The sequence below is a fragment of the Eublepharis macularius genome, chromosome 11 (assembly GCF_028583425.1).
Source record: "Eublepharis macularius isolate TG4126 chromosome 11, MPM_Emac_v1.0, whole genome shotgun sequence".
NCBI lineage: Eukaryota > Metazoa > Chordata > Lepidosauria > Squamata > Eublepharidae > Eublepharis > Eublepharis macularius.
In genome coordinates, this window is record NC_072800.1 from 49,099,313 (window position 1) to 49,171,051 (window position 71,739).

General features: G+C 41.1%; 2 protein-coding genes, 1 non-coding gene and 1 pseudogene across 10 annotated transcripts; 3 read left to right on the forward strand and 1 right to left on the reverse strand.

Moving 5' to 3' along the window:
- Positions 1–14,703: 14,703 nt before the first annotated feature.
- Positions 14,704–25,359, reverse strand: CBX3 (chromobox 3). 4 transcript variants are annotated; one of them, XM_054991341.1, is made up of 7 exons: positions 25,270–25,328; positions 23,868–23,955; positions 23,657–23,707; positions 20,320–20,462; positions 18,930–19,095; positions 17,411–17,505; positions 14,704–15,418 (listed from the first exon to the last, which is right to left on the reverse strand). In XM_054991341.1, exons 3-7 carry the CDS (start codon positions 23,678–23,680, stop codon positions 15,292–15,294), a joined length of 555 nt encoding a protein of 184 aa, XP_054847316.1. In that variant the 5' UTR covers positions 23,681–23,707; positions 23,868–23,955; positions 25,270–25,328; the 3' UTR covers positions 14,704–15,291. The 4 variants fall into 4 exon arrangements, with proteins under 4 accessions (XP_054847316.1, XP_054847314.1, XP_054847315.1 ...); XM_054991339.1 differs by lacking the exon at positions 23,868–23,955 and having other exon boundaries at positions 25,270–25,359; XM_054991340.1 differs by lacking the exons at positions 23,868–23,955; positions 25,270–25,328 and adding an exon at positions 24,888–25,251.
- Positions 25,360–25,425: 66 nt separating this feature from the next.
- On the forward strand, positions 25,426–38,827 carry HNRNPA2B1 (heterogeneous nuclear ribonucleoprotein A2/B1). Of its 5 annotated transcripts, XM_054991334.1 has the most exons (13): positions 25,443–25,647; positions 29,343–29,453; positions 30,931–31,077; positions 31,818–32,028; positions 32,318–32,419; positions 32,727–32,807; positions 33,399–33,461; positions 34,064–34,183; positions 34,665–34,787; positions 36,438–36,520; positions 36,672–37,587; positions 37,844–37,947; positions 38,534–38,827. In XM_054991334.1, exons 1-10 carry the CDS (start codon positions 25,609–25,611, stop codon positions 36,497–36,499), a joined length of 1,059 nt encoding a protein of 352 aa, XP_054847309.1. In that variant the 5' UTR covers positions 25,443–25,608; the 3' UTR covers positions 36,500–36,520; positions 36,672–37,587; positions 37,844–37,947; positions 38,534–38,827. The 5 variants fall into 5 exon arrangements, with proteins under 5 accessions (XP_054847313.1, XP_054847310.1, XP_054847309.1 ...); XM_054991335.1 differs by lacking the exon at positions 36,672–37,587 and having other exon boundaries at positions 25,442–25,647; XM_054991333.1 differs by having other exon boundaries at positions 36,672–37,947.
- A 7,101-nt stretch (positions 38,828–45,928) lies between these two features.
- LOC129337875 (transgelin-2-like) lies at positions 45,929–46,541 on the forward strand (annotated as a pseudogene).
- Positions 46,542–65,226: 18,685 nt separating this feature from the next.
- On the forward strand, positions 65,227–65,408 carry LOC129338092 (U2 spliceosomal RNA). Its single transcript, XR_008597881.1, has one exon. It is a non-coding gene; the product is annotated as a U2 spliceosomal RNA (small nuclear RNA).
- The last annotated feature ends 6,331 nt before the right edge of the window (positions 65,409–71,739 follow it).

Genomic DNA, 71,739 nt, shown 5'->3' on the forward strand with positions numbered 1-71,739 from the left:
TTGTATGTTTTGGGGCCAAGGACAAGGGTAACAGGGCTTCCTCACAGACCCTGTCTAGGTGGATTGTGTCGGCCATTAGCGAGGCCTATTCCCTAGCAGGGGTGGCTTGCCCGCTTCATGTCAGAGCCCACTCCACGCGGTCCCAAGCATCCTCTTCGGCACTCCTCAGGGGGGTGCCCCTGGTTAACATTTGTAAAGCAGCCACATGGTCCTCTGCAGACACCTTTGTCAGGCATTACGCCGTTGATGTCAATGCGGAGCAGGATGTATCTGTGGCCAAGGCTGTCTTACACTCCCTCTTTTCCTGAGGGAGTTTTTGGTTTGACTTCCTTGACGTACCTGTTGGGTACCCTTGAGTGGAAGTGTGTATATATGTACCTTGGGGGTGTGTATATATGTAAATATTGAGTATTTATGTGTCCTTACACAGTATTTTTACATAGATGTATATATGCATGTCTATTTATTGTTGATCTTGTTTGCTTAATAAAATTGTGTTGGACTTCACCCCCGCCTTCCTTATTGTGTGAAGCTTGGTACACTCCCATGTGTGGAGGCACAGAAGAACGAAGATGAAAACAGGGTTAACATACCTGTAACTTATGTTCATCGAGTTCTTCTGTGCTGACACACAACCCTCCCTCCTACCCCGCTGTGAACTCCAATGCACAATACTGTGATGGCTGTAACGGATATTGGTGTTTTTAAGGTGTTACGGCTGAAGTGTGTTGGTCAAGCGGCGGCAAGGGAGAACTGAGGGAAGGGGCCGTTGGTCGCTGGAGGATCACGTGACCGTTTGGGCGGGAAAACGGTCGCTGAGGCGCGCGACAAACGGCCCCTTCGGAGCCATGGAAGCTCTAGAAAATTCTCCGGCGGCTGGCCTGCGCCTGCGCAGTCCCCATGTGTGTCAGCACAGAAGAACTCGATGAACATAAGTTACAGGTATGTTAACCCTGTTTTGACAAGCTTAACGAAACTGATCAAAGGGTGGGCTTAATTGAAAGCGAGGTGAAAACCATTAAGGCAGCAGCGGGGGGGGGCAGAAAAGTCTGCTCTGGAAAGTGCGTCACTTGTGAAGGCTACAAAAAAGGACCTGAAGTTGGTGGAGAACCAGCTGATCGGGCTACAGGTGGAACGAACGCAGACAATTTTGCGTCTCCAAAACGTGAAAGAGGAGGAAAATGAGGATCTGTGGGATTTGGTCTCGGAACTACTGGCGACACCCGCGAGGACGACTAAAGAAGAGGTTAAAAGCGCCATTTTGGAGGTCCGTCGGGCTTCTTCAAAATATGCAACAAAGCGACAGTTGCCTCGTGAGATCATTATTGACTTTTCATCTAAAAAGATTCGGGACACCATCCTATATAACTCATACAATGCGGATTTGGACTTTATGGGTTTGAAAGTCAAGATTTTGAAGGACGTTCCATTTCTAGTCCGGAAACGGCGTTTTAAATATAAAAAGTTTGTAGCACTTCTGAGGGACCATGGAATAAAGTACAAATGGTTATTCCCGGAAGGAATATGGTTCAGATATAAAGATCAGGCCTATAAGATATTATCAGAAGATCAACTAAAGGATTTTGAGAATAAAAACCCAGAACTCTGCTGCACCAAGAACGAAGAAAAGGAGGAGCCGGAGGGGGGGGGAGGAGGAGAGCATCGCAACAGTAGTTGCACAGAGAGAATTGCGTCCGGGACCTAGAAGGGGGAGGAAAGTTTAACCAGAATTTGAAATGTTTATTCTCTGTATGATTAACCACTCCATCATTATTTTATGGAGCTATTTTTGTATTATGACAGTATGAAGGGAAACATTGAAGTGTAGTGTTTAGTGTTTGTAGTTCATTCCTCCCCTTTTCTTTTTCCACCCCCCCCTTTGTCCCTTCCCTCTCCCCTTTCCTTGTGATAGTTTTGTGTAGTGTTTTGTAGCTATGGAATCATTGGCCATTTTCACACACACCCATAGCCCTCCGGAAAATTGCACAAAACTCACGGCATGAAGCATCTTCCTAGTGCAATTTCCCATTTAATGGCATGATGATGTCAGAAATCATGCCATTAAACGGGATCATGATGGGCGCTAGGAAATGGCGCTAGGAAGACGCTTCGTGCCATGAGTTTTGCACAATTTTCTGGAGGCTACAGGCGTGTGAAAATGGCCTTTGTTCTTTTCAGCCTTAGTTATTCTTAATACTGCTGTTTCTGGCTTCCACTTTAGTGGAAAATAGTCTTCTGTGTTTGTAATTAGGATTTACTCTTATGATTAATTCATACTGTTTGCGGAGTAATAAACCATTTTCAAAAAGAAGGTATGAGTTTGTCAGTTTATTAATATTCTTTATATAGGTGAAGCATAGTACAACAAGTATGACCCAACCAAAGAAAAACATTGTTAGGACCTACGGTGATTTCAATGCAAGAGATGTAAATTTACCAGATGCATTACAGTACAGTCCTAAGTAAACTTTCCCCATTTAACTGACCTGAGTAGACCTGCTTAGGATTGCTCTCTAGCTGTCCCATCAAAATTAATGGAACACAGGGGGATTGCAGAATTAGTGGAGTGCAAGTGAATGGCAAGTGAACAGGGAAGAATACACGTGAGTCTGTTTACTTGCCAGGCAAGTGTCATTCGTCACTTGTAGCTTGGCCCTTAGACAATGCAGATGAGGGTGGTATAATGTATACAACAAACAACAAAATTGGATTACAAAATGAAAGAACAACAGTATAATTTGCTTTGCCTGGATTGCGCCCTTAATTATCTAACCTAGTTGCTGCTGAAATTCTGATTGGTGATAAATGAAAGCAACATGCAATATCTTCTGTTCCAGAAGAACTGGGTAAACTTTGCAACAACTGCTGACTTGCGGTGATGAGTACCCATTAGGAAAGGCAGGCTACACACCAACACTTCTGATGAGAAGCAGTTTTCTTGTTATTAAATTTTGGTAAAATAAACATTGGGTAGCAATATATCAAAACATTTTTCTTGCGTCTGATGTTAACAGCAATGAGGTAGCTTATTGTTAAACCTATCAGGCAGTTGGGGAACTGATGCTCATAGATGGTGACTTCGTCTCAAATCTCTTGGATGAGCAAAGATTCTAACATCTTTGACATTCATATCCAGAACTGTGTATTGGGCCCCCAAACTTGTTCCCATTACTTTTACCAAATGTTTTACAATTCCCTCTAGGAACTCATGTTAGATTTTTGTTGTGGATATGACACATCAACCAATCCCTAATGGCCTAACTGTCAAAGTTTATTATTGTCTATTAAAGAGCTCAAGCTGGAGGAGAAATACGAAAAAGAAATAGTAATAGCAATATCTGAAACAAGACTTCTCAAATGTTATGCTTCACTAGCTCTTCTCTGTTAAAATTCACAAAGGTCACTGGCAATTATCATGTACCAAATTCTGGGGGAGATTCATGCATTGCAAAAACTGTCAGCCATATCACCACTAATCTGCCCACAAAACCTCTTCAACCAGCATGAGGAAGCCACCCTAAACTGCAAATAGACCACCCTGGCAAGTTTCTTACAGACTATTAGTAAAACCAGCATTCAGTTATCCAAGGCTAAGGCATCCGATTTATCTGATTACCCAGAAATAAAACAGGAGCCTTGTAGTACATTAAAGACTTAACAGGTTTTTATTCTGGCATAAGTGAAACCCCTTAGCTGGATGCATAACCCACATTCATTTGTTGCATCATGTTAGTATTACCCAATGGAAAAAGAATCTGTTTTATCTGTTCTTTTTTTTGTTCATGCTCATCAAGATAAAGTAAATGGTAAGTGGAGTGTTACTGGCCAATTTTCCACAACGTATGTGCTTAGGCACAACTGCATTTGCTTCTCTGGCTGGAAGTCAGGGTAATTGAATTTTCTTAATTGGCATCTAGCATTGATCAGAAAAAGAAGCAGTATCTGAAGTGTCAATTCTATTACATTTTATTCTCACTCTCGAAGGGGCTTAGGGCAGTACACATGGTTCTCTGCTCTCCCAGTTTATTCTCACAACAATCCTGTGAGGTAGGTTAGACTGGCCCAAGGTCACCCAATGAGCTTTGTGCTACTGGGTTCTGAAGCTGGGTCTCCTGAACCTAATCCAGTGTTCCTTAGCAATTATTTCACACTGGCTCTTGAGTACTTTCTCTTTAAATGCTTTATTCCTTAACCTTTGGAGCTTAAAGTGAATGTCTGAGGGCTTTTTCTTTCCCCTTCAAAAATGTATTATAGTTTGCATAATACATTATTATTTGTTATTAATTTGTTGCACAGGTACTAAACACCTTTCTTAAAGATGGCATGTCTGTTCTAGGACAGCTGTAGAATTTATCTAGGGTCCAAACTGCAATGTGTGGCTACTGAGAAAATGCTGGTTTTAGCTTGTCCATTACCGTTCTTAAGGCAGTACAAGTGTGAGAGTGTCATAAGTACCTTCGCACAGCAACTATGTTGTCATTGGTGGCAAGCAAAATAATCTGTGACAGCAGCATTGTTTAAAATTACCTTTGTATATCACCAGAAAGTTCAGAGTAGCAATTAACCCTTCCTTGAAACCCTACTGGTATGGCCAGTCTATCACACAATAAGTCTATGGCATGAAATACCTTAGTATAACTGGATGGACAGCATGAACTGGCACAACAACATTTTTTTCTTTCTTACCCCCTTGAACTTTCTGCCCGAAGTTTCATTTGGTTTAAAGTGTTGCCTAACTTACCCTTGTATGTGTGTATTTTCTTCCGCTGATGTACTACCACACTTATTTTGTACGATGCACTGCTGAAGAACAAAGACAGCTTCTTTAAAGTGTTTCAAAAACGTGGTTCAAGTTTTTGAGCCACATAGGATTCTTCAGTTTGGTTAAAAATATACGTATCCAAAAAGTCACATGTGCTTTATGATACAGGATTAATTTACTTTTATGCAGTTTCCCAGTCTTGTTCGTCAGACTTAATTATAACACTGTAGTAAGATTTTCCACACATTCATATCTATTTCCCAGCACATGGAGACTGAAGCATGAAAAATAGTTATTAATAGAGATGGGCACAAACCAAAATATGAACCAAAATTCATGAACCAGCTGGTTTGTGATTTTGTAAACTGGTGGTTCATCAGAGCCCAGTCCTGACTAACCATCATGAACTTCAGACTGGTTCATTTGGTTCATTTTTCGGTTTGTCACTGCAGACAGTCTGGCACCAATCAATCAGTTTCCTAGGCAACGGGGGACGGGCTTTCTGCAGACCTCCTGCTGACCCAGAAGTGACATTTTCACAAACCAAACAAACCGGTTCACGAACCAGGGCAGGTTCATGAAAGTTCGTGGTTGGTTTGGTTTGTGAGACGCAACGAACCACGAACCTCATGGTTGGTTTTTTTTCTGGTTCATGCCCATCTCTAGTTATTAGATCTGCTGACAGTTGCAATCATACAACGTAAAGTCAGATATACCATTTTTAAAAATCCTTCGAACATTCTTTCCTACTTAAAAAAAAAACGTGGGTGTGAATAATTCCCTCTTCATTTGCAGAAGTTACAGTACAGTAGTTTAGGATGTGGAAAAATGTGTAAGAATGCAACACTTACATGGATGGAAAGGACATAACTGCACAATGGAACTGACAGCAGTTCTAATTCTAATTTTCTTTATCTCCAAGAGATAAAGAATAAGAGACAGAGGAAATTAATTGCCAGGAGGAAAGAGGGCTGGAGAAAGAGGTGGGTGAAGAAAAGAGGCAAAACAGCTGAGAATCTATTCTGTTTTCATCCAGGTTTCTGGTGATGCACAGTAATTATAAATAGCAAGTGATTAGGATTGGGTCTCTAACTATAGATCCCAGAGCACACTGCATGTTCCATGAAATAAAGTTAAAAAATATTAATGCATTTAAGGTAGGCTGTGGCACTTCAGTGGGTTGTATCCCCAAAGCGTGAGTGGATAAGAAAAAGTACTTAGCACTGTTCCCCTTGCTCAAGCAATAGGACAAAAGCAACATATAATGCTTCAATATAATTTTTTATGACAATATGTATATGGAGCAACAAAATGTACAACAGGCAACGATGAGTAGCCGTGTTTGTTTGTAGCAGAAGGAAAGAGCAAGAGTCCAGTAGTAACTATAAGACTAACAAAATCTGTGGTAGAGTATATTGTCATTCACTGACTTTTGTTATTTATCTGCTATCATCATTCAGCATCTGAAATCACTCCACTCACCAAGACATAAGGACAGATGGACTCACATTCTAGCTGTATCTGAAGAAGTGCGCTATGACTCACAAAAGCTCTTACCCTACCACAAATTTTGTTAGTCTTATAGGGCTACTGGACTCTTGCTCTTTTCTACTGGTACAACAGATGGTGTGCATACTTTTATTTAATTTGCTTCTGAAATTGTATCAGAAGAAATAACATGCTATGTCTTGCGCAAATGTAAAAGACGCTGAAACACAATCACTTGACAGGAGTAATTTTAGCACTTCTACTTGTGGAGGACTGTTGTGCACATGGAAATCTTCCATGGGATCCAACTCAGTATCTCTAAGACAATACAGCTTTTGGGTACAATCCTGTCATCAGTTTTGCTTGTATTAATTGAGTTTATATGACAGGTTCAGAATGAATAACAGGATTTGGGCAAGCTTCATATACTTTCAGAACAATAGGCAGGGTTGCATCTTAAAGATTAGCTAATGTATTACAGCATACACTTCCATGAACTGGGGCCCACTTTGCCAGTTACTACAAAGTGCCCATAAGCAAGGATGCAAGCAGAAGGGGTGGGAAGTTATTATAAAGACAAGGGTATGCCCAGCACTCCAAGACAGAATTATGACGACACTGAAAACAAGATCCACTAAGATCAGAGCAGGTATGGGCCAGTCTCATAGTGCATAAACCTAAAAGAAAGAACAGTTGCCTTCTACAATGAGCTACCATTTCCTGTCCCCGTTCAGTCTAAGTCTGATAGTGTGGAATCTGCATATTAATTTCAGCTCAGCAGCTTCTTGCTGTAGTCTCTTTTGGAATCACAGATCTTTGTTAATGAATGATAGAGAGCTTGAAATGCTCTCCGGACATTGCAGTGTATGCCCATAAGTCATCCCAGGGAATAGACTAATTATGGACCAGCAGAAGAGAGAAATAACTTTAAAACACTTTTCTACATGTAACACCCAGGGGGTGGTTTATATTTTAACATGCCCGTGTAAGAAATGGTACATAGGGAGCACCTCAAGAGCAGTTCGCATACACATTCAAGAACATCAATCTAAAATAAGATGACGTAATATGGAGACGCTGCTGACAGCCCATTTTATACAAGTGCAACACACAGTATCAGATATCAAGTTTTCAGTTCTGGAGGTGGTTGGAAACAGAGAAAGTATTTTCATGGGAACCCGATTACTACAAAGGGAAATGTATCAGATTTTCAATTTGGAAACCAAGACACCGAAGGGTTTGAATAGTGACTTAGATTTAACATGTTTCCTTTAAGAACTGAATGGATAAAGCAAGAGGTGGTAGTTTGTTACGGGATAAGGATAAAAAGAACTACGGGGAATTACAGACATTGTAGCCATCGCGCTCCTTATGAGTACGTCCAAAATCCAGACGGGACATTAAAACTGTGAGTAAGAGTGATGGGTTGAATTGAACCAGAGAGGGTTGAAGTATGTGTATATGTAAGGTGGAAATATATGTATGTTATATTGTTTACTTATACAGCAATACGGCCCCTGAGAAGCTTAAGTCTGTGAAACAAAATCTGCTAGCGTTTTGTCGGGCTGACTGGAGAAACCAAGAAAAGTTAAATCTGTGTAACACCTATTACGGAGGAGAGTTCTACAGACCAGCCATTTTATTAGCCCCACATCTGGGACAGGACTTCTCTGGAGACCAATCGGGGAATGTGACTCCCTGAGCCTGTGGAGGAAAGACTTAAACAGTTGATCTTGGGCGTTACTCTACACCAAGGGAATTTACTTTTCAGGAAATACAAATAGTTACTTGTAAGACATTGTATAGTTTGGTCTTTTTGACATCTGTTGGACAGTACTACTATAGGATGTAAATGTAATAATATTTTGATGTTTGCGTTTTGTCTATATTTGGAGTATGTGCACAACATTCATTTTTGTAGGAGAGTGGACTTTGTTATAAGAAGATTATTAACTGTTGGATATTAATAGTTGCATATTGCATTTTGTATTGAATGAAACTAGTAGTAACTACATTAATTTTGTTCATTGCTTACTTCTTTGATTATTGTGTAAGAAGGACCTTTCTATAGCTTTATAGTGTAAGCAGCCTTAAGCAATTTTGGAGGAAAGGCAGCTTACAAATAAACAAACAAATAAATCTGGCTCAAGATCAGGTAAGCAAGCTTACTTGTCAGTGAGGATACAAACTTGTATCTCCTAGATTCTAGTCTGAGGGTCCATTACATGGTGTATGTGGGCATCATGGTGCCTGCCAACACCTTTGCTAGAGCCCACCAGATGTTTTTAGAAAGTGAGTGATGCCACATGGGACTTTTGTCCAGCAGGGCTTCTGATTGGCGTTTGGAGATTTTATTATGCAGATTTTTAAAAACATAGCCTTAGCATAAGCTGTCACCACCGCACAAGGATCATCACTGCATGACTGAAGGTAAGTTCTGTGTATGCAAGAAAGATAAGTTGTGTATATGCAAGAAAATATTTTAACCAATATTTAATATATTTTAAAACAATATGCTCATTTTAAAAGGCAACCTGTAAAACAGCTTCTGCCTGAAATGTCAAAAGAGAGGCCTGAACTCAAGTTTAGTTTGATGATCTGAATCCTGAATTAAAAATCAGGCCAAACTTCTAGTTTTTCTGTTTGAACTATGTTTCCAATGTAGCCCTGAGGCTCATAGAAATGGCAGGTAAATGCGTAGAGAGATGCTCAGAAGATGACCACTTGAAAGAAAAAAATAAGTAGATATTCACTACTCAAATCCAACTGCGGAAAAAAATTAACAGAAGCCAGATGTGTGTGGCAGTAAGCTAGGGAATAATTTCTTTTCCTTGCAAAGTTTCAAATGGGAAGACCAGCCTCAGATCATGAGAATATAAGAGCCCTGCAAGATTAGACCAGTGGTCCATCTAATCCAGAATTCTGTTTCAACAGTGGCCAACCAATTGCCATGAAGGGCCATCATACAGGCTCCAAAGCCTTCCCCATGCTGCCTCCTAGCACTGGTATTCAGATGTTTGCTGCCTTTGGCTATGGAGGTTCCCTTTAATCACTATGGCTAGTGTTGTAACCATTGATGAGCCTGTCATTTGTTAAGTCTGTCTAATTCACTTTCAAAGCAGAGAGCTGTTTTGACTTGTCACCAGCAAGGTGATTTAGTTGTCACTTGTTCAGCTTGGAGGTGGTTAGTGCTTGTTCCCATTGATCCTGCCATTAAGCCATACAAGCAACAAACAGAACAAGAGAATACTTTACTTACCATTTTGTACTTCTGTTATTTACAGTGGGTAGGACTGCATAGGTTTGCACACCTGCATTATTTACGAAAGGCCTCTCTGTTAAAACTTCATTTCCAAATTGTGCACTACAATTGTGCATTACATGTATCTGAATAAGAAAGGTCTGACTCTAAGAAGTTTACTCTGAAATACATTAATCTTTAAGGAGTCACTGGACTTCCGTTTAACTCTGCAGCAACAAACTAACACCTATCCCTAGAAATAGGATTGCACTGTAAATTTCAGTTTGAGAAGAACATATATACTTCACAACAGCATTCTTTTCACCCTGTTCTGCTGCATGAACCGCATTTAATGTGCAGTACAAGCCATTTATGTCCGAGACAAAGGTGCATCTATATTAAACTTCCACCTATTGCTGCATGTCAAATATAGCTCTGGCCCTTTAAAAATAACCTATCAACTCACTTTTTGTGCGTAAACTATTTAACAAAAAATATCGCGGATTAGGTTAATCCAGATGGGTAGCTGTGTTAATCTGAGTCATCAATATAAAGTCGTAGTTCAGAAGCACTAGAAATTTAAATGAACTCTGGCGAATTTATGCGAGAATAATTTTCGTTAATCTCTTAAAAGCATCCAGTTTTATTACAGGTTTGGATCATGACCGTAAACCTCAGTGTGGCACATTTTCCTCCACCGCCCCCTTCAGACAGCGACAAAGCGATTTCGAGAAGGAGCACGTAGAGACAGGAAATCCCTGAAGGGGGACATAATTAAGAACGGACCTATTTCCTGTTCTTTCAGATTTTCCGTAGAGGGAACATGTGTGTGTGGTACTTCATTTTTGTTTAGCACTCAACTCGATCGAACTTCTGGGGAAATTGAAAAGACGTGTCCAGATTTCTAAACGAAGAGGAACAGTGCAATCCTAAAGTGTTACTCCAGTCTAAGATCACTTATTTCAATGATCTTAGACCGGAGTAATTCTGTTTAAGATTGCACTAGAAAAGCAGCTCTGGTTTACGCTTCCCAACAGAACTCTGGAATCATCATTCAAACCAGATTTGGAGGGAATATGTCGGTTTGGATCGCTTTATAGGCTTTAATAGTTATGAGGGATGTTCTTTTACAGAGGACCCTTAGGGACTGAAGCATGCCGTCAAAAGTGGTATTGGGTATAAACTATCTGCCTCATTCCTTAAAACAACCTGTAAAATGGGTAATAGCCTCTCAGCTCAGATCAAGAGTCAAGACTGAAACCTGCCATCTTAACAGAAGACAAACAGGAATGTAGTGAAGTGTACTCACAAACTCTTCCAAAGGCAGTATTCCACATCAGGGTGTGGTGTTTGATATCACTTGCAAATATCAGTATTGTCTACTCTGGCAGCAGCTCTCCAGGCTTGTGTCTCACATCAGCTAGCGATTCAGCAGGGTTACCAGTTTGAGATTGGGAGATTCCTGAAGACTTTGGAGATGGAGTCTAGCAGTTTGGTGCAGGGCAAGACCTGAGCTGGGTCTAATGCCAGAGTCCACCTTCCAAGGCAGCCATTTTCTCCAAGGGAACAGACTGCAGTATGGAGATCAGTTGAATCTCCAGCCACTTCTTGGGAGGTTAACCTTATGCTTGAGCTGCAGATATTAGGGTTTGGACAAGAACCTTCTGTATGCATAGCAGATGCTCTGCAATTGAGCCAGACACCCCCGCCCGTTGCGGCAGGGTGGTGATAGCATTTGCAACAATCCTTCATTTAATACTGTGAGACTGTTTCCTGCCAGATCTAGCACTACTAGCACTCTCCTGAGACAGGTAATTCATATCTATTTTCCTGTCTATTTCCTAGTGCTAGCCTTTATTAACCAAGACCAATGATTAAAAGCCATCATTTAGAAAGATGAGTGACAAAAGCAACTCAATCCACAAGAAAAATCAGCTAAATGACAATGTCCTTCACCTTCCTCCCATACACACATCTATTGTAAAACTAACAGATTTTAATTAGAAACTGCTTTGGAAGATAATCAAGCTAAAATATACTGGATTTATCCACCCTCACTTCATATATTTTCCTGTATTAGAAACCTATAGAATACTGTATAATATGAATACTTCCAATTCCACAAAGCCTGCTCTCTCCATCATTCACTTCTGACTAAACCCACACAACTTAATCCTTGCTAACAGGCACAGAACATTGGCATAGGCCTAGAAAGAAACAGCTATATCACACTTAAATGAATTTAGCAATTACTGCTTAAGGGTCAGGAAACAGAAGGATCCAATTATTATATACACCAAACGACTTCTGTGAGGGTGCCACTTCTTTGGGGAGTGGGATGGAGCTCCAAGGAAATTAGAGAGCTTGCGACCGCTAAATCTTCCTTCAGGATACTTCTGAGCCCAGTCTGACACTGTAGGCAATAGTATAACCGTTAACTAAGTATTTGAAAGAGGAAAGATAATTGCCAGGGGGAGTTGTGGCCATCACACTGTTTTTGCAGAAATTATTTCTGCATGCAACAGGCTACTCACACATGCCCGGCAGAACACAGAGAACTTAGAAGGTAGAGCAGCCTTTCCCTACCAGGAATCCACAAGACATCCCAAGAGGAATCATGGAATAAATTTCAAGTATCATAAACATTCCAAATCTCTCTTAATATATTGTGGTTATTGTTATTGTATTTAGTTGAATTGTGTCTGTGTTGGCAATACAAATGACAATATAGCAGTAATTGAATTGCACTCCCTGCCATCAACAGACCTGTAAATATTTTCAGTTGTAGGAATTCAAAAATTAATTTAGGAGCTCCTCCATATAAAAAAAGGTTTAACTCAGCATCTTAAATGTTGTTATATAAATCACTCATTTAGTGTTAAAAGTTTACATTTTGTTAATGTTGAGAAAAAATTGTAAAATAAAAATAAAAAGGTTGGGAAACACAAGTACAGAAACACTAGAAGCACCTTGATTTAAAGAAACACTATTCGAATACATAGGAAGCTCCTATGCCCTTCTAGACCTTCAGACGGCACTTAGTTGCCACTATGGGAAACAAGATGCTAGACTAGATGGATCTTTCACCTGATGTAACTGAGGCTCTCATGAACACTGAAAAATGAAAAAATGTCTAGTACCACAATGCAAGAGGAGATACTCAGCAGGCATTAAGTTTATTGAGACAACCCTAACACATACACAGTGTGAAACCCTTAAAAGCAAATGTTTATCTAAAAAGTAGTATAGTACATTAAAGACTAATCAATTATTGAAACAAACTTGAGCCCATGTTGTCAGATACATGTTCTCATTTTGTGCCTGTAACGAAGCAGGGTCCAGCCTGTGAAAGTTAATACTTTAGTACATGTTTAAGGCTCTTTGGTTTTAGCTTATTGATGCTGTGGGTACTTTTTGAATTCTGAGGATGGGAGCAGGTGCTACCACAAAGTGGTTGCCCATTGGGAGCTGGACCAATCACAAAATCACAGCATTGGGGTAGAGACCAATCACTAAATGCTGGCTTGCAACATCTCAAGTCTCTGCCTACAATGGAAACAGCTGGTTCTGATGTTCCCTGCAGATACAAGGTGGTGATGCCTCCCATAGTTCTTCTGAAGTACCTTCTGCACCAATGAGGTGAAGGAAATCCAGGATTTGCTATTGGCTTTAAGGAAGCAATACTCTGGCAAAGCAAAAGGTGCCATTAAGCCCATTAGCTGGTAACCATGATGTCATTGGCTGCCACACTCAGGATCGTAACATCTTTGACCTTTCTTATATTTTCCTAGGAAAACTTCCCATGCCTTTATTAGGATGTCACATAACATGAAGGCAAAAATAGTATCGTGCTTCAATAATAAAAGATCATAAGGAAAGTTATCTGGTTCTCAAATGGTCTAGTAACTCATTATTAAAGATAACAGCATACAGTTGGAGGTCACTTGTACATCCATTCAGTTCTTTCAGGAACACCGTATTCAAAGCATCACTCCTGGCATTAAAGTGGCTGACTTTCATGCCACTCTCAAGAACAGCAAAACTAAGCCAGATATGTAGGGAATCTCTACTTGATCCAGGGTTCAGGGGGAAAGGGATCTGTGTCTTCGGGTATGCAAAATACAATGATGTAAATTAAAACCAAAGAATGTACTGATGAGGACAGAACAGGTTCAGGAAGACCAGTCTACTGAGTCATTGGGGCGGGGGGAGATGGAGAATAAAGAAAGCTTACCTGTTGAAGCCTCTGTGAACTTTCCGAATCTTCAAGTCCCACTCCCAATTCCTCTCAAGGCCAAAGCCTGTTTATATTATTTCTCATTCACCTGAGGGGTAACCACCCAGTCAACTTTCAGAACTGAGGCAGTTACCTCACTACTTTGTACATTAATAAGCAGCTATGTACTGCTAGTATTTGCATGCCCACATATCATTAGCAAGAGAATAACTGTACAGGGCCCAATTTTCATGCAGCCAGTGCAATACAACTATCGGGAAATGCTTCTGCCATCACATAAAAAATCTTGTTCTACCTGAAGAGTAGCAGCTAAAATGGTAGAGAAGGATTTAAGAAAAAAAACATACTTCTTTGGGGAAAAACCATACTTCTCAACACTGTGCTGCTTCTTAGACATGAGTCAACTATTCTAATAGTTGCATGAAATGGCCCATACTCCTGTAAAGTTGTACAGAAGTAGAACCTTTATGCCAAACGTTTAATAATTCAAGCTATACTGTGCCAAAAAGTATGTCTACGGCAGAAAGCTGGAAATACCTCAAAAAATTATGATTTAGTAGATAGTGTGTCAGATCAAAACTAATCCATTTTTCATGAATTTGAAAGAGATTCCAGTGTTTTGCTTCATGACGTGTCATCCCAATGTCCAACCTAGACATAGTCAATGGATTTTGTGTATCGTTAGTATTTGCATAAAGTCTCTCCCCCACCCCCAATGCAGACCTCGGTTTGCTTTCACTGTCAACATAGTAGACAAGCTGTTTCAAATTTGAACTAAGACAAAGTACGCTTTTAGGAGATCTGTGTGATTATCAAATTACATTAGCTAATTTAGGCACAGTACAAAAAACCTATTAAGGAAACTGGAGCATATAATGGAGTACTAGCAGCAATGTTGTATGCTTGTGCCTATAGTAATATCATCACTACCAAAAACCTTTAGAAGATTTTGTTTCCCATTGTTTGGCGAAGAGGGACCAAGAATATAAAATTATTTTATTGATCACCATTCACCAGTATTTACAATAAAATAAACAATATACAAACTGCACCTTCAACTTACTACAAAGTTTTCACCTGGTCCCCTCAGAACCAAGTAGCCACAAATACTAAAAGAACGGCCTTACATATTTACAGTGCAATCCTGAACAGAATTACATCTTTCCAAGACCACTGACTTCAATGGACTTGGAAAGGTGTAACTCTGCTTAGGATTGCACTGTTAAATAACCAAGTTGGAATAAGATGCATGCATGTCAATTGAATAGAGCTACAAAAAAAACCCCACTTGTGAGTTTGTTCAAACTGCCATTGTGTCACTATTAAACTATGAACTTTATAAAACACTTTACCTAATATGCAGGAAGCAGTATCAAATGCTCTCCTGTAATAAACAAAGCAAATAGCACAACCCCTTTTTTCCATCTGTTTATGCAAAACACGACTTCAAAAATAATCAAACTCATCCTATTAGAATGTAGACATTTTCCACATTTCTGATAAGTCAAAGTCAAACAGCTGTTAATATCCTTTATACATATATAAAAAAGAAAAGCCAAACAATTATTGTGCCTCATCTTCTGGGCATGAATGCCAAGTTAGCCGTTCTTCATAAAAAGCAATTACGATTTGCGGACATTTCACATTAGCTTCTTTGGCCAGCACTAAGTCCGCTTCATCTGAGTCCTTCCTGTTGTAAGAATTTTAATAAAAAATAAACTTAAACACTATTTAAGATAATATACGAAAATGCACAATGGGGAACTGAAGCACTATTACTAGCTCTTTTCAGATGTAGTAACTCATGTAGCCCAATCTTTGCATGTTTATTTGGACATTGTACTTTTGAAATCCGTGAGATTTAGATTAGTATGAATAGTATTATAGTTCTAAATTCATCATTTGAAAAGAGACGTAAAAGTTCTTCTTGTCTCAAAACAGAAAGGCATTTATAATATGCAAATGCTTATTAGAGTAGCTGGGGATAGGGGGACAGGAGTGGATATCAATCTTGCTTATAGGTACTACTAGATGGTAGTAAAATGGTAAAGGTGCAAGCACCGAGTCATTACTGACCCATGGGGATACGTCACATCACAACATTTTCTTGGGAGACTTTTTGTTACAGGGTGGTTTGCCATTGCCTTCCCCCGTCATCTACATTTTACCCCCAGGAAACTGGGTACTAATTTTACCGACCTCAGAAGGATGGAAGGCTGAATCAACCTTCAGCTGGCTACTTGAACCTGGCTTCTGCCAGGATGGAACTCAGGTCATGAGCAGAGCTTGGGCTACCATACTGTAGCTTATTGCTCTTGCCACTAGATGCTAATTCACCAATTAATGTAGGTTATGCCATCAGTAAAGAAGCTGACAGCAACTAAGAGGGAGATTTCCTAATGTAACTATCAAGTGTGTAATTTCAATCACAGTAGGATTTGCTAAACTCAGTTAAGAATTGTATTGTCGAAGGCTTTCACGGCCGGAGAACGATGGTTGTTGTGGGTTTTCCGGGCTGTATTGCCGTGGTCTTGGCATTGTAGTTCCTGACGTTTCGCCAGCAGCTGTGGCTGGCATCTTCAGAGGTGTAGCACCAAAAGACAGAGATCTCTCAGTGTCACAACTGAGAGATCTCTGTCTTTTGGTGCTACACCTCTGAAGATGCCAGCCACAGCTGCTGGCGAAACGTCAGGAACTACAATGCCAAGACCACGGCAATACAGCCCGGAAAACCCACAACAACCATCAGTTAAGAATTGATTACAAATACATGTATGTTATTTATAGTCTGCCTTTCTCATTGAGATTACATAGCATGAGTCAATATGACCGAAGGCTGGAACATTCAAGAAACACAACAGGACATTGCATAGCAGAAAATTGGAAAACAAGCAGAAATCTAAAACAGAATTAAAACAATGCTGAAACAAAGTATAAGCAATTAAACATGTTAAATGATGCAGAAATTACTCAGTAAAAGCATACTTACAGCAACAGACAGTACACAGTAATATAATCTACAGTCCTATCCATTTACCAACGCATCTTTCTGAACCATTTTGTTACAGTACAGCCCTCCTACCTGCCTAACACCCCCCCCCGAGTAACTCAGTTTTGATAGTTAGTAGAAAACTTCCTAACCTCATCAGACAGGCCATTCCATAAAGTGGGGGCCACAATAGTGAATGCACATGTAAGGGCAGATGTTGACTTTGCCCATTTGCAGAGTGGCACTTGCAGAAGGCTCTGTGCAGATGAGTGAAACTGCCCTGTTGGAGTATAGGAAGAGAGGTGGTCCTGCAGATATGAGAGACTAAGGCCATGAAGGGCTTTGTGCGTGACAGCCAATACCCTGAAATGGAAGATCAGGCTGATGTTCTATTAGCAGCTTTTTTTAAAAAAAATAGAAAAGTCTTAACTGACTTCTACCATGATGGACTGAAGAGGATTACTGCTCTGGAATTATTTCTTAAACTGCCCTGAAGTTTACCAAACTTTATAAGCAGTAAAGCAATAATATTTTATCAACGAGCAGAAGGGTCACATCCCTCCCGCTACAGCACTCATGCTTTTTCATTAATCTGCTTATATAAGCAGAAAAAAATTCTATTCCTTTTTCAAAGCGAACCATAATTTTAAATGTGTCCTGAACTACTGCTGCAGTTTCTGTTCTATCACATACCACTTCATAAGAAACATCAGTTCTCCACTACTGTCTGTGGCGCCAATGATTCGCTCAGGATCAAGACCTCTTGCAAATCCTCTGGGTTTATCGATCTGTTAAATATTTAAACAAAATCTCATTTAGTTTACGTATTCTCCAGCCATTGGAAAAAGCCAGTACACGCTGTAACCCTCCATAACAGTTTCAAAAATAAGAATTTTAAATTAAAAAAAAAAAGAAGATAAGCTTTAATTCCACTACATGCAAGCCTGAAAATTGACAGGCAGATTTTCAGAGTTCAAAGGCTAAGGAAGCACTATAAAGGCATGATGTTCTTGCACGTGTAGATCACTGGAACCTTTGTGGAAGCAAATGGGCAGCTACAATAAAGAGGGAGAAAGTGGTTTAAGTTGCCCCTCTGCCTCTTATACCAATGGAAGTACTACTGGCAAAAGAGGTGACTGCCCAATTCCTCCTCCTTATTGCAGCTTCCCATGACTTTTTGTCCATACAGGCCTCTTGATCCCCAAAACTAGGGCTGCCTGGGGGAAAGAAAGCCTGCACTCATGCTTCACAGGATCTAATCCTACTTTCACCCATCAATGATTCGATACTACAATGCCATCTTTTAGTTAATATTAAAATAACTAAATCAGTTGCTTTCAAAGAAAATCTGCATGTTTTATAGATGGTGTTTGACACCAGATAGGCTAGCTAAAATGTATAAAAATATGTCAAACAAGTGTTGGAAATGTGTGAAACACACAAACATTTTATCATATGTGTTGGATATGTAAAGAAGTCCACAAATTCTGGATAATGGTGCATAACCTGTAACAACAAATTTTACAATGTACAATCCCTTTTAAACCTGAGATATTTTTGTTAAATTGTGTACCAGAAGAAATTGGAAAAGATCAGAAATATTTTATAATCCATGGAGTAACAACAGCAAGAACTCTACTGGCATCCTTCTGGAAAAGAGCAATAATACCCTGAGAAGAAGAACTGATAGCGAAGATAATGGAAAATGCAGAAATGGACAAACTAACTTAATGAAAGGACAAATAGAAGATTTTGCAGCCCCATGGACACCATTTTATGAATGGATAAAAAATAAGCATACTGACTTGAATGTAGTAACTATATGAAGACACTACTGTAATGTATTATCAATAATCACAGTTAAATGTTTGATGAAATGTTATGTTGAAAGGACATAGATAAGTAGAATTCTAACTCGAGCAGACTCTATGATATATATTTGATATTCCCTCCCTTTTCCCCTTGTCCTCCCCTATTCCTATATGAGAAAACTAATAAAAAGCTATTAAAAATACAATGCCATCTTTTTCAGGAAGATAGTTAGAAATACTTTTCACAGGTTAATCAGAAGCCATTCCGGGCAACTTTTCAGACCATCAGGAGGCTGGTAGCTGCACCCTAAAAATATACTATACAAAAACTGTGCTCCATGACCTCTTGACCTGGTATGCTAAAAATCATTTTAAAAAGCCAAACATTTTAAGTAACTTACAGAATCCCTCTTTTTCTTTGATTTACTGTCATCAGATTCACTGTCTGAAAGAGATTTTCTCTTCGTACCATCTGTCTTCTCTTTACCAGCTTTCTGAGAGTTCAGGAAAGCTTCTATTAGTTCTGGACAATCCAAATTCTCTTCAGGCTCCCAGGTATTATCAGCACTGAAAAACACAAAATTCTTGAAATAATAGAAGTAATGAAAAATATAAGATAAAGATTAGGCTTGAAGTTCAAAAAGGCATTAGGGCATGGTCAATGAAAACTGCCAAGGACAGCCAAGTTGTATTAATCACAACTAGTAAGTGCTGTTAAATGCAATAAATTATCTCAGCAATGTTATAACCATAAATAATTTAACAGCCACACCAACAGCAAGGTGCTCGATTTTTAGGGTTGCACATGGCAACAAAAAATGTTTCAAAAATTTATGTGTGCGCTGCTCTAACTATTATTGCCTGATTATCTGAGTTCTTGTTTTTAAATAAGCTTCCTGTCTGAATTAGATCATAAGGGTGTTTTGACAGCAAAGCAGCATCCTATGAAAACAGCTATTCCTTAATTATATGCAGTAAAGCACCTAATGTCTTCTGGGGGAAGAAGTGGAATTTCAGTTTATAGGACCTAGCAAATGGGAGAAGATGTGCACATGTGCACAGAGAGCCAATGATATTTTTACAACTTAATTTTAATAAACAGCATATACACTTTACATCCATTAACTTATGTAATAATTAATGTACATCCATTAATTATTATATAACAAATGAAGTATTTCTTCTACATATATTACTGCATGTTTGCATACATACACATGCCCAAATCATTACAGAACACAACAAAAGGACCCCAGTTACTCCAGAAAATTATTTAATTTGGTATTTTTATCTTTATTACCTCCAAACCTCACTATTTAATACCATTATCTCAGATTTTTTGCTCATTTAAAAATAGAGCAACACAAATTTCTGTTGCAAACCAGATGGAGACATTGCTTTTAGTTTTTAATTTAAATATTGCTCAAAATTAGTACTCCTGAAGCATACAATAAAATGTAACCAGTAATATTAAGTATCCATGTTACTCTATTCTAAAACACTTAAGTAGTATACATCCTCACCACCACAGATGTATGCATGTTCCCTTATGCTCCACAGATGGAACAATTGTGGCAGTAGTGGGAGAGGGGGATGCCAACCATACAGATAATTGGACACACCAAACTTTTCAAGGAAAGCGTATTGTCCATTGTCCTGGATGACTGGCTGCAATAAACCTTTCACAATATTTCCAGTTGCCTTCCTACAGCTGCACAACTGGGGAAAACCGCAGCCCATTTCTCCAAGTATTGCAAGAAATGTCATATTAGAAAGAATAAAGTCCCTTACTCAGTAAATCCCTTCCATTTCAAGAAGTATTCAACCTTTCCGTTAACTACACGCCGGTCCAAGACTTTCTCCACAACAAATTCTTCAGGTTCTGCTTCTTCAATTTTTTTGCCTTTTCCATTCTGTTTCTTCCCCATTTTGTGCTACAAAACAAAATCGTTTGAAAAAATTCCTCTTAAGTTACATCATTGTCCAATTCCCAGTTAGCAGGACTTGGGTCCATAAGATATCCAATTATCTCAAAAACGTGACATTAGTTTGAAAGTTTCAGGTGGGTAGACAAGTTGATCTGCAGTAGAACAGCAACATTTGAGTCCAATGACACCTTAAAGACCAACAGGATTTTCAGAGTATAAGCTTTTGAGAGTAAAAGCTCCCTTCATCTGATGAAGATGCAGGTCAGTGCCTTCTCTACCTATATTACCTCCATATAGCCTCTTGTAATTATCTCAAAATGCCTTGTAAGAGGCCTTGCAGAAGAGCAAAAAGCAAATCTAATAGTGTTAATTGTGGAAAGAAGTAAAATATTAAAAAGGAAGTTACTCTGTCTTTTAAAAAGCCATTTGGTTTATTTTGAAGGTACAAGTTAAATAATGAGTACACAAGTTACACCAATGCTCCAAAGGTAGCAGGGGGTTGAATACATTTCTACCACAATAGCATCCATGCATAATTTCCAATTTCATTAGGAAACCTAGAATGCACATATCTGAAAGCCTCAAAGTAGATCTCAACAAATGGAAACTTTTCCCCTGTTATAATCTCTAAAACATCAGCGAAGTCTACAATGATGGAGCTTTTATAATAAAGCTTACCAGGTTTAACACAGGAGTGAAAAGAGCTTTAAATTAATCTCCATAGAAATATATAGCATCCAAAAATTATTCAGAAATCAAGTAAGGTACTACATCCACATCATCCTCAAGGCATTCCAATCTCAATAATGCACAAATCAGTATAATAGAATGTTATTTTTTCATAATTCCCCTATGAATTGGTCTGAAACCAATATATTAGTGTCATGCTAAAAGTGCTGCAATTCTGTTAGAACCAAAAGCAAATGTTGTGAACATTGTCTGGATGCTCTCCTAGTGAGAAGTAGCATTTGAAATAGAAAACATGAAGATATGCTAGCTTTCCCACAGGATCCTACACTGTGGGGATTACGATGCTGATTCCAGTTTTAGTGAGGATCAAACTATGACTCCAATAATGTCCCAGTCTTATTTTTTATTAACTGCAGTCTCTCCCAACACTTACCTCTGTGTTTCAAGAGTGCTTTGTGGTATGCCACTGGGAACCAAGTGTACAAATGAAAGATAACTCACTGAACTGGAACAGTACCTTGCACTCTAAACACTCTTACATTACTGAAATACAATCCAAATTTTTCATTTCATTGCTTACCTCATTACTATTTAAACTACCAACCCAAATAAAGTTTCAAGGAAAATACCAGTTAAACAAAAAAGAAAGAAAAATATGCAAGAATTAATTTCTTCTAATGATGGGGATTGAGTTGAGCATCTGGAACTAATTTATAATAATGAATAGGTCTTTGAGCTACAAATGTAAACAGAGACAAAGGTGAAGTCACTTGAGAATCTTACCATAACTGTACTTTTAAAAAGACACATCACAAATTAAAGAGAGTAAGCCTAGGCTGGTTTATCAGAATCCTACTCAGGTTTATTCAATGGGGCTTACTCTCAGGAAAGATTCCTATCAACCCACATGCATTTCTCACCCACTATTGTGAAATACACTTTTATTCAGAGATGTACAGTTTCTGCATGTCAAATATATGTTGTGTATTTGTTTGGGGAGGGGCTTTGAATATAACAGGATGTCAAACAGATGTATACACAATATTGGCAGCTCTTGGTACAATGTAGAGAATGCAGAATTCATGCTCCCTTTCTTAGGAACGATGCATTGATACAACAAGCTCTCTATTTTCAAACTGCATCCTCAGTTAAAAGCTCAGCAGTTGATTTATCTTTCTTCCATTTATAAGATTCTCACTCAACATTTAACAATGACTATTTATGCATACCAATAAAGCTACACTTTTGGATAGGCTTTGTATAAAAATACATGGTGTGAGTTCTTGTGGGAGCAAGTAATTTGAATACTTGCTGCCAGGTGATTATTTCCCTCTTTTCTGAGTGGTTCTTGGCAACATCACTAATTCAGCAATTCCCACACTGAGTACTTTGAAAAATTAAGCCGCCATTATAAAGTACCTACTTTAGTTGTGGAAAGGGGAGGATGAATGCAGGGATCTCCCTCTCTCTACAAACATACAAGAAGTTACATCACTGCAAGAGAGATTTGGGGAACACTGTCCGGGTTAAATTAAGACACTCTATAGCAGGGGTGGCCAAACTGCGGCTTGGGAGCCACATGTGGCTCTTCTAGACATATTGTGTGGCTCCTGAAGGTCTCTGAGTATTGCCGTGACCATACATTTTAATTTAGTTTATTTCCCTCTCTCCCTTTTCTCCCTTTCCTCCTTTCTTTCCATGTCTTTCCTTCCCTTTCCTTCTTTCTTTCCATGTCTTTCATATTTTCAATAAAAATGTTGGGGTTGCTGGGTCTGACTCAGAAAATACCTGGGGACTTTGAGGGTGAAGCCTAGCAAGGATATGCCATCACTTTCATGATGTCACTTCCAAGTCAAAGGTCGGGTGATGGCTCTTCCCAAGCTCCACCACTTCTGATGTTGTCACTTCCAGCATACTGTACCAAAACCCCACCTCTTCCTGTGATGTCACTTTCAGGACACTCCCCAAACCCACCTCTTCATCTGAAGTCGCTTCAATGCATCATGTCTTGCAGCTCTCAAACATCTGATGTTTATTCTCTGGCTCTTACATTAAGCAAGTTTGGCTACCCCTGCTCTATAGACCCTTTTATAAAGTATTATACTAAATGTAGTGATTGGATTTTCTGACAGTGTTATGTTCAACTAGCTACAGTTTGCTCCCTAGCAATATGCAAGAGGGACAATATCCACTTAACATTTTAGTTAACAATCACAGGTATATTCAATGCTGCCAGATCACATTCTTCATTAACCTCTTCTCCATATATGAGATATACAGCAGGCTGCAAATGTTAAATATTGTTATAATAATTTACTGAAAGTAGAAAATGGAGTGAAAGCAGAGTCTGCATTCATTTTAGTAGCCTCACTTTCAGGATCTGATATTTTGGTACAATAATGCTGGGGAGGGGAGATGTGGATGTATCTTTTACACAGAGATGCCAACTTATAAATTTGAAGAAACACGGTGGTAAAATCCTTAAATATTTTAGGTGCTCATAAACTTACCAAGGTAGATTTATTGGTGGCCATTTTTATTGCAGACTTGCTGAGCTTTTACTAGAAAAATGCATGACAAAAGGAATGTTGCATTACTCAGAGAAAGGCATCTCAATACAAATATGGTCCTTGTTCTATCCCCCAAGACCTCAATGTATTATTCCAAACGGTGAAACTATCTATATTTCAAATACAAGTTAATAAGCCTTGATGTTATAACCTGGTTATTTGGAGTTGTTATGCACATCATGCCTTTCCACTCATCACGTATCTTCCATTCTAATCTACCACTTACTTTGTTCAAAAACCTAGAAAACAGATCACAATGAAATAAAACCTATAGCAGTTAAGGTTTGCTTTTGTGTTTTTAGAATACATGCTTTCAGATTAATGGCTGTGACAGAGAAGATTGTGGATTATAACCAGGTTACCTACAACAATATAACCTACTTATACATCCTAAAAGTCTTGTATTTGTATCTTAAAGAATTATTTCAACAATTTACTTTTTTAAAGGTGAGATTATAAATCTCCTAAAACAGTGATTGAAAGTCTGCCTCTAAATCCCATTATAGCCTATTTCCGCTATGGTTCCTTGGCAACCAATAAGGAGCATCAGCCATGAGAATGAGAAGGGCAAAGAAGAAACCAAGGCCCTGAAACCCACTTTGACTCAGCAGTTCTGCCTGATTTCCATCTCTTTGCAGGAGATGCAACACCACAGTAGCTTCTAGGCCATGCAAGTCGCTCACTGCGCCTCTATTTAGAAGAAATGGAATGAGACAGTAGCAAAGGCCTATTGCAAAGAACTAAATGCTTAACCACGAGGCAGATAGGCAAGAAAAAAGGCAGGGCAGGAAACGCATGCAAAGGAAAGGGAGCCTTGATGGGCCTCCCATACACAAGGGAACGGAAGGCAAAGACCTGCGGGCCGCTGAAACAGAAACGCGTGGGAAACCGCAGGCCACTAATGCGGTGCACAAGATATTAACGCCACTCCACCTTGACCACCCCCTCCCAGGCCCAGCCACGTTTTGCCTCCACCTGCAAGCACGCCACCATCCCTCCAAGGCGCTCAAAACTTCCAACGGCTTTTTAAAAAACACGTTCACGCCTCTGGGGCGGCCCAGCCCGCTTCCTCCTCTTCGTTTGGTGCTCCCCCTTCTCTTTCCTCCGTCTGCAAGCAGACGACTAATGCGCTAATTTGGGACCAAGTTCTGTGCCTGTCGGGTAGACTTACTTCCGAGGAAAGCCGACGAGAGAGCTCGGGCGGCTCCAACCTCCGCGAATGGTGGCCGCTGCCCGCCCTCCCAGCCCGCAAGCGCAATGTAAGAGAGAGGGGGGCCTAGCTAGGAATTTTCTCAAAGGCAGCCCTGCGAAAAGAGGCCCTCCCTTTATAGGCCCTCGAGGAGCCAAGAAACGGCGGCCACGATCGAGGGAGAGGAGGAGAAGGAGGGGGAAAGCGGAGGGGGGGGGAGAAAGGCCACGCCTGGTTCTTCCTCGGAGTTATGTAAAATGTCGGCCCGGTTCTCAGAGACCGGCCACGACCTGCTGCCTGTCCTATGCCAGCAAAGAACACGTTAAGGAGGGAGGAAAAAGCGGCTGAAAGGAAAGATACGGACTTCAGTCGGCGCCCGGCGGCTCTGCTCCCCCGTAGTCTCCCGGCTCCCAGCGCGCACTGAACCAGCAGCGACATCTGAGGGGGCGGGAAGAGGAGGAAGGGGGGGGGCGAACGCCGCAGCCAGGGCGGGAGACGCGAGGGGGCGGGGCGGCGCCGCTGCGCGCACCAAACGCCGCCCTCTTTCGTTCCCGCCCTTCACTGCGCCGCCGCCACCGCTGCCGCCGGAGTAGTTTCGCACACCTTAGCCGCCGCCGCGTTCAGACCAGGGAAGCCGCCAGAGGCCAGGCATCGCATCCCAAAGCCCACTCGCTTTCCTTCTCCATTTCCTCAGCCAGCCGAGATGCCTCGTGGAGATCGGGAGAGCGACTGGGTGAGTGAGGTAACGGACGGCGTGGCTCAGAAATGGCCGACTTTTCCTTCCCCGTCCCCACAACCCCATTGTGTTCCTGTCGAATTTCGCTTTCGCCACAGGCGGGCTTGGCACCGGGTGAGGGGCAAAATGGTGGGCGCGGGGAAGGAAAGGGTTTCAATTCGCTTTCTTGGAAGGATTTAGCCGCCTTCGGGCGGCAGCGAAGCTGAAGAGAGCGCCAAGGCAGGAGGGCAGTAATGGCGGCTTGTGGCGCTGTCGTGACGGATTTGCGCGCTTGCCCGGGTGCGGTTCTCAGGCAGAAAAATATTAAATACGAAGTAGGGAGAAAAGCTTTAACAATATTTTTAGCTATTTCCCGATTGGGTGGAAGGGTCGTTGAACTTCGGCATCAGAAGTACGTTCTGAGGGGAACGGGCGCGCTTTTATATAGCGCCCCCTCCCAAATCGGGCCAGCCGTAGAGCAGATGGATCGGGGTGGGGGATGGGCCGCGGGTTAATTTCAGCCCCCTCCCTTTTGGCGCGTTTTATTATCCTTGGCACTTAGTCGGCAATTTCCGGAAAGCGGCCCGTGCGGGCTTTTGTGACCAGCGTTCTTTTCCGGAAGTCGCCGAAGAAGCGAAATTAACAGACGAGTGAACTTCGGAATTGTAACGACCTTTGCCGAAAAATGGCCGGCCATGTTTGGAAACTGCCGAAAGGGTCTTAGCAGTAACACTGAACTGAGTGTATCTAAACTACCAATCTGCCTGCACCCGCCTTTAAAAAAATGTTTACGCCAAGTATCACCTAACTGAAACGGCTTTTTAATTTCAGATAAATGTTACGTTTTTTTCTGCCCCAGTTTACTTTGACGGTTTCGGTGTTATATTCCTTTCAAAATATCGTGGCTCGTTTTGAAATAAACGGGACGATATGTAAAGGATTAAAATTTAAAGTACATAGCGAATGCCGCCATGGCGGCGACGACTATCCCATATTCTTAAACTGCTTTACGCTAAGCATGTGGCGCGCGCTACGCTAGTAGCGGAAGCCGACGCTCGAATCTTACATCAGTCAGTGCTCGGGGTTGCGGTTGGTGAGGAAAATAAATGCGGCACAGTACGCTAGTAGCGTAGAGCTGTGAGGTGACGCAGAGCCCGTTAGTTGAAACGCTTGGTGGCGCAATTTGCGGAATGTGATGTTTTCGCCTGGCGAAGACGTTAGAGCGACAGTGGAGGAGGAACGTTCTAGAAGGGCCGGCGGCGGTTGGGTGGGGAGGAGGAGGAGGCGGCGGCGGCGGCGAGGAGTTTCAGGGCTCAGGGGAATTATGGAGGTCAGTGGCTTGCCTGATTGGCGTCTGACGAACCTCCTGGGGAAAAGGCAGGGCGGGGGTGAGAACAAGAACCCGAGAATCGCTAGTGAGGCAGTCCCTTTAGTGATCGTCTGCGGAGGGCGGCTGATTCATTCTGCTGTAATCTAAGGAGGGAGGAGGGGGAAAGGACGCAGAAGTGCCGGGAGGGGGAGCGGGGGAGTTCCCTTCCTTGGCCTTCTGGGAGCGAATCCCCTCCCCTTCCCATCGGTGCGCGGCGCCATTTTCTCTCCCAGCCCGCTAAGTACATCTTAGCGTCGTCACATGGCGGAGCCATCTTCCCTGAGAAAGCGAGCAGTCGATCGATTCCCGATGAGATGTTTTTATGACTTTATTGCCGAGAAGGTCTTAGAAACAAACTTTCCGAGTAGCTGCAAACTCTCTTACGGTTTTCTGGGGCTAATTTTTTTTGTTAAAATTGCTATTCAGGATTTAAGACAGAATCTCTACAATAGATTTGGGTCTATATGATACACTGTGAAGAACGCCCCCCCCCAATCGTGTCTCCTTTATCTTTTGGGCATCTTTAGAAATGGCACTAATTGACCTTGGTAATTTATTTAAGCCATCGCCAATGGAGGTGTTATATACGGTGCACGTTCTTAAATAGTAAAAAATTAACGTCAAATTTTTTTTTGGTTCTTTACTGATACTAGCTTACTTGTTTGGCTTACTTAATTTAATGTAGAGTTTTGAGGAGGTTGCTACACAGTTGAATAGCCAAATCACATTAACAGTCTTACCATAAGAATAGGTATGCTGAATCAGACCAGTGAGGCCATCTAGTCCGGCATACTGTTTCACACAATGGTCTACCAGTTACATGAGAGCCAGAAACAGAGCAGAGAGGTTGAGACCTTCCCTTGGTGTTTCCTCCCAGCACTGATATCCAGAGGTATTCTGCTAAGTCAATAGGATAAGATTGGATAGTTGTAATTTTGAGAGACAGACTTACTGACTTGATAGGGCAAACACCTGAGCTATTCTTGAACAACCCAACCCCCTTAATAAGTAAACTGATACCTTTTAGGGATCTGGCTTAGAACATATGTGCTAGATACAGCTAAGCTACTTATTTTCTGATCTCCAGAATATTTTGAAAAAGTAACACAGGTCTTTCCCATTACTAGAATATTCATATAATGGTTATTACAACAACTAACATGGAAGCATCATCTTCAGATACTTAACATGGATCTGGGCTTGGAGAGAAAGGAGATTTCTCTGTAAATCTGACAGGAGAGCCAGGTTTGCAGAAAAACCTTCAAAGTAAAAAGGGTGGGAATGCACTGTTCTTCAGAGGTGGAGCAGAGAGAGGTGCAACAAAGTGATGGATGGGAAGAAGCAGAAACTCTCTTCTCTACCACCTCAGCTCTGAGGCTGCAAAATTGGAAAGGGGCAGGCAGGAGGCATAGAACCCACCTGCCCTTCTGTGGGGGCATCGAAATTGGAAGCAGGCAGGGGAGGAGGGGTGGAACTCCCCAGCTTCCCCTGCTGCTGAGGCAGGGATGTCCTATCAAAGCAGCAGTGCTGGAGGTGGGTAGGGGTATGGCCACCCCTGTGCCCGTAGAGCAGTACTGGAGATGGGGAGAGCAGCCTGAGCTATGGGAGCAACCCAGTGAACGGGTTGGGGGACAGAGCAAGTGAGAAGAAAGAAAAAGGAGGAAGAGTGACAGCAGAGAGTCTTGTTTGCCTAGGTGGGTGAACATAGCAGGCTCTCTGGTAGAGAAAGAGAGAATGTGACCTAGTTACGTATGGGAAGTGGTTCTCTGCCACAGGTGACCATGCAAATGGCATCTCAGTTCAACACTAACCATGGGTTCTCAATTTTCTGTGCACACTTGAGAGTAAGCCCCTTTGCAGCCTCAGTTAACATGGCTAGGATTGGGCTGCACATTTGCAGAATTTACTTGGGACTCGTAGTTGTAGCTGAACGTAATTGTATGTACAATTCTATTCCCTTTTTGTTTCCTTGAGATTCTGTCAGAACATACATTGCGGCTGTATTGGAGTTCAATCAGTTATTTAAAAAAGATTTTTATATTTGTTGAAAAATGTAACAATTCTTAGGTGTCAGTTTTTTAAAACAGGTATTTTTTCATTTAGGTTATAGTTCGTTTTTTCTAGTTATGTAGATCAAGTTATAAATGAATTCTCTGAACATTCCCAGTGAACATATGTATAGTTTGAGTATATATACTTTTATGTTATGGCACCAAAATATAGGCTTTTTGGCTATTATCATGGAATACACGGTTTCTTGTATATTGGCAATACAAAATCTAGCATTATGGAGGAGGGCTGGGTTTTAAAAAATATGCTGTATTGCTAGCTTTCTTCTTTTTCTTTGAAATAGAGGGAAAAGGAGCAGTTCCGCAAATTATTCATTGGTGGTTTGAGTTTTGAAACAACAGAAGAAAGTTTGAGAAACTACTACGAACAATGGGGAAAGCTAACAGATTGTGTGGTAAGTTGTGAGTGTTAATTTCATTTACTTTTTGTTAAAATACTTGAAATGGCTTAGGTGATCTGATCACATGACACACGAAACCAATTTTTAAGGATTGTGTCTTCTTACTGAAGTGTTGGGGATGGAAAAAATACTCCTATAATGTAATGAGTAACAGTAAATTTGTATTTTATTATTATTATTATTATCATCATTATTACTACATCATCATTATTATATTATTACTTTGATGGTATTACTTCAGTTTTTCCCAACATCATACCTAGTAAATGTTAGAATAATTAAAATGGACTAAATTAGCCATTGTTATCTGATTTGTATCCCAATAAGTAACATATTCTCAAAAAGATTAGAATGATACTTTCAGTATCTCTAGAAGAATTGTCCAGAAGATCCATAAGTTTCTTATTCTGATGTTTGAGTTTGAACTGAATGTATTTGGGAAAATAGTGAGTGTCTTTAGGAATGGAACCAGTTTTAAATTTACTTGAGTGTGTGCATGTATTTTTATTTCACTTTAAGTAGAAGATGAACGAAAGAGAGGTAAGAGGAGATAGAGCTATATAATATATAGCAGTATAGCACAAAGGCCTTCTTATAAGAACAGTATATTTGGAAGATGCCTAAATGGCAGTCGTGTACCAAATCTTGTCTTTCATAACATTTGGAAGTATTTTTTCCAGCATCAGGCCTTAAGAATGTTGCTTATGTAGGAATCCGGTCAAATATAATAGTAATTTTTCACAGCTAACAGTACACTTTTGAATCCTGAATTTAAGCAATTTGCATTTTAAACAATAATATTTGATTTATATACCACCGTTCAGGACAACGCCCACTTAAAGTGATTTACAAAGCATGTCATTATTATCCCCGTAACAATAACCCTGTGAGGGTGGCACTGAGAGAGCTACGAGAAGCTGTGACTGACTCACGGTCACCCAAGCAGAGGAGTTCTCCAGATTAGAGTCCTGCCACTCTTAACCACTATACCAAACTGGCGTTTTAAAAGTATGTCTGAAAGTGAAAAGATAAGAATTGCTTTAGTTTAAATGTAATGAGTGTTATATCCGTATTACAATTTTTAAAAATTCCTAATGATATGAAATGGCCTGTCACTCAGGCCCACAATGCAGATTGTTATATTATATATTCATTAGTAAATGAGAGAGTGTTTTTCTTAGGGGAGCAGTATAGATAGTTCATGAAAGTAATACAAAGAGTGGAGACTTTTACTTAATGAAAACTGCACTATGTGAGGGGGTTGGGGAATTAATAGAGCTTTACAATGGAAAAGGAAAGTAAGTGCTCTGCCAATTAGCTATTTCTATGTATACCAGAAAAGGCAGTAAACTAGCAACAGGTCTGTTACATGCAGAATTCCAGTTTATGCACAGCAAAGAAATTTGGTATTTCTGAATATTTTGTGTAAGTGTGGCAATAGCTTAGTTGAAATGTTCCCTCTTTTTCATAGGTAATGAGAGACCCTGCAAGCAAACGCTCACGAGGATTTGGCTTTGTAACATTCTCATCCATGGCTGAAGTTGATGCTGCAATGGCTGCCAGGCCTCATTCAATTGATGGAAGAGTAGTTGAACCCAAAAGAGCAGTAGCCAGGGAGGTAAGCTTTGTTTTGAAATAAAGCCCTTTTATCTCATGAGAGAGAGTACTCTCATGTTTTTTGTGTGTACTTTTAAAGCAGCACATATGCAGACAAATGCTGACTTCATTGCTGGTGAGTATGGTATACTGTGAAGAGAAGCTTAGCTGTCAGGCCAGCTCCTTCACCAGTGCATTATTCTTGCATTTGGGTATTGTACAGTAGAGTGGTCCCCCCCCCCAATCAATCTTTTAAGGCTGAACGCAAACAACTGGTCAGTGCAATCCTAAACAGTGTTATCCTTTGATATTAATGGTCTTAGAAGGGTGTAACAGTTTAGAATTGCACTGGAAGCTATAGTGCAAAAATGATTCAGATTTCACCTCTGTTGTGAACTCACTAAGTGGCTGTAGGCATGCAGTTCTCTCATTCCTAATCTGCAAAATGGGGCAGTAATGGAGTTGTTTTAAGGATTATGTGTTTGAAAACATTTTTGAACATTCTCTAGTGCTATGTGCATTTTTAGCATTAACATTATATAATTTTGCCTTATGGTGAGAAACATAGACCATTAGAAGAACAGATTATTTCTAAAATCAAGAAAAACAACTTTATCCATTTTTTTGTATATTTCTGATGCATTTTAGCTGCAGCAATAGCAAATTTGATAGTTTTCATGCTGTTACTCTAACGTAACACTAGCAAGTGGAAATTCAGGAATCAGCAACTAACACTTCAGTTTTGATCAAACTTTTTTCAAGGAATCTGGAAAGCCTGGGGCTCATGTTACTGTGAAAAAATTATTTGTTGGTGGAATTAAAGAAGATACTGAGGAACATCATCTTAGAGACTACTTCTCAGAATATGGAAAAATTGATACAATTGAAATAATTACAGATAGACAGTCTGGTAAAAAGAGAGGATTTGGATTTGTTACCTTTGATGACCATGATCCTGTGGATAAAATTGTGTGTAAGTAAACATTAGCATTGTGTATAAGAAATTTTTTCTTATTCCCCAAGGTATACATTTATTCATGTTCAAGTTTTTAAAAAATCCTCGCCTGTCCTAAAAGTGGCTCATGTTTTCTGTTCTGCTAGTATTATTAATAGGCCAGTTTTACAGTTTGCAGTAATGTAATTTTGCTGGCTTAAATCCTTACACTACAGTCCCCACTGTTTTTGCTAGATAATTATGAAGAAAGACTGATGTGAAGATCAGCTTGAAGATTTGCCTTAAATTTACTTTTTTGTCATTGCAGTGCAGAAATACCACACTATCAATGGTCATAATGCAGAAGTAAGAAAAGCCCTATCTAGACAAGAAATGCAAGAAGTTCAGAGCTCAAGGAGTGGAAGAGGAGGTATGTTACAACTTAAGTTAGATCAAGTTTATCTTATGTTAGATCAGGCATGGTTTCCATGGGCATCATGGTGCCTGCCTGGTGTTCTTTGAAAGTAAGAGGGTTATTGTTACTCGGACTTCCTGTGTGTTTGTGTGGCTGGCTGTGCCTCCCATGGTGGCCATTTTGTGGTTGCACCCTCCACCATATTAGATTCCCAAAGGTGCCAACAGGCTCAAAAACATTTGAGTCCCCAGTATTAGATATATATTAACTATTTTCAGTGAAGTAATATTGTAGGTAATCTAAATTATTCTAACATTTTTAGGGAATTTTGGCTTTGGTGATTCACGTGGAGGTGGTGGAAACTTTGGTCCAGGACCTGGAAGCAACTTCAGAGGTGGATCAGGTAAGTTGGATGATCACTGTGATCTGGTAGAGCAGTGTGGTATAGAGTGTTGGACTAGGATTTGGGAGACCCAGGTTTAAAACACCACTCTGCCATGGAAACTTGGCCAGTCACAGATTTTCAGTCTAATATACTTACGGGGTTCTTGTGAGGATAAATTGGAGGAGAAGGGAAGATATATTCAGCATTAGATCTCCGTTAGAGAGAAAGGTAAAGCAAATAAATTTATTTTATTTATTTATTTATTCAATTTATATACCGCCCATCCCCAGGGGCTCTGGGCGGTGAACAGTTAAAATTGATAAAAACAAAAACTAAAATCAATATACAAATAATAAAACAAATTAACAAGGTGCAGTGGTGGGGAGAACCTTCCCCACCCCAAAGGTGGGAGGCCGAAATGCAAGTAATTAGTTAAAACAAGCCTGTTGCCCCTAAAATTGGCAGCTGGGTTCCATGGGTGAGGAGGAGTACTGCCTGCAAAAGGTGCTTCTGATTTCCTTGTATGAACCTGGGTTTGACAGTACCCTTTCTTGAAAATGGGTGGTGAGTGGGTTTTTTTGCTATAGGTAACTCTTTTCTTGCCAACAGATGGCTATGGAGGTGGTCGTGGATTTGGTGATGGATACAATGGATATGGTGGAGGACCAGGAGGTTAGTCTCTGTATACTTGTATTTGATAAGGTACAACTTTTTTATTTAATTACACCATTTCCTTAAAATGGTGTAATTCCTGCAGTGGAAAAGGATGACCATTCTCTTCTCTTTTTCTGCCTGTATTGCCGCTGTTTTTACCTGCCAGTTTATTTACCTGTTTGGCTCTTGAATATCAAATTATGTATTGCCATAATTTGTAGAAGGAATGATTTTAAACTATATAAATATGCTAGTAAGTCAGATAGTTTGCAGTGTGAAGTCAGATTTACTGAAGGAAGGGTAGGATCATAATTATTTCCATGAGTAATCTGTTTTTATGGTTCTGTAGAGAGTAAATGTAAAGCCATATCCATAGATGAAAGCCACTATCCAGAACTCTGCAACAGGCTTCTTCCACATACGCTAAACGGCATATATTGCCTTGGGTAAACATTTATAATACGTCATGTAGGTATGTTAACAGAAAGAGTTAAAAGTCCACTAGCTGCACAGATCTTAAATACCTTAAAGTAGGTTTCTGGGCTGCAGCTGTGATAATTTCTGTAATTAGATCCTTTGAAGTTTGATGTGAGCAGCATATTTGTTTTATTTTATAATAGGTGGAAATTTTGGTGGTAGTCCTGGTTATGGAGGAGGAAGAGGAGGATATGGTGGTGGAGGACCTGGATATGGCAACCAGGGTGGGGGCTACGGAGGTGGTTATGACAACTATGGAGGAGGTAATATTTCAAAGAGGAAAACTTGTAAAACTAGTCCTAGATGGGATATGTGCTTGGAATGGGAATTATTTAAAGATACTGTCAGTGTATTATAATGTTTAATGACAAGATTTTGGGAAAAACCATGATTTATCTAAAAGCTGATTTTAATTACAGCTTTTAGCATATTTACATTGTTTACTATTTTTAGTGCACTTTTTGGTCTACAAACTGTTTCTCCTTAGGGCTGCTTCATGCATGACAGTTTTCCTCCATGAGTGGAGAAACAAAGCGTACACTCTGTGGGAAAAGTGCTGTGTGAAGGTCCTTCATTTGCTTTCACAACTGCATTGTGTAGTAGATTGACTGGGATGAGGACCCACATTGATCTGCATGTGTGTGTGGCGATTTGAACCTATGACAACCGACATACAAAGCCGAGCACCCGGCTTATTGTGCTATTCAGGAGCATTCTGCGTATAATTTTTTTTAATCAATTCAGGCAATTATGGAGGAGGAAATTACAATGATTTTGGAAGCTACAACCAACAGCCCTCAAACTACGGTCCTATGAAGAGTGGAAATTTTGGTGGAAGCAGGAACATGGGGGGACCATATGGTGGAGGTAATATGTTGAATGAAGTCATTCTTTTATGTGCTATATAGGTCCATCATGAAGAATTTTTGTGCATATGTAAGTTTTATGACTTAATGAGCTAAAGGACCATTGAGTATGACATATAGAGGAGTAGTGGAGGGCTCCACATACCCACTTGCCAAGCAAGGAAGTTAGTCTGGTCCACTTATTCTGTACTAGCTATAATAGTACAATACTATTTGTGACAATAGTAACACCCTTGCATTTAATGGCATGGCAGTAAGGGGTGGAATGGAGTTGCATCTATACTATACCTGCATATTGACATTTAGGGAGTTGCTACAGGCCTTGTTTTCCAAACCTCATCTTGCCTGGTTACACCAAGCCAATTACAGCTTTCACACCATGAGAAGGAGGTAAGGAATGATTTCCCCCCTCCAGTTTCTTAAAACACAGAATTATTTCCTTTTTCTGCAAAATCCTGGGCCTAGTTTCAGAAACAGGACTGATGATAACATTAGTTTTGATTATAGCTGGATCACCTAGTGTGTGACAGGATTGTTCTTCCCTACAATGCAGTGCTTTTCTCTTACCTTAGACATGCATTCATATGTAGGTGCACGTAAAGAGATGGCTCACTGTTAAGGTAGGGGCAAAACCGCTTGCTGCTTATTATTTATATCCCGCCCTCCCCGCAAGCGGGCTCAGGGCGAGTCACAATAAATAAAATATACAGAGATAAAATCACAATCATTTAACATAGCCTTCTAATGAAATATCTGCTCACTGTATATTAACCACGCATGGTCGCTCATATATGGGGGGGTAGATGGTCAGTACCCCCCTTACAGACATAGGGGAGACCGGGAGAGAGGCTCATTTGATGGAATGCATTGAATTTTGCCACTGATTCATACTTGACTCTGATCCAGAGGAGTTAGCCGTGTTAGTCTGTAGTAGCAAAATCAAAAAGAGTCCAGTAGCACCTTTAAGACTAACCAATTTTATTGTAGCATAAGCTTTCGAAAATCAAGTTCTCTTCATCAGATGCATGATCCGAACTGGTCAAATACAGAAGAGGAGGGATGAGAGGGGAGAAAGAAGGGGGCATATATCACAATATGTCCCCATATGTGATATATGTCCCCTTCTTTCTCCCCTCTCATCCCTCCTCTTCTGTATTTGACCAGTTCGGATCATGCATCTGATGAAGAGAACTTGATTCTCGAAAGCTTATGCTACAATAAAATTGGTTAGTCTTAAAGGTGCTACTGGACTCTTTTTGATTATACTTGACTCTGTATCTGTTTCTTGGTCAGAAAATGTTGGCAACTGCCTTCTACGTATAAATGATATGCCAGTAGACCCCTTCATGAGAGTTCTGAAGTACTACAAAAATCAGTACAGCTGTAAAGCAGAAATAGACATCTTTAAGTGTTGTGTTAATTGATTTAATCAGATCTAATGATGCCTGTGAGATGTAAATGTGCGTACTTTTGATAAGATGTTAAAAAGTGATAAGAATGTTAGTCCAATGCTATGACAGCTATTCTGGAGTTCTCAGTGAGTTGGAGGAACAATGGATTAGCTGTAGGTTAAACATGGAATATTTTAACATTCTTGAGCAAGGATTGTCTGGTTATTAATTGATTTCGTTTCCCATTTTTACACCCATAGGAAACTATGGTCCTGGAGGAAGTGGAGGAAGTGGGGGATATGGAGGGAGGAGTCGCTATTGAACTTCTGTAAGCTATTCATGGGTGAGTGTGCTTTTTTAAGTGCTAAAATTGCACTATTTCTTGATTTAGCTGCAGGGGTTAAAGTTTTTAGGATATTTTTCCTTTAAAAAGAAACTGGTTAGATGGATAACTTCATAACCTATTTTTTTACTCTTTACTTCTGTTGAAACAGGCTTCACTGTATAAATAGGAGAGGATGAGCCCAGAGGTAACAGAAACAGCTTCAGGTTTTCGAAATAACATTGTTAAGGAAACACTTATCTCAGTCATGCATAAATATGCAGTGATATGGCAGAAGACACCAGAGCAGATGCAGAGAGCCATTTTGTGAATGGATTGGATTATTTAATAACATACCTTACTGTGGAGGAAGGATTGTAAAAATGCCTTTGAGACAGTTTCTTAGCTTTTTAATTGTTGTTTCTTTCTAGTGGTCTTTGTAAGAGTGTAGAAGCATTCCTTTGATAATGTTAAATTTGTAAGTTTCAGGTGACATGTGAAACCTTTTTTAAAAATTTTCTCAAAGTTTTGAAAAGCTATTAGCCAGGATCATGGTGTAATAAGACATAACGTTTTCCTTTTAAAAATTTAAGTGCGTGTGTAGAGTTAAGAAGCTGTTGTACATTTATGATTTAATAAAATAATTCTAAAGGAAATGTTGTGTAATTATAGATTTATTTAAAATACTTTGTAAATTAAGGCAAGGAGTGGGTAGTAGAAGGTCCCACAAATACTACAAAGTTATTGTTGTACATGTAAAATGCTGGTCAGATAATGTTTTCTGTAAATCACCAGGTTTAAATATCTAGATAACTTAAGGGATTATCTCTGCGAGGAGAAACACCTTTTTAGATCTTTTAGATGCTGCTTCTTCAATGGCAAGGAAAGGAAATATCCCCAGCGAGGTACTCTTCCAGGGACACAGGTCTAGTGCAAGAGAACTCTTGAGAACGGCACTAAGTTCAGCCAGTCTTAAAAAGCTGTGCTGTACTTCTGCAGAGCTTTAACTACAGTAGTTTGATAAGGATGCCAACGAAAGCTGAGGGTGTAGAGCAAAATAGTTCTAAGCTTCAGTTAAACTTCTTTAGGTAAGATCTTATTTACTTTTCCTTTCTTAATATTCCAATCAAGAAACTAATACTATATGACAGTGTACTGTTTCAGTATAGTGGTTATGTTATTTAGTTTAACATAGCAATGAACTGAGTTAACATTTGTGAATTGAAAATTTTTTAAATACTGTTTTGTTTTTGTTTTTTATTTCTTCTTTCGGGCTATTATATTTTTATTTCATTTATTTTAAATTCAGTTACTTAACCTATTTTTTCCCCTACTGGAATCTAGCTTTATGCACCATGGACAAGCAATAGACCTGCTGAGCAATGAACCAGCCAAGTGTCCGTTAATGCTTTGCAAGGGTTCCATCCCTGCTCTGGTTAGTTAAAATGGTATGTTACAGTTAATTTAAATGGAATAATTTTATATTTTTGTCTTAGGTCTTAATTTCTTTAAAAGCCTAAAAATGCTTAACAGGTATTTAAAAAATAATAGGTGTTTTGCTGAAGTCTTGCAGTTTATAGAAATTGTTTGCTATGATATTTTTATTGTTTTCTGGTGCACTTTCTTGTTTGCAACACTGTGTAACAGTTGTATTCAAGGGATTGATACTTAATGAACTTGAGGCAGAACAGTGCATGCAAGTTGAAACTGATTATGATGGTGATCTTATACATTTTGTTAATGTCAGATCTTGACCTCTTCCTGCCAATTTAATATTTGTTAATTTTTTATCTACTATATAGTTGAAACATTTTATGCAGAGTAGTATTTGCTTGGTATTAACAAGGATATAATCAGTTACTTCTTTTTGCTTTGAATGTTGTCTTTAAAATTTTAACTGCTTGGTACAGATGACACACTAAGCCTGGATTTGTCTCCTCAGTGGCTAATAGCCATTTGCTGAAATTTTCCTGCAGGTAATATGAAGAGCTAGATATGATAAACCTCTTCAGATGCTTTCTTTTTCTTTGGCAGGAAGGTGCCAGGCTGCAGGTAACTAATGAAGAAGTGGTCACCCACAGAAACTTCAAGATATAAGAAATTTCTGTTATCACAAAATAATTGGCTTTGCTGGTTTTATTAAAAACCTTTTAGGATAAATTACTGCAGAATATTAGTGCAGCCTCTTGTTGTGTTTTTTAAATTTATCAAATTTTAGCAATAACTGTTTAGAATTCAGTCAATAGGAAATCAAGACTAATGTTAAGACAGTAATGATTGTGTCATAATATATTTTTATAAGTCATAATAAACTTTTATACAAAAATACTTCTAGTCTAACATTTTAATATTTCATGCTAGTTAAAATATAAACCCTGATGCTTTGACACCAACCATGGTTCAGATTTTGTTCTGAAGTAGATGTTGTTTAAGAAAGTAAAAGCAATGAGAAATTGCTATTCATGTTAACAAGGGTTTTTGATTTATATAGGGCAGCCCACTCGAAGAAAGACGAATGGTGAAAAATATGTATTGTTGAGTCTTATGGCTAGGATCTAACAGTTAAGTTTTCTGTACCCGTTTAGGTCATTGGGCTGAGTTTTCATATTTGAACAGCTCTCACATCAAATTAGAAATGGCTTTCTGTTCCTAATTGGGATCATTGGGAAAGCGAGCCTTTGATGTACATCTTGTTACATTGGTTGAGTGCCATGCTTGTATATGCAAAAGATCTTGTGCAAGTGGATCTTTTTGGTTACCAAAACAAGTTTTCTCAGGTACAGATTTTGCCCTTCCACCTCAGTCTCTGGTTCTGAGAGTGCCCAGGCAAGATCTGGTGCTTGTAGTTTATCACCTAAAATAAGCTTTCTCCTCTAAGCCTACCTACTTTACCTAAAAACTAAAATAAAAATCCTAGATAATCTGATACTCTTAACCCCGAACCTCTAGCTGAGACATTTTTCCCTTCCCTTTTTAAAACTCAGACCTGCTTACCCACTCTCATTTGGTGGACTTCCATAAGTTTTGATTGTCTGACAAATGCTTGGATTCATCTGAAGCTATAATGTGAAGTTGGTGCAGAGGGGGTTGATTGCCACAGGTGTGTGAATGCAGAGTGGAGATTTGAACCTGGCATGTCTGGTTCCCCAGGCTACCCAAACACTATACACTACCCTATTTGTTTGTTCTGACAAAGCTTTTTTTACCCCACTTAACCACTTTGATAGTGCAATCATGAACAGAAAAAGGCCTTTCAGAATTCAGAATAGTCTCTGGTTGGACTTGCACTGTAATGTGAGACCATGCATGCAGGTGATGTGAAAGGCCTCTGTTTGAGAACAGGAATCGTTTTATACAAAAAGCTGCTTAGACAGATTAGGCCTTTAGGTTGTTGCAAGAGGAGATTTGCTGATTGGTATCTTGTGAGCAGTAGGGTATTTCCCCCCGTTTCTGATTTCAGCCTTCTATGCTGCATCAGACTCTGCTTGAGTCCTCTCTGGCCTGCAGAAGCTAGACTATGTACATAGATAGCACATAGGAAGCCCTGTAAAAAGCCTGTGCACCCCTCTGGATTCTAGCTGAACTGTCTACTCAAGCTCTCTTCAATTATGGCTTAGGAGCGCTGTCTTCCTGTGATTTGTTATCACATACCTGAGGAAAGAAGAAGAGGTGGCCAAATGGAGTATATATAACGGTTACTTAAGGGTTGCAATGTCTCCCAAATTAAGATATTGTCATTTAAGGTGACATAACACTTAGGTATTCCTACAAGTTGTTTGCACAGATAAAAAAGCACCTAAAAGTCTACAAACCATGTTCTGATACTATGTGCTCCATGTGTATTTAAGATTACTTTAGGCTTTCAACTGCTACAAAAGCATGTTGTGCAAAATAACTCCAATATGGCTATGGCCACTTGCAAATTTTACACAACTTGTTTTACACCGCCTGATAAACATTTGCTTGATTTATCCCATCAGAGAATAAAACAGCGATAGAATCATATTTATGGAGCTAAGCAATTGTTCTAGATAATTTGGTGGTTCCTGAGGAATTGGGGGGAAGAGGGTTATAATACTTGTTCTTGCTTGAATCTCCACTTAGAGTATAATAAAGACTGGGTCAGTATTCCCATCTGTGCTTTTTTTTTCTGTCCCCATTTCACCAAGAAGTGATAGTTGGTTATCTTTCAGGTAGTATTTTGGTAACGTCGCTAAAGGAATCAACAAGCAAGGTAACTATCATTTACAGAGAATGGAAATCTTAGGGCGTTTGCGCATTCTTCTTTAAGGCTTTGGTTTATGTCTGTGTTTGTAGTTCTGCCTTTACTGGATTCCTGTGGCCACGGGAGGCCTGTGGCCACGGGAGGTAGTGCTGTAACGGAGATGATAATTATCAATAATTGATAAGGGACCTAATTGTGATTGTGAAATGCACCTGTAAGAGAAGCTGCATAATGGCCATAGTTGCACTTTGATACATATGGCAACATTTAATATATCCACAGCAGTAGCCTCCAGCAGTGCCACAGCTGGTGGATCCAGCATCACTTACAAGGCAATAAAAGTGACAAATAAGAATTGCTTTGATTTAACTTCAGAATTGGAGGCTTCCTGTGAGATTAAGATCCTCCTCTGTCATTAATGACATGAAATCAATTCCATCGAGACTGAAGAAAAATCCTGGTTTATCAGATTATATCTCCCAAGTTGGGTGATGCATTCAAATAGGTTATGGCACAATTTAGTGACACTGATCCCATCATATCAAGGCCTGGTAGAAACTTCTGAATTGTGCAGGGTCAACAAATTCATACTTCTGCTTTTGCTAATTGGCACAGTGCTCCCTTACAAGTGATCCTGAAAAGGGAGGGAGGGGACAAATATTTTCTAAGAATGTATGTCTAGATTCTGAAACAAAGACTATCTGTCAGTTCCATAGTTCTTGAAGAGTGCAAAATGCTTTCCTTAGGGTAACTAACAAAAGTGCAGCTATTGATTAAAAAAAATGTATACAGAAATGGCAGGTTTGGTCTCTAATATCAGTGGTCTCTTTTAAGATTGTTAGGCTGTGGGTTTGTGCTTTCATATTTTAATTTTATGATTTGCTTTTCAGAAGTCAAACTAAAATAATTCCAAAAGTACATAGTATTAAGACATTCTAGTAAGCTCATGCCTGCAAGTTTAATTGTTTTAAGATTGAGAGGAATCATTCTGTTTAGTGCCTTTTGAGGCTGCCTGTTAGTGCCCTCTTTGACTCTCCTCCCTCTTTTTGTATTTAGTTTAATATCCAGCTTGAAAGAGTTCTAGTTGATCTAACCAATGGTATTACTGCCTTTTTGCTTTTGGATTTTCAAAGTAGTATAAAATACAGATATGTCAAATACAAAAATCTTACTAATGTCCTGAAATAGGAACAGTTGCATGGTTTCCCAAAAGTAAATGATGTGTAAATACATAGCAAGTCATCAATATCCAGCAGGTTTTGAGTAAATGGAGGATGGATTATATGTGAAAAGAGCTGCTCTGAAACACCAGAAAATCGAAAAAGATAAAAATGTAAACTGGGAGTACCATCAGCATACTGAGCATTCCTTATCAAACCTGCAGTCATTCTCACCTAAGAGCTCCACACATAGTTGTTTAGTGACAAACCACAAAACATCCACCCCCATATCTCTAGATGTTTTATATCCCACCTTCAGAGAGCTCAGGGCGGCACATATGGCTCTTGCATCCTTGTTATTTTAACTACATGAGGTAGGATAGGCTGAGAAGTGATTGGCCTAAGAACACCCAGTGAGCTTCAGTGTTGAGAGGAGATTTGAATTTGGGCCTTTCAAAACCACTTTTAATGCAACTGTGCCACAGTGCATTCATTATATACAAACTTATAAAATTCCACAATTTTAAAAGCTGCTGCAAGGTTCAGAAATATGAAGGACCCCCACTCAATCCTACCAGTCAAGGTTAAGATAAGATTGCCCACCAGTGCCACTGGAGATAACTGACTGACAGAAGTCAGATTAAAATGGAGTAAGGAAAGAATACTGGAAGCCTGGGAGTATTCCATCTTCACACAGATCACTAAAAAGAACAAGGGATCCTGGACATCGATATAAAATCCGTCAATCTTGACCAAGCACTCTGCAGATGTCTGCAACTGCTGCACAAAGCAAAAGGAATATGAGTTAAGACAATGGATTGGATCGTATGTATGTAGCAACAATTGAAAGTGCTGGTAGAGAGCTCTTGTGTGATTGCCCAAAAAGTGATGATAGGGAGATCCACATGAATCAAAAGCCATTTAAAATGAATGGCTGCAGCAATGAGAAGGAAATGTCTGCCTATTAAATCCGTGGAGCTAATTGTACCAAGAAAAGCATGGGAGCATAATCCTAGCTTTTCATTACCTATAGCAGTGATGGCGAACCTTTTTGAGCCTGAGTGCCCAAACTGGAACACAAAACCAACTTGTTTATTTCAAAGTGCCAGCACTGCAATTAAACCTGAATACTGAGGTTTTAGTTAAGAAAAAACAACTCATACAGTTGTCCCAACTAATTAATGTCGCCCTTACTCAGGAGCCACGAATGAAAGTAAAGCAAGTTAAAGCAGTTTGCCCTTCTTTAGACCAGCAGCTTCTAAGCTCACTCACGAGCCACGAATGAAAGTAAAGCAAGTTAAATCAAAGCAGTTTGCCCTTCTTTAGACCAGGAGCCCGGCTTGCAAGCACTCTCTCTGTCTCTCACTCGCTCAAGAGCCACGACTGAAAGTAAAGCAAGTTAAATCAAAGCAGCTTACTCTTCTTTAGAAAGCCAGCCCCAGCAGTCTTGCTGCTGCCTCCGCTTCCTGCTGCTAAAGAGACGGGCAGCAGGGAGGCAGCCTTGAGGAAAAAGAATCGTGGGCAGGGCCAAAACCCATGTGATCTCTGCTCAGAACTACTGGAACGCCGTTCCAGGCGTTCCCCCTCCAAATGAGCCCTGGACCTAGCGATTGGCGACTTGGCTCGTGTGCCCACAGAGAGGGCTCTGCGTGCCAGCTGTGGCACGTGTGCCATAGGTTCGCCATCACTGACCTATAGCAACCTAACCCCTTTTTACTGTGGCCACAGATCATTGACAGCATCTGTGTTTTGCATGCAGAAGGTCCCAGGGTTTTACTTCTGGTATCTTTAGTAGGCTTGATTCCACCTCATATATGTGCTAACAACATATACCTGATTTGATTCTTCAACACCCAAGGCATAGCAAATATATTGGCCTAAGACTTAAGATCACATCTAAGGTTAAGGCAATCTTGCTGTAAGTCCTATGGCCACAATCCCCAATTTTGTGCCCCAAATTAAAGGGATGTGCCAAATGGCCATCAATGATTTTTGTCTTATTGGCAATATACTTGAATCCTATACTCAAGGTCAAGGACTTGAAAGATACCTAGTTTACCACTCACACCTGCCTAGACCAACTGCTACAAAATGCTACAAGAGAATCTTTTCTTTAGCGGTAGAAAAGAGCAAGAGTTAACATTTGTAGTAGGGTATGAGCTTTCGTGAGTCATGGCTCACTTCTTCAGAAGTTGTATCTGAAGAAGTGAGCTGTGTCTCATGAAAGCTCATACCCTGCCACAAATTTTGTTAGTCTTACAGGTAGGTACTACTGGACTCTTGCTCTTTTCTACTGCTATAGACAAACATGGACACCCTCTTGATTTATATTTAGCAGCTATAGACAAAGCCAGGTTTTTGTCACAGTACCTAAAATAGAGTTGGTGGGATCAATTTTTAAACAGGTTCTTGTATGCAAATGAGTTCCTGGAAGTGGGTTATTTGACTGGATTGACAGATTCAATTGAGAGTTTGAAAAAAAAAATCCATGGGCATTTTGTGTCACCTCAATTTTATTCTTGCAAAGATTGGGTCATTGCTAAACAGGTCAAAGGGCCATGAAATAAAGTACAGGGTGAAATGTAATGAAAAATTCAAATCTGTAAATCAGAAATATCTGATTTATATACCACCCTTCAGAATAACAACGCCCACTCAGTGGTTTACAAATTGCATTATCCTCACAGCCATCACCCTGTGAGGTAGGTCGGGCTGAGAGAGCTCTGAAAGAGCTGTTACTGAACCATCTGGCTTCAAGCGGGAAGATTGAGGAATCAAACCTAACTCTCCATGTTAGACTCCTGCTACTCTTAGCCACTATATTAAACTCTTATAATAACATCAAGTTATTAGTTACTTAGTTTCAGCAGGAGGATTCTGATGATCATTGGCCATTATGCAATTATTATGGTATGTGAAATAGAGCAATTGCATCTAAAGTTCAGCTGCAGCCTCATGTATTGGTAAGTAAAGGGCAGTGACATATTTTAATACATACAACTGAATATATTTAAATACATCCAAAGTTTACTTTCCTGGTTACATTATGAAACTCCCAACATAAATGATTCACAACAATATTGTTCAAAAAACATATTCACTATATTGCTTTATGCAAATATTACTTTCATAAAGTTTTAAGATCTGTTTTCAATCTTAACAAGTACATTACGATTCAGAAATGAGTTATCAGACAATTACTTAAAAATAAGCCATGTTGAAACTACAGTTTAACTCACATTCCGTCTTAGAAACAAACAAAAAGCTGGAAGGAATCCCAACGGTCATCTAGCCCAACCCCCTGCACAATTCAGAAAATTCACAGCTATCCCCTCCTTGCTGCTCCCGTGACCCCTGCTTCATGCCCAGGGAAAGACAGAAAAGCTCCAGAATCCCCATACAATATGGCCTAAATGAAAATTCCCTAATGACCATGAAGTGGGATCAGCATTACTGTGGGTCACAAGAGCCAAGCACCAGTTCATCCCTTTCTGCTCTCCCTCACAATCAGTCTTGTACTGCTTTACTTTTGTTAGTTAACATCTGTAATGAATCAGAAATCAAGTCTTTATTTAACCTGGGAGGAGTAGTAAGAAACTGTAACTCTTAATCCTAACGCTGATGGATGCCGCCATCCTGTGGTCCTGCCAGATAAAGGTACCCCTGCATCCCCCACATCCCAGTGCTGTGTGGTAGTGTTCAGTGCTAATAAATGGCAGGATGTTCACTACTATCCAGGTGCCTCTGACTAGAATATCAGAATTGACTGCAGGAATCTGATGTTGGATAGAGGTGGAGTGGGGAACCCACCACGTTTTCTGTGGTCATCCTCAGCATTGGGAGGGTCCAAGTTCACCAGTCTGGGGTCCTATGCAGAAGACAAAAGCTGAAGGGGAGTTTTTCTCATGGTCCCAGTGTAACCTTTTAAGAGAGACATTTTTAGTTGTCAGAAAGGATCTGGCCGACCGCAAGACATAGCTTGATCGGCTCGGCGCTAGCAGTGACCTGCACAGAGCATCACTTCAACAGAAGTCCATACACACCATGGCAAATAGAGGGCCTGCTTATGGACTCAGCCAAGAGGTTCAGCAGAAGATCAATAGCGGAAGATTGACAAGCAGTATGACCCTGAACTGGAGCAGATCCTGACCCGGTGGATCGTGGCACAGTGTGGTCCAGAGGTCAGGCAGCCCCAGCCTGGCAAGGATGAATTCCAGAAGTGGCTGAAAGATGGCACTTTTCTCTGCAAGCTCATCAACAGCTTGTATGGCAAGGACCAAGGCCCTGTGACTAAAATCCAGGCTTCTACCATGGCCTTTAAACAGATGGAGCAGCTTTCACAGTTCATCCAGGTGGCTGAGCATTACGGCGTCCTCGCCACAGACATATTCCGGATGGTGGACCTCTGGGAAGGTAAGAACATGGCCTGTGTGCAGAGGACCCTGATGAATCTGGGAGGCTTGGCAGTTGCTAAAAACAACAGATTCTTTGCTGGAGACCTCAACTGGTTCCCAAAGAAGTCACAAGAGAACGGTTGCACCTTCTCAGATGACAAGCTCAAGGAAGGACAGAGTGTCATCGGCCTTAAGATGGGCACAAACAGGGAGCTTCCCAGGTGGGCATGACAGGTTACAGGATGCCACACCAGATCCTTTGAGCCCTGCTTGCCTCTTGACCCATCCTTGCCCCCTTAACATTTCAAATCTCTCTAGAAGCCTTAAAAGGGGGAAGGGGAGAGAAGAGGCTTTCCGGTACCCATTTCCCTCTACTCACCATTGCCAATGTGTGCCCTTTGCTGCTCTTAATTTCTTTTTACTGAATTCCATTTTTGGCATTTCCAACTAGAGTAAACATTGGCCTCATATTTCATTTTTTCCCCTCCCCCCAGAGTATTTTAAGTTTTCTTCCACTGCTCTCCAGACCAAATGTGCTGGGACCAAGGAAACCTCTCCTGCTCCCAGTCCACAAGAAACGCCAAAATGGCTATGATAGGGACTAAAAAAATTTTTTTTTGTAAAGTAAGGATCTGGCCCTTCCTGGTTACTGGACTTGTTAGAAAGGTGGTCATCTGGTTTGTTGAGCATGTATTGCTCCCACAGTTGGCGTGATAGAAGGTAATTGGTGTGTTGTTGACAGGATCTTCATCTGGAATCTTGAGTGAGTGCGTCAACCAAGCCCTGAAGTTGCTGACCATCAAACTTGAGATCTAGCTTAGATGTGAAGGGGTTGCTTGGATTTCTGGAGGCAATAGATACGAGTGTTAAAGGGTCGATGTTGCTTGTTTCATTTGTTGTCTGTGAATCAGTTTTCTCAGCAACAATTTGAATTTTTTTTATCCAACTTTCAGACAGATGAGAGCTTGTAATGATTAATTAGAGTATACAAGACATCTGGCACAAGTGACACTGTGTTTCCTGGGAACTGTAATTTTAAGAGTCGCCTGGGATTGCTGTGGGGAAGAAGGTTGAAAATATAAGTAAAATTAGCTTAGAAGCATTTTTGTAGTGTAGTTTATGGGCGCAAGCCTTTAGACACCCCCCCCCCCCAGGTGCAATCTGCCAGGTCTTAAAAGTTTTCAAAGACAGCAGCGCAAAATCGCTGGGGCAGAGGAACTTTGCAATTCCCCCCAGGTGGGGGCGGGATTGCAAAATTCCCAGCGATCTTGCGCTGCTCTGTCTTTAAAACAACAGTGATCGCATGCTGCTGTCTTTGAAATGACGGTGATCTCGTGCTTTGTTTTTTAAACTACAGCTCACAGGAAACATTGCATCGCCTGACACTTGAAGAACACGTGCTAGATGTCTTGTGTAGAAAGACTCTTAGTCATACATATGTCAGTTAATACATGAAATTCATACAGGGCATCATTGGATAGAAGCAGATGTAAAACTTACAACAGATGGGCCCTTTGGGGTGGGCCCAGCTCCTAACAGAAAAGAGAGACAGCCCACTGTAACAAAATAACTCAATTCATAACTTTCATCCTGAAATTTCCTTTTGAAAAAAATTTACTGAAGGCTGGTAACTTTCAGACCAGTATTAAGAGTGACAGGACAGATTATTGGTTATGTAATACTGTGAATAATTTAATTTGCTAGTACACTACTGCTGATGTAAAAGTCACAACAGAACCTTAAAAGAAGACTCTAGCATGAATGTTGTGTGAAATCTTGTAATGAATTACTCTTCTGAGCTGCATAAGGACTTGGGATTTTTATCTCACTATAAGTGTTAACTATCTTGCAAAATCTGGGAATTGTTGCAGGAGTAACATACTGAATCTGTTTTTCTTGATTGCATTTAAATTTTACATAAACACGTTTCACCCTGTACTTCCTACAATTTTATGGCTTCTTGACCTGGCTGTTGTTTTTTCAGTACTTATACATAAAATATGTTAAACAAACCACTCTTTGCATCTGAAGAAACTGGCCCTAGTCCATAGAAGCTCATGCTGGAATAAAAAGCTATTGGTCTTTAAGGTGCTGCGAGGAGGGCGGGGCATAAAATTTACACACTTAGATTTTCACTTACTTGCAGTGCATTTTCCATCACTGATGTTAGTGAAAGAACATCCAAAGCAAGAGAAGAATCAATAGTGCTTCTGCCTAAAAATAAAATCACACACACATTGAAATAGGCATGTCACCAGAGAAAAGGTAAGTTCTACATAGAGCTTTACAGGAGAAGTGAGCTGTGACTCATGAAAGCTCATACCCTACCACAAATGTTGTTAGTCTTATAGGTGCTACTGGACTCTTGCTCTTTTCTACTGCTACAGGAGAAAAGGGAGCTAAAACATTCTTTGCTGCTTCAGGCTACCTTAGCTACTAGGCAGGAATGAGTAATAGATGCTCAACAGGTATATCAGCCATTCCTACAACAGGAGAGACAAAGTACATACTGTGTGCATCTTCTGTCTTAAAATCCTGACTAACTGAAGTTCAGAATCTTCCCTGAATATAATTTTCTTTCTTCAAGATTATGAGGATTTCATGCTACAATGGAAGTCAACAAAGAAAACTCAAGAGGAAGAAGTCACCAGATAAGCTGTAATCCTATGCACATTCTTCTAGGCGTAAACCCCGTTTAACACAACAAGGCTTAGTTTCAAATACACCTGCATATAGTCAGACTATTAGATGATCAGTTAGTGGCCAAGATAACTCAATTGCCTTTCATAGCCATATTGCTATATAATATCCTATATAAAAGGCAAGCCATATAGGCGATGACTCACTTTTTATCCCCACACAGGTGCACTCGCAAACCCCTCCATGGGGATAGAAAGTGAGTCGTTGGCAACACAGCTTACCTTCCCCCCCACCACGGCAGCCTCCTTGGGGCCTTTGGAGGCCTGGGAAGGCCCACCCTGGTGGCCTGGCCCTCTGGAGGCAGTTTTCTAGATCTTACTGTTTACACAATGGACTTGGTTGCTAGTATACTATATAGCTAAATAGTATAATATTGCATGTGCTATATGTGTTATACTATATAGAAAGCAATATAATGCTTATGCATGTTTATTCAGAATCAGACCCACATAATTCAGTGGGACTTTCTCCAAAGTATATGCAGGTTCCAATCCTATGTGTCCTTAGCATGAGAGAAAGTCTTACTAGTTTCAATGATTTTTAAATTTTTATTTATTTACAATCAGACTCAAGGATTTCCATATGATCAGTCTGTAAAACCCCCATATTCCATAGCCATAATATACATTTTCCTAACATATCAACAGTAACCCAAGACAATGCAGAAGCAGTTAAATCACTTTTAATTGTGATGCTTGATAGAAATCTCGAGGATGGTTTAGAGAAGATAACGTTAAAGAATGCACTGTGGTGAATTATCTCTTAGAAACTGTAATTTAAGTTCTCGAGAAGTGTATTAAGTGGGATGGAAAAAATGCGTCATTGAAGAGATCCCTTAGGTTACCATGGAGAAACTTGTTTTACAACTACCTGCAGAAGTAACATCAGAAATCGTAGCCAAGTAAAGCCAAGACTTGTTCAAACTATCGTAGCCAAGACTTGTTCAAATTATCATTAAAGAAGAGAAAAACATTTTAAGAGAGGGGGGGCGCCAAGCAGTGGCAGTGACCTGAAAGCTAAGACACAATTTTCCTTATATTGTTGAATCTACTCTTCAAGCACATGGATGTCTGTGTAGGTTTCTCATTAAAAGTAAGAGTTCAGAATATATTGCCACCAACACATACACCTTCATTAACTCATATGTGATGGATTAAATGCTTTTAAATATATAATATTTGAATTGTGCATGGGTTGCTTTCAGGGTTGACTACAAGCCTAGAGAAAAATGTCCTGTGCTTTTAACAGAACAAATTGGGTGTTATTTACGGAGTGATACTTACCTTCTATGCCATAAGAAGTTTCAACTGCCCATTTCCAAACCTTAAGCCTGTTTACTTGGAAGTAAGTTCCATTGAACACAGCATGACTTCCCTCTGAGCATAAGATCAGGCTGCATATCTTGGGTGAACTACACAGCCTGGATGAAAACGCTTCCATTTTCGCAGAAATCTGTAGCATTTATAATCATGCAAGCACAAAGTACAGGATTGTATCTCATAATATATCACTGTTGAACATCATCTGTGAAAAGAATTGAACAGGAGCAAATAAAGCCTTAGTTCTCAAATATGCTTTGGGGGCAAATATCAAAAAGATTTGAATATCTGCCGATAATATAAGATTTGAATAATACCTGTCAATAATATACACATTGGATTCATACTGTAAATGCACTGAAATCTATTGCCGCCATAAGGAATGTTCCAGGAACCTAATGAATCAAAGCGTAACTCCTCCCATCTCCATAATTGTGGGCTTGGAGAAATGTCTGTTTAATTTCCATAGTCCCTCCAATTATTTGGATACCCATGCTTCACTACGGCATTTAGCTACTTTAAATCCAGTTATAATCAGGGCTTTTTTTCAGGGGTAACGCGGTGGAACGGAGTTCTGAAACCTCTTGTAAATGGTCACATGGCTGGTGGCCCCGCCCCCTGATCTGCCGACAGAGGGGAGTTTAGATTGCCCTCCACACCGCTGTAGCAGCGCGGAGGGCAATCTAAACTCCCCTCTGTCTGCAGATCAGGGGGCGGGGCCACCAGCCATGTGACCATTTTCTCCGAGAGCAACCCACTGAGTTCCTCCACCTCTTTTCCCAGAAAAAAAACCCTGGTTATAATATTTACTTTTTTTTTGGTTTGTTGGGGGGGCAGGGTTGAGTTGGTTTTGTAGCATAATAGCATAGTACCCAAGCTTCACAAAGGTATTTGAATAAAGCGAAGTGCGTTGATGCTGAAAACTGACGAACTGAATTTTGAAATGTAACATTGAAGAGATTTTAAAAGAAAAAGATTGTAGTTCAATAAATAAAGTGTAAAATACGTACAACCTTTTTTTTTTCTACTGAAGGACCTCTTTGTAGACCTCATTGGTTATTTTCCCCTCGGGATCACCAGGCTCCTGGGTGAGCTCACTCTGGAGCAGGCCACATAGAACTGCCCATGTGAGAAGCAGTCCTTCCTCAAGTCAATTCTTGCTACCTTCAGTATCTGCCCCTGGGACTTGTTGATCATCATAGCAAAGCAGACCTTGAGGGGGAACTGCAGTCTCTTGAACTCGAAGAGGTTATCTGATGGTATGAATGGTATGCGTGGTATGAACACCGACTCCCCCCTGAGCACTGCTGCTGAACAATGTGTCTTCAATGATGTTCCTGTGGAGGGCTTTCACTCGTAGTCTGGTACCATTGCAGAGTTTGGGTGGGCTGAGGTTCTGGAGCAGCATCACTGGAGAAGCTTGTGGGCTGGGAAGCCAGGAGGGTTGAGCATGTTGAGGAACTCCACAAGTTAGTGGACCACATCATCCATTTGCACCACTGAGTCCACAGATCTGTACTCCATTTCTGCCCCTTCAAGGGAGTTAAGTTGTGTTTCATTAATGATGGCAGTCTTGTCGTTCTTGGGGGTCAGAATGGCATGCTAGCATAGCCCATCCATGGACTTCTCCGTGATAGTGAAGGCATCAGGGTATATCGTGGCTGTTAGGTCTGCTAGGGTCATCACTGCTGTGCCCAGGCTTGCAGGGATGGTCACCTTTCCCTTGGACTTGGGACTTGCTGGTACTTGGCCACTGCTGCTCAGTGCACCACAGGATTACGATGTGCATATTTCCTTGCCGCATCTCTAAGTTGCTTCCTCCTTTTAGCATCGGTGTATCTTGCACAAGGTCTGCCAGGAGGCTTCTTGGAGGCAGTAAGTGATGATGGCTGCAAGAGGTGTGAGGTGGAGTTGGATTGAGGGAGGGGTGGTGTGGTGGGCACTTCAGCAGGTTCATGTGAGAGGTTCGCATTGAAATGGCCTCTAGAAAGGTTGTGTACCATCTCCCCATGAATATTTAAAAACGTAGCTGCCATACTGACTTTTATATAAAATCCCTATTCAGGAGTCTTGTACTGTCTTTCTTCAACTGTCTGCAGTTTCCTTTGCCTGATTTTTACCTCAGAACACAGAGTTCCACAGCTGATCCATCAGCCTGCCAGCCACAAAGGAAACCCAGTCATTGAATGTGTCCTGAGGTACTGCATGTGTCCTGCATAGTGTTTAGAATGTTGGGATGATGACCAATTAAGGCCACATATGCAAATGACCTCAGGGAGGCTGAGTTGGCAGTTGGGGGGGAGGGGAGCAGCACCCTGCCAGCCACACGGAAGCTGTATCCCTATGGGAAAACACATGTTACCCCTTTTTACCCCCTTAGGGGGCGAGTTTCTTAAAATCCCTTCTTAATGAGCCCCTACATCATAAAAGGAATGTCCTCCCCAAATTCCATGCTTCTAGGTCCAGGGGTTTGGGCTGGGCATTGATGAGTCACTCAGGACACTTGTCTTTATATATATGGAAGATTGAAATGCTAGGAGTTAAATTACTGCCTTTGTTAACCTATTTCTATAGACTTTCTACATGGCCTTTTCTCCAGAGATAAATTATAGAATTATCTTTAGTAAACAGCATTTTGTGATTATTGCTTCTGCCCAGAAACCATTTTGGTAGAGCCGGCACTGCTGAGCTTTATCAGGTTTCACTGGAGATAATTCCAGGTAGGTAGCTGCAGGGGTCATTTGGTAGAAAAAGAACTGCAGGAACTCATTAGCATAACTCATTAGCTTATCTCCTTAGCATATGCCACACCCACTGACATCACTGGAAGTATGTCAGAAGGCAACGCCCACCCCTCAAGTCCCTTTCCCCAAAAATCTCCAGGTATTTCCTAAAAATAAAGCAGAATGAACACAAAGCAGCTTACCCTCCTCTAGAGAGCCCCAGCAGCCCTGTTTGCACTTAGTCACACACACACTCTCACGAGTCACGAAGCAGAATGAACTCAAAGCAGCTTGCCCTCCTCTGCAGAGCCCTCACCGCTCGCAGGCCGGGAGGACAAGCCATGCAGCTGCCCCCTCCCCCCCGTACGATTGCGCCCACCCCGGGTTCCTACCAAGGAATCCAGGAAGTGGTGATGGGGTGGTGGTGGTGCTGCAGCTGCTGCTGCCTGCACTGCTGCCTGCTGCTAAAGACACAGGCAGCGGGGATGAAAAGGAATCACATGGGCAGGGCCAAAACCCACATGACCTCATTTCAGATGTTCCGGAACGCCATTCCGTCGTATTCCCCCTCCACATGAGCCCTGGGTAGTTGTGTTGGTCTGCAATAGAAACATCAGGATTTGAGACCAGAAGTACCTTAGAGACTAACAAGATATCCACAGTATAAGCTTTTGAGAGTCAAAGCTCTCTTCTTTAAGGTTCTATTGAACCTGGCTCTTCTTCAGATATGAATCTGAAGAAGTGAGCTTTGACTCTTGAGAGCTTATACTGTTAAAAAATCTTGTTGGTCTCTAAGATGCCACAAATCCTGCAGGTTTTACTGGGAAATCTTTGAAAACTGAGCAATAAGTATATAATGTAACACAACAAAAAGCCAATTCAGACAATACAAGCAGGGACTCTGGAAGTGGAGTGTGGCAGAGGGAGTTAAAGCCCACCCCCCACCCCCAATGGACAGGAGTGGCTAAGCCCATTGAGATGACCAAGCAAAATATACTTCAGCTTGCTGTCAATGCAGATTGATAAAGTAAAGGGAGAGAGGTGATACCTAGAATCCAGCAGTTGACTCCAAGGTCTTGCTTGCTGTGCCTTAGAACAAGAGTTTAACTGTGGAAGAAAGAGCCAAATTGATAACACAGGGCTGAGCTTGAGAGTAGAAAGGATGGCTTTGATAACTTATGTTTTTTCTATGACCTATTCTAAGGGCTCATTTTGAGGGGGAATGTGCCAGAACGCAGTTCCGGCAGTTCCCCAAAGAGGTCACATGTCAGGTGGCCCCGCCCACCTGACTCTCGGCCAGTTTGGGCCAGTTTTGGCCTAGATTGGGGCCGAAATGGCCCAGATTGGGCCTCTGACAGGTGCTGGATTGCTCTCCCTCTCAGCAGCGGCCTGATCCTGACCATTTTGGGCCCCTTTTCAGCCATTTTCAGCCCCTTTTTGCCATTTTGGGCCCAATTTCAGACCTGAATGGCCATGATTGGGTCCAAAACAACCAGGATAGGTGATGCCAGGGGGTGTGGCATATGCAAATCAGTTATGCCAATGACACACTTCCAGTGATCGCAAGGGGCATGGCATATGCTAATAAATTATGCTAAAGAGTTCCTCCCGCTCTTTTTCTATGAAATGACCCCTGTCAATTCTCAATATGGCCTCATCTATTGATACTTAACTCCACTGGGCCCATGAACTTGACAAGCCAGATTCTACATAGCTGGCAAAAGCTCAAGTCTGAAAAAATATACATTAGTGGGTTAAAACCACTCAAAATATGATGAATTCCAAAAGCATGTTACATATTATACCAAGCAATGTAATAAAAACACATAGTGAAATATTTAAATATATGGTGACAACAGCAATAGTAATATTTGCAGCAAAATGGAAGGCAGAAAAATGTCCATATTTGAAGGAATGGAAGAATAAATTGCACAAATATGCGACAATGGCAAAACTTACATCTTATACACATAATAGACTGATTTCAGAATTTCAAGACAAATGGAAAGTATTTTTTGGCTATTTAGTTAATAAGTAAGAATTTTAAGTTTAAATTAGAACAGAAGGTAAAGAGATTGGCACTATATTTTTGTAATATATATTTATAACAAATCATTATTGGATAGGAAGATAGATGGTAATGATAGAATAGAAATATTGAGATATAATAATAATAATATTTGATTTATATACCACCCTTCAGGGCAACTAAACACCCACTCAGAGTCATTTACAAAGTATGTCGTTATTATCCCCACAACAAACACCCTGTGAGGTGTTTGGTGCTGAGAGAGCTCCTAGAAGTTGCTCACTTTAGACCACTCACACTGTCCGGCTAACCTTCCTCACAGGATTGTTGTTAGGATATAATGGAGGACAGGAAAATTATGTAAGCTGCCTTGGGTCCCTGTTGTGAAGAATTGTGTCATATAAATGAGGTAAATAAATGATGAATAAATAATAAAAAGACTGATGTGAGCAGATTAAAGAAACATTGATGGGTGAGTGGAAACACAGACACACTAAATTAGAGGAGGGGAAAAGCAAACCAAAAGTACACTCCAGAGTGGGTAAAATGCCACTGCCCAAAGAGATCTGTCTCTAAGTGGGTATGTGTGAAAGGAGCACAAAGCAAAAATAAACAGTCTGCTTCCCTTCCTGTTTCTACTTTTCTAAAGATTAGCTCTTCTTTTTGTGAAAGACTGGAATTTATGTTTTAAAAATTCACTTAATTCCTATGGTTTTGCTTTCTTTAAGAAGAGAGATCCATAGTATTAACAACATGGATTCAGTTTGTCCCAGCCCACATAAATGCAAATGAAACAGGAGACATTACTAGCGGGGTTAAGGGGGGGGTTCAGGAAGGTATTTGCTTACAGGCACCTTCTCCCCAGTAGGCTTTTTGCCACAGCAACTGGGAGAGTGAAGCAGTACCATTTCTCCGGTGGCCTTAGGAGTGAGGCAGTCCTTACTTTTGGGATATAGCTCCTCCTCTCCGAAGGCAGGGTCAGTCAGCTGATTTTGATCCTGGAGGGGAGGGGCTTGTCCCTGTAATCACCAGTCTTTCTGGCCCTGCCATCCGAGCAGGACGTCTTCAGCAACGCTCTGCAGAGCGCAGTGATCCTGGTGAAGAAGAAACTGCCAGAGATGAGCTGGGCGTGGTGGCGCATGCCTGTAATCCCAGCACTCAGGGAGACCGAGGCCACAGGCAGTGAGGAGCTTGCAGGGGAAAGGAAAGGCCCTACCGCCTACCCCACCCCCATTTCGCTCGGAGCGACAGCGAGCGTTAGAGCCAATGGCCCTAGGTTCCTCCTAGGTTCCACGGCCACAACCGCAAAACTCCACCGAGGTTCCCCACCTTCGGGTTGGAAGGACCCCCCCCCTCAGACGGCCAGAGGGTGCGGTGTTTGAGTCTGCAGTAGCCTGTTGTAGAGACCAATATTATTGGGAACTCCCTCAGGCTTGGAAGGAGCAGCCTCCAGCAGCAGCAGAGGATCTGCTCCAACCCCGGCAGCCCCGACTGAACCGTGGTAAGACTGATCCTGCGGGTAATGGGGGCAGCGAAAGGAAGGAGGGAGGAGAAAAGAGTAGCAGAAGCCTCAGAGCCAGCTTGCTCTAAATAAAAAGGAGCCCTCCTTTATTGTTCTTTCCTTTCAGCTGGGACTTGTGAGGTATGCTTTCACTTTCATTTCTCCTTTTGGAAGGAAAATTTCTGTAGGCAGAATGTCAGCAAAGAGCGTGTAACGAAATGGTTTCCAGGGGTGAAATGAGTGCCAGTTGCTGTTATTCTGTCTTTAAAGAAAGGGGAGGAAATGTTCCCCATGAGGTCTGATGGGCTGTGGGGCCAGGGAAAGGCCTGCAGGAGTCTTGGTGTGGGAAGCCCTTCTTCCTGGACTACAACTCCCAGCTGCCCTGGGGCCAGGAAAGTGTGGGAAAAATAAGGGGTGGAGCCGGAATTCAGAGACTCAGCCGATCCTGAGGGGGAAAACGTCAGTTAGGCTCCTTCTTGGTTGAAGAAGGAGAGGCTCCTGCTGCTGGGTGAAACCTGGGTGCCTAGGCTCTAAATGTGGAGGGCCTGGGAGGCAGCAGAAAGGAAATAAAAGGTGAACTTTCCCTCAGACCACCAGCCCCTTAAGGTGTAGAGTAGGGAACAGTGTGGTAGGGAAAGCAGACAGCGGTTTTCTTCAGTTTGATTTTCTGCCCTATGAGTTCTGAACAGGGGGGTCTACCCCTATGTGTTGTGCCTTTACCTGCTTTGTATATAGTGCTCTGTATATAGTTATTATACTTTTTTGGAATATAAAGAACCTTGTGGTGCTCTGACTATGTAAGCTCCCCCACTTGGCATGCTACAGGAAGGGAGGGAGCCCAGGAGAACTGATCAGGCCAGACCTTGGTGGGTTGCCAATTCTCCAGGGCCCACCCAAAGATTGGGGAATTCACTTCCCAGTAGGGAAATTCAGCCAGAGGGGTCTCACTGCCCCTCAGTCAGGTGGTGTACAATTCAGTGAGTGGTGGCAGCGATGAAGAGTGTGAGCCACGCCCACCAGGGACGGTGGGAGGCGGATAGCGGGGCTAGCAGGCCATTGACGGTAGCTCAGTTGCCTGGACTGAGAGCCAGCGCCCGTTCTGCCACAGATCATAAGCCTGTGGCCTAGATTTTCCAAATTCCCAGGCCTCAGCCCCTCCTGGGCCTCTTAACAGGCCAGTGAAAGAGAAATGCCCAGGGGCCTAGATGGCAGAATGTCAGGAAAGGCAGGCCTAGCCATCTCCCAGGCCTCTAAAAGTGCGAGCCTGCAGCCTAGAGTTTCCAAACTCCCAGGCCTCAGCCTCTTCTAGGCCTCTCAGTAGGCCAGTGAAAGAGAAAAAGCCCAAGGGCCTGGACCTGTCAGGCAAGAATGCCTGGAAAATTTTCTGCCGGTGGTAGGTCAGCAAAGGCAGGCCTAGCCTCCTTCCAGGCCTCAGAGAGTGCAAGCCTGTAGCCTAAACCTGCCCAATTCCCAGGCCTCGGCCTATTCCCGGGCATCTCAAGAGACTAGTGAAAGGGAGCAGGTCTGGGGTTTGCATCCACCAGGCAAGGAAGCCTGAAATGAGTTGCTGTAATGTTGTTGGTTTAGTGCTGGGCCATGAATCATTACCCTGCTGGTTCGAGTCCCATAATTACTTGAACTCGGTGGCTGACCGTGGGTAAAAGTCTCAATTACCTAGTGGTTCTGGGGGAATAATGATGATTCTGACCTTATCACAGCCCCTGACTGTGATTTCACAGTCCAGGCATGCCAGATTTCATCTGATCTCAGTACCTCAGCAGGGTTGGCCTTGGTTAGCAATTGGATGGGAGACCTCCAAAAAAGACCAGTGTTGCAGAGGCAACTATGACTGGATGACATTTTCCACCACTAAGGGGAAAGAAATTACATGCCCCCTATTTACATAGTCGCAGCCATAGTTACTATTTAACAAACAAACTGGCCATCCCAGGATGGAAATAAGGAATTCAAAGAGGTCCTGAAGGCACACCAATAAATAGTCTAGCGGCTAGACTCTCAGATGGGCAAGAGAGGCATTCCAGTGTGGGGGCCTGACTCCAGATAGGTAAAGGGGTGCCCCCTCCCAGATTAAAGAGGAGACAAGGGCCATTAAGAGCACAGATCTTGGTTAAGCCTTCAACCTGAGGACCCTGAGCTATCAGTTTTCTCCCTCAGCCAAGAAGAAAGGGGAGCTGTTAAAAGAAGGGAAAATTCCCTAGCAGGTCTTCCTCAGGAGCCGTATCCTAGAAAGCTCCCTAAGGTGATGAGGATCCTGGAGTCTTCTCCCTTAAGTGCTAAGGGATAGGAGAGAATCTTCCCTAGAATCAGGAATAACCCCATCAGGGATTCCCTTCCAGTAGTCTCTCTTACTTGTAGAAGTCTAAGAGGGAAACTGGCAAAACTAACAACTCTTATTTCCTTTTCCCCCCAAGTCTTAAACATTAGTTCCAGGGGTTACTTAGAGGATCAAGCTGCCATTGGTGGATGATCTGGTAACCAGCCTGCCGTCTAATCCTGCGCTGCCCATTGACAAAGATGGCCTACCTAAGATTCCAGCATCAAGTGGTTTGAACTGGCTATGCACAGAAAATTGGAAGTTTCTACTACATTCTTCAGAGCATTGGTGACATTTCCACTCCTTCCTAGAGTCACATTCTCTTGGGTCTCAGACCTGGCTGCAGTGAGCAGTAAACCCCTGCTAAAGAGCAAAACTAAGAAAAGAGCCCTGGCAATGTGCTATGCTGTGGTCAACATGGACCATGGTTTTCAGGTAACCATGCACTACACTTAGCTTAGAAATTGGAACATGGACCATTTGCCCCAAAGCCAAAGTAACCGTGGTAAGGAAAGAACAAACATCAAGAGGAGGGTAGTACCTTCTACCTCAACAAATCCAATCAGAATACTAAAGGGCCAAAGAAGGGAACTCAATGTGTCTACACCAAAGCAGCAGGCACGATGGTGTTTGGGAGATGCTTACAATGTTTGACAAACCCTTGGCAGCTAATAATAAGAAACAGGTGGGTGTTGGATACTGTGATCAGTGGAATTCAATTCTGTGCCACCTGGTCCCTTTTCCCCTAGATCCAAAGGAATTTGGTCAAATAAAATAGATGCCTAGGAACAAGAAGGTCGGAATGGAAAGGCTAAGATTTGTCATGACTGCCATTCAGAAGGGAGATTGTCTGGCTACCATCAATCTCTCAGAGGCACTTCCAACACTGGGCCCTTTCCTTTGAGCTGAAAATGCCACCTATGGTGTTCTTCAGAATCCGAGTATCACTGATAGCATGGCTAGGCCACGGAGAGTGGCTCCGTTCCCATATCCGAATGACATCTTGATCTGTGCACTTCAGAAATGCCTGTTGCCATCCCATGGGGCGTTAGATCACAAGAGGTCCAAGATAGTTGAATTGCCAGAGATCCTCAAACAGGAAAACAACCAGTGGCTGTACCTCATTCAGTTTCACGATGGTGTCCCACTCAAGGAACCAGAGAGAACAGTGATGACCATGGACATGTCTTTGGGGATGGGGATCCCACACCCAAGGAAGAATGGCATAGGGCATCTGGCTGAAGGACAAATGATCAACAGGGTAAACCCTTTGGAAGTAGGAGCCAACAGACACGGTATGGTGGAATCTCAGAATCTTCCCACAGGTCACTATATGTTTATACAGAGGACAACTCTGAGGCGGACTGGCTAAGCCAGAGAGTTATGAACCAAGCAGAATGAATGCTATCCAGAGGGATTCCCCAACTGGTCTACCACAGTTTTCAACAAGGCACAAGGAGAAGAAACCCTCAAACCATAGGGATAGATGATGTGAGCAGCAAGCTGTCTTCACACGTCCTGTATGTCTTCCACAGTACAGCTATTGCACAGAGCTGTTCAGAAGATCACACAGTAAAGTGCAGAAGTGATGCTAATAGCAACCTTCAGGTCCAGAAAGACATGGTCTCAAAACCTGAAGAATCTTTCAAGCATGGATCCCTGGCACCTTCACTGCAGGAGGACCCATTGATGCAGGGATCAATACGACACCCCTGACCAGCTCTGACAAGCCTCACAGTGTGGAAGTCAAACACAAACAGCGAATAGGGTTGTACTAAACAGAAGGCATGATTGATACTATGCTAGCCTCCAGGAAGAGTTCCACAGAGTCTATAAAAATTCCTGCCAAGTTCCCAGAAGAGTGCATGGATAGAGTCATGTAATCTTTGGGGGCTAATTAGGGAGTTACTATCCTTTCTTCAAGAGGGGTTGAGGAAAAGTCTTAATACCAACACCCTTAAATAACAGGTAGTGACCAATTAGGGGGTTCTAGGAAGGGACGTTCCCTAATATATCACCTTCATGGCAGTGGATTCTAAAAGGGGACATCATTGTAGAATCTTCCAAGGATTCGCTGTTTTTTTCCCGCGTGAAATCTTAATCTGGTATTGATAGCATTATACAAAAGATGCCTTGAGCCTATGACCTCATGTCCCCTAAAGGAACTGACATTTAAAACCATCTTTCAGATGACAATAAAATCAGCTAGACAAGTGTCAGAATGGCAGGCACTAGCAGTAAGAGAGCCATGCCCTTTCCTCCAAGATGGTAAAGCAAATTATGAACAAAAACAACTTTCTTCCAATGGTGAACTTCATGTTTTCATAAAACAGGAGAGATAGTACTTACCTCCTTCTAATCTAATCCAAAGCACAGGAAGTAAATAAATAAATAAATCTCACTACCTTGATATATGTAGAGATGTGAGATTCCACTTGGGCAGGACTAAACAGTGTTTCAGAAGTCTGGGACGCTAGTTGTGTGTTTGCAGGAGGCCCTTCTTGGGACCCAGAGTGTCCTTTTCTTGGCTAAGTAGGTAAAGCAGAGAGTACATAATTCTGGCATGTCAAGCCAGAGGTCTGGAGATGCCCATAGATGTCAGGGCGCACTCACTAAGGGAAACAGCGACACAGGCAGCCTATAAATCCTTTAGTCGTTAGAAACAATCGATAAGGTGGTCACATGGAAATCAGTATATTCTTTCATCAAGAAATATAGGATAGATAAGTTGTCTTCCCCAGAGACAACCTTTAGCAGGAGGGTACTAATACACACCCTCTAGGCCCAGAAGCCGGACTACCCCCCCTGGGGTACACTGCTCTTGTATGTCCCAAATGTAAGGACTGCCCCACTCCTAGGACCACCGGACAATGGAAGATTTGTATTCACTTACCATGAAGCTTCCTTTCTCGGTGGTTCAGGAGTGGGGCAGTCCTGCCCACCCGAGTTTCTTGCCGGGCGGCTTCTAGGATTGGATGAAGAGTTAGGACGATAGTCTTCCTCCCAGTGGATTCAAGGGAGGGATCTTTCTATAAAAAATAAATTAAAAAAATTGAGGGGAGTTATTATTTTCCCTTCTGGTATCGTGACGGGGATTCAGGGCTTGGGAAGAGACTGGTGATTCCAGGGACAAGCCCCTCCTCTCCAGGATCAAGATCAGCTGACTGACCCTGCCTTCGGAGAGGAGGAGCCATATCCCAAAAGTAAGGACTGCCCCACTCCTGGACCACCGAGAAAGGAAGCTTCACGGTAAGTGAATACAAACCTTCCATTCTGCCTCCCCCACCCCCCAAACACATAGATTAACTCTGAGGTTTTAAAAGCAGGGAGGTGTTCTAAGGTGTTAGGATAATTTCTGCATAACTAATTGTAAGGAATTGGTAAGTAGGGAAACTAACCTTGAAAATGGGGAATTAACTTTGTTTATAGCGATCAAGTGGTTGACAAGGCTAGGTAGTACAGTTGCCAGCTTCCAAGGGAAGCCCAGAGAGCTACTGGTGTTGCAACTGGTCTCAAGGCCATGGGGAATCAATTCCCCTGGAGGAAAGTGGCTCCTTCTCCTGGAGGGAGTGGCTGCTTTGGAGGACAGACTTGCTGAGGTTGAGGTTTTGCTTTCTCTAAGAACTATCAACATGATAAATATAATAATAATATTCAATTTATATACTGCCCTTTAGGACAACTTAATGCTCACACAGAGCGGTTTACAAAGTATGTTATTATTATCCCCACAACAATCACCCTGTGAGGTGTGCGGGGCTGAGAGAGCTCTGCCTTTTCCTTGGTTCTCACACCTTGTTGGATTGAACTGAGTAATGCATACGTTGAATGTGATATAGTTTTATTATCTGCCTATTAAAAAGCTGATGTAAAAGCATAGTTGAAAAGTAAACATTTAGATATAAACCTAATATATAGTCACCTATCACATTCTGCCTGCCTTGAGCGGTCCCCCTCCCCCTAAGACACTTCTCTTTTTTAAATTTTTATTGGTGAGTACATAGATATTACATACACTCCCCATCATACCTAATTTATTTCAACCCCCACCCTTTCCCTCCCCCCTCCTTATAGACTTCCAACAGCTTTCCAACCCTTAACCTATCTTATTACTTAACTTATTTTCCATTAAATTCTTCTAAATCATATATGTATTATATCTCTTACTCTAAGCATATTCAAATTCTCTTATATATACTCTATCAAATCCACTAATATAGCCATTCTCTACATCACTGTTTAAACTGTATATTTTTGATAAAGTCTCTTAATAGTAATACTAGCTTAGGTTAATTAATAGCTAAATTTTCCCATTAATGGTAAAGTTACTTCTCTCTTCTATTTAAGAAATCACAGATTAATAGTTCTCAAACTGCCACAGTCCTTTCACATCCCATTTTTTTTCTAGATATTGTTTCAATTTCCCCCAATCTGCAATATATTCTCCTGGATCAAGGTCTTTGAGTTTTCTTGTCATTTTATCCATCTCAGCCATGTACAGCAATTTGTAAATCCAATCTTCTGTAGTTGGTATTTCTTGTACTTTCCATTTCTGTGCATATAAAAGTCTTGCTGCTGTAGTCATGTAAAATAACAATGTTCTGTACTGCATTGGAACATCTTCCATTCCCAAGTTCAGTAGCAGCAATTCTGGGTTCTTATTTATTTGGGTTTGCAAAACCTCATTAATTACTTCAATTATATCTCCCCAGTATTGCTTAGCTACCTCACAAGTCCACCACATATGGTATAATGATCCTTCATGCTTTTTACATTTCCAGCATCTTTCTGACATACTAGTATTTCCTCGCGCAATTTTCTTTGGTGTTAGATACCACCTGTACATCATTTTATATACATTCTCTTTAATATTTGTACAAGTTGAAATCTTCAGTGTATTTTTCCACAAATGCTCCCAAGCTCCCATTGTTATTTCTTTATGAAAATTTATTGCCCATTTCACCATCTGGACTTTAACTGGTTCGTCTTCCATGTGCCATTTTAGAAGTATTTTATAAATTTTCGAGATTTCTTTTTTACCTTCTTGTAAAATTGCTTCTTCTAATTCCGACTTTTCCAATCTTATTCCTCCTTTTGAACAGTCCGAGTTGTAAAGATCTCTGATTTGCCTATATTGAAACCATCCATAATGAGGAGATAACTCTTCTTGCGTTTTTATTTTTAACCTTTTATGTTCCATTATTGTTCTCTTTATAGGTTAAACTTTGTTGTTCATTATAAACAGCTCTCGGATCTATTACTTCGTATGGTACCACCCATGAGGGGATACCATCTTCCATATAGTCTTTGTATTTCTTCCAGATTGTGAAAAGGCTTCTTCTAATATAATGATGCAAAAACATAGAGTCCGCTTTTACTTTGTCATACCACAGATATGCATGCCATCCAAACAGTTTTTTATGTCCCTCCAAAGCCAGCAATTTACGGTCTTTTAGCATTATCCAATCTTTTAACCATACCAAACATATTGCTTCGTAGTATAATCTTATATTTGGCAGATGCAGTCCACCTCTTTCTTTCAAATCTTGTAATACTTTCATTTTCACACGGGGTTTCTTGCCTGCCCGCACAAAGTCTGAGATTTTCCTTTGCCATTTATCAAATTGTTTGAAGTCTCAGATAATTGGGATTGTTTGCAACAAAAACATCACACGTGGTAACACATTCATCTTGATTGCTGCTATTCTTCCCAACCATGACAAGTTTAATTTATTCCATTTTATCAAATCTCTTTCTATTTGTAGCCACAGTTTCTCATAATTATTTTTAAATAAGTCTATATTTTTCGCAGTCAGCTCAATACCTAGATACTTCACTTTATTGGTTACCTCACAATCCGTTATCTCCATTAGTTCTTGCTGTTTTTGCTTTGTCATATTCTTACACAATATCTTCGACTTCTTTTTATTCACATAAAATCCAGCTAAGTCTCCAAATTCCTTTATTTTATCTATTATTTTTGGCATGTTGTCTATTGGATCTTCTACTGTTACCATTACATCATCCGCAAATGCTCTGACTTTGTAGGAAAATTCCTTTATTTTTAATAATAATATGTTTATTGCTTTTCCGGCCGAAGCCATAAGCCATACAAACACCAACAAAATATGAACTGTACACTTGAACATACCCAATTCACACAGACATAACTCGTCATTATCACTTTAAACTATCTAAACTCATGAAGATTTTGTTTCTTTATCACCGTGGCTAAAAAGGAAGCCACTATAGCAGAGGTTTGATTGTCAGGAAAGTTATCAGACAATAACACTGAGATTGCCCAAGGAAGGAAGGGAAGCTTTTCTTTTAACATAATAGGAATCGCTTCTCGGCCTTTTGGCTAAGATCAAGTGTAGTATTTCTTTATTTTTATGCCTCGAATTGTATCGTCCTCTCGTATTTGAATCAACAATATTTCCAAAATCAGAATAAACAACAATGGAGACAAAGGGCAGCCCTGTCTTGTACCTTTGCTTATTTTCAGTTTTTTGATCAAATCATCATTCACTACAATTGCTGCACACTGGTCTTTATAAATTTCTTTCACTGCTTGTATGAACTTTTCTCCCGTTTGCAGCTTTTCCATAGTGGCAAACATAAAGTCCCAATTCAGATTGTCAAATGCTTTTTCCGTGTCCACGAAGAAGAAACCAACTTCCCTATCACAATGCTTGTCATAGTATTCAATAGCGTTTATTACTGTCCTTAGGTTATCCTTAATTTGTCTATTAGGTAAAAATCCAGCCTGTTCTTCTGCAATAAATTCCAACAGCCATCCATTTAACCTCTCCGCCAAAATTTTTGCAAATATCTTGTAATCATTATTCAACAACGAAATTGGCCAATAATTTTTAATATTAGTCAGATCTTGTCCATCTTTCGGAATCAACGATATGTTGGCTTCGTTCCATGAGTCAGGAATCCTTTGGCCTTGCAAGATTTCATTCATTACCTCTCTTAAAAAAGGTGCCAATTCATTAGCCATCATTTTATAGAACTTTGCCGTTATTCCATCCGGACCTGGTGCTTTCCCTAATTTAGTTGATTGTATAGCTTCTTTTATTTCTTCCTCTGTCACTTCTCTGTTTAACTTTTCTTTCCATTCCTCTGACATCATTGGAAGCTTCATTTTCTCCAAATATTCCGCTATTGTATCTCTGTTCACCTCCTTTTTTTGGTACAATTTTGCATAGAATTTAAAAAAAGCTTTACTAATAGCTGGTTGATCCAACAGTATTTTATCCTCTTCTCGGATTTTAATTATAGTTTTCTTCTCTTTTTTCTTTTTTAATTGCCAAGCTAGATATTTCCCAGGTTTGTTTGCACCCTCAAAAAGTTTTTGATTCATTTTTTTCAAATTCCACTCCAATTCTTTATTATTCATTGCTGTCAGTTGTTCTTGCAGAATTTTTATGTCCTGGTATATTTTCTTCTTCCCTGGTCTTTTCTTAAGTTGTATCTCTTTGGCTTTAATTTTTTCCATAATTTCATGTCTCTTTTCTTCCTTTCTCCTTCTGTCTCTTGCATTTAAGTCCATTAATATTCCTCTTGTCACAGCTTTGTATGTGTCCCATACCTTGTGAGTTGGCACGTCCTTATTCATGTTATATTGTATAAAGAACTTGGTCTCTCTTCGTAGCAACGCCATATTATCTTCTATCTGCAGCAAATCCTCATGTATCCTCCATCCTCTTCTTTTAGTATTTTTACCAAATTTCCACATAACTGGATTGTGATCTGAGCCTACCTTGGGCATTATCTCCACATCCTTAGTACATAACGCCAGTTCCTTGGAGGCCCAGATCATGTCAATTCTTGATAATGTAAAGTGTCTTACTGAATAAAATGTATATTGTCTATTTTGGGGGTTTTGTCTCCTCCATACATCCTCCAGACTTTCTTGTTCTTTAATCGCAAAAAAGATTTTGGCAAAAGTCCTCTTTTTTATGTGCACTTTTAGATTTCTTGTCTTCTTCCAAGTTTGTAACTCCATTGAAGTCACCTGCCAGAATTATTTGATCATAGGTCAGTTCGTCTGTTTCTGTAAATCCTTGAAAAAAATTTCTTTTGCACCGTTAGGCGCATAAATTCCAATCACCAAGGTCTTCTTTGAATTCCAAATTATTTCCACTGCTATAAACCTGGCTTCTGTATCATATAAAACTAATTTAGGCTGCAGCTCTTCCTTTATATACAATACAACTCCCCTCTTCTTCTTTTTGGAAGCCGCTGCAAATTCGTTTCCAAGTTTTGCAAGTTTTAAATATTTTACATCCTGCTTTTTAATATGTGTCTCTTGCAAACACACTATATTACATTTTTGTTTTAAAAGCCAGTGGAATATAATCTTGCGTTTAGAAGGTGAATTTAGTCCATTTACATTCCAAGATATAATTTTACACTCCATGATCAAATTTTAGCACTCTTTGGTAAGTCTTTTTCATTGTCTTTAATAAACGTTTCCATCTCCTGACCAGATCTGATATTCCTCCTAGTTCCACCAAATTCGAAAGCCAGCCCTTCAGGTATTTCCCATCTATATCTAATTTTCAAGTCTTTTAACATCTGGACCAGCTCTCTGTACTTTTTCCTCTCCAGCAACACCGATCTGAGCAGCTCTTTCATAATTCTCACCGCTTTTCGGTCGACTTCTAATGGATCTTGAAATTGTTTACTCACAATTGACTCTCTGATGCTTCTAGTTGTAAATTGCACAATCATATCTCTTGGTAGATTCTTTTGAGCCGCAAATTTTGAATTAATCCTGTATGCCACATCCAGAAGAGCTGCTATTTCCACTTCCTCTTTGTCCAAGTAACCTGCCAAAATTTCTGTAATATGCTCTTGGGTTGATTTTTCCAAAACTTCCGGGATTCCACAAAATCTGAGTTGTTTTTCCATTTGTTTACATTCAGCTATGACCATTCTTCCCTTCACTCCTCTCATCTCCGTTCTGTGCACATCCGCCAAAGTATCAGCTGCGTTTTCTACTGCATTAACTCTCTGCTGTGTGACTTGTAGGTCTTTTTGGACTTGGTCCATATTTTTAGATAGCTCTGCCATCTCCGATTTAAATGCCTCTTTAAAGTCCTTCAATTTTTTTGCCATCTCTTGCATCATATCTTTAAGCTCTTTATTTCCTTCCATGACTTTTTTCTCTATCTCTTTATTTCCCTCTGTAACTTTTCTATCTAAATTTTCCAGCGCTGTCTGCCAGTTCTTTTTCGACATCGTGGGGCTAGCTTTACTTCGCTCCCACAAGTCCACTCTTTTCCTTAACTCCGTGGCACAAAGTTGTTCTTTTATTTTTAAAAGTCCGAATTTAAATTGTTTTTCCAAAAGTTAGTGTTTACTAAATCCAAAATGCCGGGCGTCTTTTCTCTATGATCTTATTTGAGGCAGCCGCCCTTACCCTTGTCCAAGATGTCCTACTTCCTTTTTCCTTGAAGTCAAAACTCTGCCCTTCTTCAAAATGGCGATATTCCACTTCCGTTGGTTACAAGCCACTTCTCGCCCGTCTCTTTATGGTTGTGACGCACTTCCTATTCCCCTCCGTTGCACAGCACCTCTCGCGATACTGAAACTTTCTCACAGTCCACAATCTCCTCCAAGCAGCAGGTATGTAAACAATATTCGTTTTTCCGCTCTAACTTCTCTTTAAAAAGTCACTTCTTAGCAATTTATTTGCCGGAACTTTCTGTTACCAGAACTGCTCTTTATTATAAGGGGAAATTAGCTTTAGCAGTCTGTAACTAAAATTAGCGCGGATCTTAACCTATGTCTACAGAGGTCCCGATTCCAGACACTCAAGTGAAAAAGAGGCAGACTACAAATAAGTTCCAAACACGTGTATTTAGTGTGGCGTAAGCCTAAACTTGCACAAGCATACAAGAGAACATACAAGATCTAAGAAATACAGAGTAGGAAATACAGAGACTTTCGCATTAGCTGGTTCCCAATGATGGTGGGGAATACTCACAATCCTGTAGCGAAGCAGAGACACAGCAGCGAGGTGGCCCAATGCCAGCACTGGGACCACAGACGGACAGCAAGGGGTTCTGGATAGGATGGCCTAAGCACCGAGTGGTCTGAGAGACCAGCTTAAATACCCCAAAACGTACCCTGGGGCTGGTGCTGTACTTGGTGGTTCTCACAGATTAAGACAAAGGTTCTAATGGGTTACTGAATGGCTTGGATGGGCCACTTTAGTAATCTGATTGTGATAAGTGACACCTCAGGAAGAGGGGACAAAAGAGGGAGGGGGAAATCCAAGTGGGCTGAATGGATGTTCCAGCGGACAGGGCTTGTCCTGATGTCATCAGCTCTGGAATGTGGAGGTTTCTTTGAGATGCATTCTCTAAGTGCTTGGGATGGTCGGCACTTAGTTCCTTCTCCGGGGCGGCTCCTAAGATATGCAGAGCGGGGCGAGGTACTCTCACTGCGGACGTGGTGTGCCCGCTTCGCCGAAATGGCTTCCCAAAGCAGTCTTTTCCTCTTGGTCTTCTGGCTGCCTAAGAACATGGGTGCCGGCTGGGCATAGCTGGGGCTGGATAGCAGGCTGCCCGGTAGCGAGGGCAAGCTCGGCGACCGACCCGCGGGAGGCTCCAGGCGGGAACTGACCAGGGAGCGCCTAGCCAGGCTCGCTGGAGGTTTCCCCGGCAGGCGCCCGGCTGCTAGCAGCGGCTTGGGCCCATATGAGGCAGGCTTCCATGGAGGCAGGGGAAACAGCACACAAAACACAGTCCAAAGCAGGGAACAGGCACGGTCCGTGGCAGATGGCAATGCAGGCACGGGGCACAATTGTAATAAAGTCCAAACACACACTGGGAAGTCCAGATACAGGTCTGGGCAGGGCTGCCCAGGAAGAGAGTCCTTTGTGCAGTTAACCAAACATGGAGTCAGGGAACTACACAGTCTATTGTAGCAGTAAGGTAATTAACACGCAGGCATGAAACTGACATGTGTACCAGAACACACACGTGCAGGGCAGTCTTTGGTGCAGCAGTAAAACAGCAATGCAGGAAACTTTAACACAGTTCATAGCAGGCCTTAAAGCAGGAGAGGGGGCCTACTTGGCAACAATTCCCCCCCTCGGGGACCACGTGACGTCAGGCGCGTGGCTCCCCGAACTTGACTTCAAAGGCGAGGTGGTCGGCAATGTCCGGTGGTCGAGCTTCGAGTGAAGAAGGAGTGGGAAGGGAAGGAGGGGGAGGCGTCACTCAAAAATTTAGTTTGGAGAACCACCTAACCGAATAAGTGCAATTTGGATCAGCCAATGGGCTGCAGGTCTCTGGGTTCACACCAGGAGGTGTGCTAAGTGCAACCGTCAGAATATACAGCAATAATTCATAAGCAGTAGCAATTCATAGCGATATAAATTCATAAAATGGAGGTAATTCATGAGTAATTCATAGCAGATAAAAACCAGAAGCAATTCATAAGGTTAAAGCAGAGGCAGTTCATGAGCCAATTCATGAATGCCGGATTAAAAGCATGCCAATTCATGTACAGGTAAAAGCACAGGCAATTCATAGAGCAGTTCATATATGATTAGTTCATAGACATGAGATTAAAAGCAAAGGCAATTCATGGTCCAATTCATGAATGCGAAATTAAAAGCAAGATTAAAAGTAATTCATACATGACGGAAGGTGGAAAGTGCAAGTGAGGCATAGACCAATTCATCGAGGGTGGAACAATTCATAGACGATTAAAACCATAAATGCATATATATATATGATTAAAAGCAATAGACCAGGAGGCTAAAACCAATAGATAAAGCAGCAATGATAAAAAGCAAGTGCAGGGAAACAATTCATGAGGGTAAGCGGCGGAAGGGCTCATGGGGGCAGAAAAATAAACTTCGCAATTAAAAGACCAACTCATACAGTCAGATTAAAACCAAATTCATAAAGTTTCAGATCAATACTTAAATACCCTTTTAAAAGAGACCGTTCAGGAGGGGTCCCAGTTAGAACCAAATTCATAGAACGATAAATAGGCTAAAATCACTTCGGCGGAGGGAGTTAGGTTAAAAGGCAATTCATAAGGTTAAAAGCAAATTCATAGGGATAAAATTGATAGGGGATGATTAAAAGATCCCAGTTCATGGGAGGATCGTGGGCGCACTTGCAATAGATAGAGTGAGGGGTTAATTCGGGGCTAAATTCATAGGGGTGAAATTCATGGAAGGCAATGGAAAGAAATTCATAGCTTAAAACAATGGAGCAGCAAAGATCACAGACGGCTCAGTCCGCAGTGCAGCTGCTAGACTGGGTTTCATATATACAGGAACAAGCAAACTTAGTCCATGTGTTCCAAAACACACTTCCACCCCCCCTTGCTGTCTGCGTCAGTCCGCAGAGCAGGGTCGGCAGGCGGCGAGAAGGGCTTTAGGCACATAGTTCTAGTCCTCATGGAGGTAGTGCCGCTGGCGGTCGTTCGTAGGCAGGCCGTGGGCTGGGAGGCAGAGAAATATGTCCCCCCCTAGTCCACAAGAGGGCCTCGGAGCGGTGTCCGGCAGCAAAGCGTCCATGGGGCTGGTTCAGGATCTGTACACATAATCAAACACAAGCATAGTTCATACCAACATAATTAATAAGATCAACACAGGCTAAAAAGAGGGCACCAAGAACAACCACTAAGGCAGAAGGAGGTCGGGGTTGTAGCGATCCATGCGGTAAGACAGCTGGAGTTGCTGGAGCTGTTGGCAGCTCCAACAGCCCAAATAAAGCAGGGAGGCACATAACAAAACTTGGAAGGCCAAAATAACAACGATCGGGTGCAAAGCCAAATTGTAAATTCCAGTGGCAGTGGGGCTCCAGCCAAAGAGG

Bases quoted from the DNA above. Each gene is read 5' to 3' on its own strand.
- CBX3 (XM_054991339.1), bottom strand. From the start codon at position 23,680: ATGGCCACCAATAAATCTACCTTG. The intron at 20,463-23,656 runs GTAAGTTTATGA...TTTGTTTTGTAG, and splicing joins CCACCAATAAATCTACCTTG to CACAAAATGGGGAAGAAACA. The intron at 15,419-17,410 runs GTATGTGATAGA...TTCTTACAACAG, and splicing joins CTGATGTTTCTTATGAAGTG to GAAGGACTCAGATGAAGCGG.
- HNRNPA2B1 (XM_054991335.1), top strand. From the start codon at position 25,609: ATGCCTCGTGGAGATCGGGAGAGCGACTGGGTGAGTGAG. The intron at 32,029-32,317 runs GTAAGTAAACAT...TTGTCATTGCAG, and splicing joins TCCTGTGGATAAAATTGTGT to TGCAGAAATACCACACTATC. The intron at 32,808-33,398 runs GTAAGTTGGATG...TCTTGCCAACAG, and splicing joins CAACTTCAGAGGTGGATCAG to ATGGCTATGGAGGTGGTCGT.